Source organism: Rhinatrema bivittatum, chromosome 2 (genome assembly GCF_901001135.1).
Source record: "Rhinatrema bivittatum chromosome 2, aRhiBiv1.1, whole genome shotgun sequence".
Classification (NCBI taxonomy): Eukaryota; Metazoa; Chordata; class Amphibia; order Gymnophiona; family Rhinatrematidae; genus Rhinatrema; species Rhinatrema bivittatum.
In genome coordinates this window covers 616,286,728-616,358,816 of record NC_042616.1, presented here as the reverse complement: position 1 = coordinate 616,358,816, position 72,089 = coordinate 616,286,728, and the positions used below count along the sequence as shown (strand labels likewise).

At 44.4% G+C, this 72,089-nt stretch overlaps 1 protein-coding gene across 1 annotated transcript; it reads right to left on the bottom strand.

Annotated features, from left to right (window-relative positions):
• Nucleotides 1–17,176: 17,176 nt before the first annotated feature.
• LOC115085323 (RING finger protein 166-like) lies at nt 17,177–53,720 on the bottom strand. Its single transcript, XM_029591196.1, has 6 exons — nt 53,604–53,720; nt 43,092–43,242; nt 27,215–27,318; nt 23,587–23,692; nt 19,594–19,701; nt 17,177–17,491 (listed from the first exon to the last, which is right to left on the bottom strand). Exons 1-6 carry the CDS (start codon nt 53,702–53,704, stop codon nt 17,360–17,362), a joined length of 702 nt encoding a protein of 233 aa, XP_029447056.1. The 5' UTR covers nt 53,705–53,720; the 3' UTR covers nt 17,177–17,359.
• Nucleotides 53,721–72,089: the final 18,369 nt, after the last annotated feature.

Here is a 72,089-nt window from a genome sequence, read left to right as displayed (position 1 = left end):
CTCTGGTATGGGCTTTCCCCCCCTCTGGGAAAACAACAACCCCTCACTGAATGACCTTCAGCAGTTCCTCGTGATATTCAAGCAGGCCTTCGATGAACCTGCCCGCCGGACTACTGCCACCTCGGACCTTCTTCAACTGCGTCAAGGGACTCGTCCCCTGGCTGAATATGCCATGGAGTTTAGAACCCTCGCCCAAGAGGTAGGGTGGGGACTCTCCGGACACATCAAGGACAAGATCGCGGCCCGTGAACTTCCAGAAGACCTCAACACCCTGATGGAGTTGACTGCTCGGATTGACCACCGCCTACAGCAGAGGGCGCGCAAATCATGAGTGAGGAGACCTAGTCCTGCACCAGGTCTGCTACTGTCACAGCCTTCTTCGTGGGTCTCACGCCAAGACGCCTCCATGCCTGAACCCATGCAATTGGGTCATGCCGCTCTCTCTCCTGAAGAGAGACAACGCCGAAGGTCGTTGGGCCTGTGCCTATACTGTGGAAGGAAAGGCCATTTCCTAGTGCACTGCCGGGAACGGGCGGAGAACTCTAAAATTCTGGAGGACCCGGAGGAACTCCTCCTGGGTAGCACCTCCACTTCTCATTGCACCCTGCCTATCACGTTAGAGTACCCTGGAGGATCCTTGGAGACCCTCGCCTTCCTGGACTCGGGGGCGGAGGGTAATTTTATTCAGCAACAACTGGTGCCCCGACTAGGCATCCCGACTCAGAACCAAGGAGTTCCGCTGCGGATCACGACCATCCAGGGTACGCTGCTACCAGGGCGAATCGTGACGTCCACGATCCCTGTCACTGTCCTCACTGGGGCATTCCATACGGAAGAGATTGTCTTCCTGATTTTAGACAAGGCCATTCACCCCGTGGTGCTTGGACTACCGTGGCTCAAGAAACACTACCGGTGATCCAGTGGGACACCATGCAGATCACAAAATGGATCCTTTCTGCATTTCTCACTGCATGAAGGTGCCTAAAGCCCCCACCTGCTCGCTCCTGCACTCCGTTCTTGACCTCCCAGAGTGGTATGAAGAATTTGCTGATGTTTTCTCCAAGTCCAAAGCGGAGATCCTCTCACAGCACCGCCCCTACGATTGCACCATAGACCTCTTGCCAGGTACGACGCCCCCTCGAGGGTGTGTGTACCCTTTATCCCTGCCCGAAACAAAGGCTATGTCACAGTACATAGCAGAGAACCTCGCTAAAGGTTTCATCTGGCCGTTGAAGTCCCCCACCGGAGCGGGGTTCTTCTTTGTCGGGAAAAAGGACGGCACCCTGAGGCCGTGTATTGCCTATCGCGGCCTCAACACCATCACTAAGCGGAATCACTATCACTCCTGCTGATTCCTGAATTACTCGATAGGCTCCAAGGAGCCAAAGTGTTTACCAAGGTGGACTTACACGGGGCTTACAACCTTGTACGGATTCTACCCGGCGATGAATGGAAGTAGTATTTAACACCAGGGATGGGCATTAAGAGTACCTCGTGATGCCCTTTGGTCTTTGTAATGCCCCAGCGGTCTTCCAGAACTTGATGATCAATGTCTTGCGTGACCTGCTGCACAGCTGCGTTGTAGTCTACCTCGATGACGTCTTGATCTTTTCACGAGACCTGCCCACTCACCCGTTACATGTCCACCAAGTTCTGCAGATCCTGTGGCAGCATCACTTCTACGCAAAACTGGAAAAATGCTCCTTCGAGCAGTCGTCCCTGCCCTTTTTGGGGTATATTGTGTCGGCCGATGGATTTCAAATGGATCCCGATAAGGTTTCAGCGATCCGAAATTGGCCACACCCAAAGGACCTGAAGGCTTTACAGCGCTTTTTAGGATTCGTGAACTTTTACCGGCACTTCATCCCCAACTACTCATGCATTGTGGACTCATTAACCATCCTCACCTGCCAAGGGGCCAATGCGATAGACTGGCCTGCTTCTGCCTGCCAAGCCTTCAAGGAGCTTAAACAGGCGTTTCTTCAAGACACTTGCCTCCGCCATCCTGACCGGAATCGGCCATTTATCGTGGAAGTGGATGCCTCCAATAATGCAGCTGGTGCCGTCTTGAGCCAACACACAGATACGGGACAACTCCTTCCCTGTTCGTACTTCTCTCAGTTCACTTCGGCAGAGTGTAACTACAGCATAAGTGACAAGGAATTGCTGGCGGTGAAATTAGCTCTAGAAGAATGGAGACAGTGGTTGGAGGGAGCCAACCACCCTATCACCATTTATACCGACCACAAGAATCTCGCCTATCTTAGTCAGGCTCAATGCCTAAATCCCAGGCAGGCCCACTGGTCCCTGTTTTTTGACCGGTTTAATTTCACACTACGATATCGCCCTGGTTCCAAAAACGTCTCGAGCCACTGAGGTTGAGGAGATATCCGAGACTCCCCGGTACTTCCTGGATCCACAGAAGGTATGTCTTGCCTCCTCCACAGTGACCCCCGAGGAAAGGCCCGCGGTTCTCTGTCATTGGAATCATCCGGGTGAGCCCAGGCCTGCTAGGAGGGGGCGTGAAAGAGGGGGTACTGTTGCGGTCCGGTCCGTGAAGCTCACGTCCAGGTCCTTACCTCGAGGGTTCCTGCCGGCTGAGAGTGAAGCAGAGTCGGGATCTGGGCATCCCCGCGGGGGAGACGCCATTGCTGGTCTGCCTCTAGGCACGCGCGCGGACGCCCCGCGCTTATCTAGACAGTTTCCCGCCTGAGGGTGGTTCCACCCGCAGTCTGACGTCAGATGCCACGGCCTACTTAGGGCCCCCGCGGACACTCGATCAGGGCCTTGCAACAGGGTTCCTTCGGTCCCCCGTTGCCTCGAGCTCTGGAGTGTGCCAGCGTCCTGGCTACTCCATTCCTGCCTGCCTGCCTGCTGGTTCCTGCCTATCTACAGTCCGTGCCGGTTCCTGCCTGCCTACAGCCCAAGCCGGGTTCCTGCCAGCCAGCCCAAGCCGGGTTCCTGCCTGCCTACAGCCCAAGCCGGGTTCCTGCCTGCCTCAGCCAAGCCTGATACTCGCCTGCTTCCTTTCCATCGACCGCCTCGCCTAAGTCCCAGCAGTCGGGCCCCTATGGGCTCCTCTCGGGGGGGCTCCGACTTCCAGGGTGAATCTCCTAAGTCCCAGCGGCTGGACTCCCGAGGGCCCCTCCCGGGGGAGTACCAGCTTCCAGGGTGAAACCGCTTCTATCCGCCTGCCAGAAGTCTGCCTCCCGGCCTGTTAGGTTGAGACCAGTGAAGTCCTTCCCAAGTCTCCTGTAGGCCGGCCCAAGGGTCCACTAGCCCCGTGTTCACAACACTGAATGAGATAGCAACAGATTTCAGTTTTCTCAACATTCAGTGCAAATTTATTATCATGCAATCAACTTTTAATCTGAACCAGGCACAAAGACAACCTGCTTAAGGCTGCATCAAATGTGGATGTAACTGGGAAAAAAACTAACTTATAAGCATACATTTTAAAAGACACATCTAGATAAGCCAGAACAGAACAAAGGGGAACCAAGTAGAAATTAAATAATATTGCTGAGAGTGAGGAACCCTGAGGAGCACCTATTGCTAGAGGTTATAGATTAGATGATAAGTCATCAATAGGCATTCTGTATGATTGATCAGCCAGAAAAGATGCAAACCGTGAATAAACTGTAGAGGAGGTGCCAAGGGCCCTCAGTCTACTAAGTATTATATTATGGTTGAAAGTGTCAAAGGTGGTAGAAATATCCAGCAATGTTAAAAGAATTTAGTACTAGTATCAAAAATCTTGGCGAACAGTATCAAAACTTGACACTAACGGTAATTCAGTATTGCAAAAAGGGTGAAATCTGAGAACAATCAAGAAATCCATTTGCATCAACGTACTCCTATAGCTCAACAACAAATATCTTTCAATGATTTTGGTCAGGAGGAGTAAGAAAGAAATAGGGCAATAAGTGATTGGGTCAAAGATATCAGAGGTGGTCTTCTTTAATAGAGGATGAACAGCAGCAATTTTTAGAGGAGTGGGTACCAGTAGGGATGTGAATCGTTTTTCTAACGAATTGAAATATTGTACGAAATTTCTAAATTCGTTAGAAATCGGTTAAAAGAAATAAACGATCAATTTTACCCCTGATTTTTTTGTAAAAATCGTTTTTTGGTTTAGTGCACGCTAACTCATGTTAGCGTGCACTAAATGTTTATTTTTGTTACTTTTTGTTATTTTTTGCTATTTTTGTTAGTGCGCGCTAACATGAGTTAGCGCGCACTAACCCAAAAAACGATTTTTCACTAAAAAAAAAAAACGGGGAAACGCGGGAAAATGATTTTTTTCCCTCGGCCAGACAATCCTGAAAGCGGGAACGATCAGGCACCCGATTCACATCCCTAGGTACCAGACCCATGGAGAAAAAAGTGTTCATCACATTAGTAATAAAAGTACCCACTTCAGAATGTAAAGTTTAATTAAAGCAGTGGAGCAAGAATTAAAGAAATAAACGTTGTCCTTCATCTTACTTAATATGGCAACTACCCTGAAGGAATAAATAGGCTAAATTCACTCCAGGAAGCAGAGATGTGAGAATGTAATACAGGAGAAGCTGGCAAAGTAGAAGGAAAAGATGAGACAACCTGAGACATCTTATTGAGAAAAAAAAAAGCACATTTTTACAAGTTACGGAAGAGCAAATGAGAGAATTTCAGGCAAGAGTCAAGTTAAAGAATGAATGATTTGTGATATCACAGCCCATATGGACTAATAAGGGTACAGTATGCCTGGTTTTGGACATTAATTCTATGAATAACGAAATTATTTCAGACACATGAACATATAAAATGCAGTAATGTAAAATAATATATCCAATAGTATTATTTATGTAGGTGTATTTTGGATAACAATGCTGGTCAACCTCATAGAAACTGTGAACATTCTGGTACTTAATCTGATTAGCATCATTGACTTGCTTGACTCCTGTGTTAAATGGTGCTTTGTATTTTTGTTCTACTGCTCTCTTCACATTAGATATAATATGTATTGATTTTCTTCTATCTTAAATAATTAGATCATACACTGCTTGTTTTTGTTGTTTGGTTTTTTTTTTTTTTGTCATACTGTGATATAGTTTACTCTTTATTTGAAAACTGGATTCTTTGCAAGTTATAATACCTATTAATGGATAAGCAAAAGAACTATCAAAAGATCTTATTTTACTTGCACTTACAAGACCAGATAGGTCCCTTTTCCAGAAGGAAATGGGGACAATAATTTGTCTTACCAGCTAAACAGAAAAAGAGAGTGAGAGAGTGAGAGAGGTTATTTCAAAATGCCGCCGATCGCCTGGCGATCGGCGCCATTTTGAGTATTGGCGGGACGGCGATTTTGAGTCTCAAAATGGCGGCGATCGGCACCATTTTGAGTATTGGGATCGGACGGACGGCGTGAAAGGAGGTCACTCCCGGACCCCCGCTGGACTTTTGGCAAGTCTTGTGGGGGTCAGGAGGCCCCCCCAAGCTGGCCAAAAGTCCCTGTGGGTCCAACGGGGGTCCCGGAGCGACCTGCCATTCGACGCCAGGACTCAAAATGGCGCCGATAGCCTTGCCCATACTATGTCACAGGGGCTACCGGTGCCATTGGTCAGCACCTGTTACATGGTAGGAGCACAAGATGGCACCGATGGCCATGTGACAGGGGCTGACCAATGGCACCGTAGCCCCTGTGACAAAGATTATCGGCGCCATTAAGAAACTAGCACCGAGGGTCTGAGTGAGTTCCCGGACCCCACCGCTGGATCACCAGGGAGTTTTGGTAAGTCTTGGGGGGGTCAGGAGGGTGGGAGGTTGTAGTTAATTTAGTAGTAACGTATTTACAGATCGACAACTTATTGAATTCTCCATACTTCCGCATGAAACGGAATTGACCCCCCACGAATACTGATCGCGTACGCAATGAAAACGTTTTGCCTGCACATCCCTAATGGAGGACATCGGAACATCAGGAACATGAATACAGGAACATCAGGACACATCAGGAATGAAGCAGACATCAGCAGAGACCAGGAACAAGAATGACAAGGGATCCCATGAAGACAGGAAGATGCCAGGAAAGAGCAGGAAGTGAGGAGTCCTAAGGAGGACTAGCCCCCTGTCAAGTCAAGGAAGAACTGAAGACAGGCACTTCTTATAGGGCTGAATGAGGAGATGCCCAGGGAGGAGTTCAAGGTGGGGCCCAGGGAATATCCAGCCACAGGCCCTTTAAATATTGAATAGAGACGCAGTCTCGCCCCTTAGGAGCAAGGGGCAGGAAGCCCCCTGAACAGCGGTGTCCCTGCTGCTGAGTGCAGGAGCAGGGCTGGACCGTGAAACAGGCCCTGACGCTGGAATGGTGGCATCTGAGCCGTGAAGAGGCAGCTGGGAGCAGCTCCTTGCCACAAGCGAGGCCGGGGACTGCGGCCTCCGGGCTGCGGAGCAAATGATGACGTCAGCAGCTCCTGCCGCAAAGGCAGGATGACAGGCGGCTCCAGGCCACAAGGAGGCAAGGCGGTAAGGCCCAGCGTGCAGGAACAGCACAAGGGCGGTCTCCTGACCATGGAGACAGTGCCAGGGAGCAGAGCCAGCCTGCAGGAACCAGGTAAGAGGCTGCCTGTAGCACCGGCTGTGGGCAGAATCGCAACAACACCCCCTCCTCAAAGACCCCCTCTCCAAGTTCGATTCCAGGGGACTTGGAGTGTCTCAGACATGGAACTTGGAACTGCAAATCTTGACTCTAGAAATGAAATTCTGGGTGCAGGCACCTCCTGCAGGTTGTGTAGAACCCAGAAAAAAAAATTTTCCCCAAAAAAATTCTTGGGTCCAAAAATAGAAAGTCCAGGAACGAAACCCAGGACAAGGACAGTCCCACCGGGCACATGACCTTGGCAATCTGTGGCACTCGAGGCCTTGGCAACCTGTTCCGCTGGGACGAGTGGCGTGTGCCCTTGGACCTCGGCGAATCGGGAGAGGTGCTCCGAGGAAGCACCAAGGCAGGTGAGACGAAATCTCGTCTGGGCGGAAACCGGAAGCCCAGGCCCCCACCGACCTGCATGGCCTCCGTGAGGCCAACCAAGCAAGGTTGGTCTCTGAGTAGTCCTCCGACCTCTCCAAGCCCTTTCGGACATGCCGCTGGGTAATGGCAGAGGCAGCAGGCCAGACAGGAGGCAGAGGTGGACGAAGACCACAGGTACAGGACAGATTCAGGTGCTGATGAAGACGAAGACTCAGGTAGTAATGAAGTTGAAGACTCTGGAACTGAAGAAGATGAAGACTCTGGAACTGACAAACACGAAGACTCAGGGATAAGGCAAGGCATGGCATGGCAAAGCAAGGCAAGACATGGCATGGCATGGCGTGGCATGGCAAGTTAAAGTCTGGACCTCCAAGAGAGCATAGGGCCTTCCATTGCTCGGACACTCGGCGAAGAGTAGCACAGAAGCGCAGGATGGACGGCAGCCCCTCAGGGAGTACTGGAATAGGAAGGGGGCGGACAGGCAAGCAAGGTCCCTCAGGCATCCTACACAGCCCAGCCGGGCTGGTTGCGGACTACACTGTCCCCTACGCGCCATACACAGCCGGCCGGATGGTTGCAAACCACGAGGGGAGCGGGCAAGCTCAGGAAGGGAATGACATCCAGACTCACGGACATCAGGACTGGCAGGCATCAGGACAGGCGAACAACTGGAAATCAGACACTGAAGACATCAGGACATGGAGGACATCGGAACATCAGCAACATGAATACAGGAACATCAGGACACATCAGAAACGAAGCAGGCATCAGCAGAGACCAGGAACGAGAATGACAAGGGATTCCATGAAGACAGGAAGATGCCAGGAAGCAACAGGAAGCGAGGAGTCCTAAGGAGGACTAGCCCCCTGCCAAGGCAAGGAAGAACTGAAGACAGGCCCTTCTTATAGGGCTGAACAAGGAGATGCCCAGGGAGGAATTCAAGCTGGGGCCCGGTGCATATCCAGCCATGGGCCCTTTAAATATTGAAGAGAGACGCGGCCTCGCCCCTTAGGAGAAAGGGGCAGGACCCTTGACAGCGGTGTCCTTGCCGCTGAGTGCAGGAGCAGGGCTGGGCTGTGAAACAGGCCCCGACGCTGGAGTGGCAGCGTCTGAGCCGCGAAGAGGCAGCTGGGAGCGGCTCCTTGCCACAAGCGAGGCCAGGGACTGTGGCCTCCGGGCCACGGAGCGGATGATGATGTAGCGGCTCCTGCAAAGGCAGGTTGATGGCGGTGGCTCCAGGCCACGAGGAAGCACAGCGGCAAGGCCCAGCATGCAGGAGCAGCACAAGGGCGGTCTCCCGTCCACGGAGATAGTGCCGGGGAGCAGATCCGGCCTGCAGGAACCAAGTAAGAGGCTGCCCATAGCACTGACTGCGGGCAGATTCGCAACACTCCAGGACCCCAAACTAGTTTCTGGGTAACCAAAATATGCAAATTAAGCTGGCCCATACACCTACTGTACTCAAACATGCCTCACCTCATACAATAACTCTTGAAAAGTAGTAAGGTTTCTAGCTCTGGCTAACAACTGATAGTTCTCACAAGTTATCTGTCTAAATGTCAAGTTTCTAAATATTGAGCCACTTATCTGGCTAGATTTTAACTGAATGTCATTATCCACAGGGCTGGCGGAAGCACTAGGCGAACTAGGCGGTCGCCTAGGGCGCCAGCTTCCCGGGGGCGGCACTGCCCCGGTAAAATTAAGAGAGCCGCGCTTTCAAGCATGTGAGTCCTTTGCTGTCAGCCCGGGCGGAACGCGGCAGGACAGCTGGAGTCAGCGGCACTGGGCGTGCTCTCTTCTTCCCACCCCCGCCCCCCCCCCACGGTCCGGAAGAGGAGGTGGAGAGCATCGGGTGCCTGCGCGGGAAGAAGAGACCACGCTAGTGTGGTCTCTTCTTCCGCACAGGCACCCGATGCTCTCCACTTCCTCTTCCGGGCCGCGGGGTGGGGGGGGGGAGGAGAAGAGAGCACGCCGGGCACGACTGGAGTCAGCCGGGTGCCAGCGCTGGAGTCATCGGGTGCCTGCACGGGAGTCTTCCCGCGCAGGCACCCGATGCTCTCCACTTCCTCTTCCGGGCCGCGGGAAGAAGAGAGCAGAGGCACCGGCGTGCTCTCTTCTTCCCGCAGCCCGGAAGAGGAAGTGGAGAGCATCGGGTGCCTGCGCGGGAAGAAGAGGCCACACTAGTGTCCGACGGGAAGAAGACTGCAGCGCGGCTCGGAGGAAAATGGAGTTTCAACCGCGGCCGATGGGACTCCGCCTCCGCGAGGGCTGAAAATGAAGAGGTTAGCGTTGGGAGGAGGCTGCTGCTGCTGCTAGTTCCCGGGGTGGGGGAGAGAGATAGTGAATGAACGAGCAAGCATGTGTGTTTGAGATCCTGTGTGTGTGAGTGAGAGATTGCATGTATGTGAATGATTGAGAGCCTGTGTATGTGAAAGAGAGTATGTCTGTGATTGAGAGCCTGCCTGTGAGAGAGAGAGCATGAATGTAAGTTTACCATTGGGAACCTGTATGTGTAAGTTTGTGTGAAAGAGTATGTGTGTATGATTGAGATCCTTTGTGTGTGAGAGAAATCATGTGTATGTATGATTAAGAGCCTGTGTGTATAAGTAAGAGAGAGATCATGTGTGTCTGTCTGATTGACAGCTGGTTTAGGTGATGGAGCATGTGGGTATGTGATTGAGAGCATGTGTTTAAATGAGAGAGAGAGATCATGTGTGTCTGTGTGTGATTGAGAGCTGATTTAGGTGACGGAGCATGTGAGTATGTGATTGAGAGCCTGTGTGTAAATGAGAGAAAGAGAGGACATGTTTGTAAGCATGTGAATGAGAGTCTGTGTGTGAGAGAAAAAGACAGCATGTATTTATGTGATTGAAAGCCTGTGTGTGTGTGTAAGCGTGAAAAGATAGACAGCATGTGTGTAAATGTGTAATTAAGAGCCTATATGAGAGAGAAAAAACATGTGTATATGTGAGTACTGAGAGCATGTGTGTATAGGTGTGTCATTGAGAGCCAGTGTGAGAGAGAGCGCTGGTATGTGACTGAGAGAGGAGAAAGTTCCAAGCAAACCACCCCACCTCCTGCTAATTCAGAACAATCTCAGGACACCTGGATATCAAATGTTCCCAGGTATGCAGAGCAAAAAAATTTTTGTATCCTTATTATTTTTCATTACTGGGTCTTTGGGTCTGCTATTTTTAAATATTTTGTTGGTATCTGGAAATGTTTTATATGAGTTTTTAATTATTGGATATTCCACTCATCAGCTGTTTCAAAATATGTTCTTTTTGTTAGTACAGTTTTACTGCTGATGATTTTATATTTCTTGATTTGTTTTATAAGGATGGGTGATGTTTCTTTTTTCCTTTGTTACACTGCATACAGAGACTCTGGCTTGTTGCAGTTTCCAATTCAGTTTTTTCTGCATGCTTCTTGTTATGCGTTTTGGTCTCTTTATTCTATGTTAGGTGAGGGACAGCACGTGATTCAGGTGAGGTTTTCTGCTGGCGTGTTGTTTCTGTGTAGGACTCTATAGCAGCCTGACTTGGTCCGTTTTCCTAATAGGAGATGTATTGGTGTCTTAAGGCCTGGTGTAATATTTTCAGAGACTTATTGTACTTTAAAAGTGTGATCTTACATAAAATGCACACATTTACTTGTATTTAGTTTTAAACATATTGTATGGCTCTCATGGAATTACATTTTAAAATATGTGGCGTTTATGGCTCTCTCAGCCAAAAAGGTTCCTGACCCCTGGTATAGAGCTTAGCCACTACTGCTGCTTCTGGTGTGTACTACAGCCTGCATGGAAGAAGAGTAAGAGAGCTGCTGGAGGGGGTAAGTAAAGATGGCTTTTTAAGTTGATTTTTCTTGATTGACTGCCATTTTAATTATTTAATATTATGTGATGTGTCTGCTTTTTTTGTTTGAGCAACAAGTATAGCTTTGGTTTATGTTTATTTTATATATTTTTATTTATTTATTTATAAAAGAGTTTCTATACCGTCGATAAGACAAATCATCTCAATGGTTTACATGGCATAAAAATGTCAAATAAGTGTTCTGTTATAAATACAGACTTCGTTATTTTCATTAATGCACAATGTAAGTTAATTGTGTGTGGAGGCGGGGGGGGGGGGGGGCGGCATAGCTGACGTTTCGCCTAGGGCGCCTAATACCCTTTCACCGGCCCTGATTATCCAGCTAAAACCTAGTCTGATAAAAAAAAAAGAGGTGTTCTGTGGGAGTTTTGGGTATGACTTCAGGTATCTGGCTAACTTAGCCAATAGCCAAATTTCAGCTCTATCCAGTTAAAAGAGAGATTCATCAAGCCGTGTTAGGGCTGCAATATGTGTTATAACAGCATATATCAGCACGATATTCACAATATTTTGAATAAATTTGGGCAGATTCCCTTCCCTATTCCAATGAGCTGCTTTGCATGGCATTTGCGTGCATGAATTTTGCAAATTTATCCAAACAGCTCATGCATAAGTAATCCTATGTAAATAAAATAACACAGTTGATAACCCTAGATTCATCAAAATGCTATTATTTCACATGGATAATGCCTTCAATAAGAAAAAAGGGTATGTTTATGATAATTTTAGATGAGGGAGAGAGAGAGAGGGAGGGAGAGGGAGAGAGAGAGACTCTTTATAAAGCTGTCACAGTAGTCAACTATTTATATCATTATAGGAGGACCAACTAATAACTCAAGGTGAGGTTTTGGTGGTGGTTTAGGGTTTAGGGGCCAGTTTGACATGCAGAGTGAGAGATACGAACAGCACAGTGCACCTTTGTGAAGATTTGAAGTCATTTGGTGTGAGGAAAGTCTCACAAAGAGAGTCCATCAAGCTAGGGCAAGAGAACACTGTAGAAAACTCATCTTTGTGAGACTTTCCTCACACCAAATGACTTCAAATCTTCACAGGGGTATCCTGTGCTGTTTGTACCTCTCACGCTGCATGTCAAACTGGCTCCTAAACCCTAGACCACCACCAAGCTGGCCTTCCTATAGTGATATAAATAGTTGACTACTGAAAAGGCCTCCCAGAGGTTCCTCTCTACTCCACTCTATGCTACTCCTTTTCCCACGCTCCCTTCCCGAAGCCCAGAAATGGCCAAAATACAGTTTGCAATCTTTATCACAAATTGCATTAAAGCTGTTTTGGGCATATCTCACAGCTTAACGCCAGGAAAAAAGGTGTAGTTATTTCCAGCATTAGAAAAGTGCAATAGCATGCATTATGCTATCGCACAGTGTGATATTGCCCCTCATTTTCATTAATCAAACCCCTTCCCAGTCCCACCCCTTCAAAAAATATGCATTTGCGCCACGCGGTAACAACTATCTCATGCGTTATGACGTTATCACATGCATTAACGCATTATCGCGTGCGTTAACACCATAACGCATTTTGATGAATGACCCTATTAAAAATTTGTCAGCCATGTTATTTTTTCTACACCTTTCTGAAATACGCTAATCTACCCTGGGAGCATCGAGACCCTAATGTGTGTCCCGATTCTCCCGTGTTAGATTTAAAGCGCCCAACTGAAAGAAAAATAGCTGCAAACTGTACATAAAAGTGTCCAGGGGGGTCTAACATGACCCCCCCTCCCCACCCCAGGACCTCCAATCAAGGCAGCCCCTTAAAGAAAAGTATAAAAACAGGCTTAAAGGATTGTGCAATGACAAACAACCCCCAGTTCCTCATACCTCTTTCCTCCAAGTTTTCAAAAAACCCATTAGTGGGATAGTAGCCTCCTTCCACCTCCCTTGACCCCAAGTCCAAAAAAGATTAATTGGTGTATAGTGGTACCCCCCAGACCCCACTCCAACACCTCTTTGACATTAAATTATGGCTAGAAGCTGCCCAGAAGGGCATCCTCTAACCCTGGGCCCTGTAGGCATCATTTTCCAAAATGGTGCCGACCAGGCCTTGCCCCATCACATGACAGGGGCAAGGTCCGGACACTGGACCACAGCCACAGACCTTGTGCTAGTCATGTGATTTTATTTTTATTTATTTATTAAAGTTTTTTATATACCAACATTCAAGACAATAGTCCCATCATGCTGGTTCACATGAAACAGGAGTGCAAAATAAACTTAAACTTGAACAAATAGTGCGGAAAAAGCAGTTACATTTAACAAGGAAAAATAGAACTTGGAATAAGAAGGAAAAGGATAGTGGCAAGGCCTGGTGGGAGGGGGTCCAGCAGGTAGGGTTGGTCCGGGGGTACCACTATACATAAACAAATCTTTTTTGAACTTGGGGAAGAAGGGAAGACTATAATACCACTAATGTGGTTTATGTAAACTTGGAGGTTGGGGGGAAGGGGTTCAAGAGGCCCAATCTTTACTCTTTTTTAATGGAAAGAGGGGGGGGCTAACATTTGGCCATTATTTATTTACTAAGAATGGGGTTGGACTGGGGGGTGTCATTATGCAATCCTTTAACTCTATGTTTATACTTTTTTTTTACGTGGCTTCCTCAATTGGCGGCCCCGGGCTGGGGAGGAGGGTTATGTTAGACCCCCGGACACTTTTGTGTACAGTTCATGGCAATTTTTCTTTTCAGTTGGGCCCTTTAAGGCAGTGGTGACCTTGTGCATTGTCCCCTCCCTCATGATATTGTGGCCCCTCCCACAATAAAACATCATAGATGTATGTGGCTTAGTGAATCTAGGCCTAAGTTAGCCAAATAACTTTAGACCTACTTCAGAGCAAGTCTAAAGTAATCCGGCCTTGTGTAGACAGATAACTAGCTACTCAGCAGGATATCTTTAAAGCTATTTGGTTAAAAAGCCCTCCTGGGCTGAACAGTTATGCCAACAGTTTATGCTTCCAGCTCTACTGCCAGAGTAACACCAGAAGTGCCCTGGATCATAGTGTACAGTGAGCCAGGGTTTCAAACTGGAGGCATGATTTTGGCAATGGGTGGGTGGCAGGGCTTTGGGAAGAAGATTGCAGTATGGGGTGGTTTGAAGAGGGTGGTGAGGAGGCATTATTATTGGGGAAGTAGGGGATGGGCTAGAGAGCTGGCACACATAAGTGCATTATTGTTTACATTTGGAGGAACTGGAGGGATCTTGGCCAGCAGGGGCTTTTCAAATTTGTGCTGGGGGAAAGGTTAGAATCGGGCCAGCAATGATGGGGTTTTTTGTTTAACAAACGAGTGCTTTTGAAGATATCCAGTTAAGTAGCTAGTTATCTGGCTACACAAGGCTAGGTAACTTTAGACCTAATCGGCCATATTAAAAAGCTGTTCAGTTAGGTTTAAAGTTATCTGGCTATATGTATCTAGATAATGTTAGATTTTTATATTCAGTGGGATATTTATCCTGCTCAATATTTGGGCAAGTTATCCAGCTATCTTTAGCCAGATAACTTATCTGTTTGCCTGGTTACTGAATATTACCCCCTTGAAAGTTTAATTTCAGTTGGTTGCATCCTTGCCGTCTAAAATCAAGTTTAACCATGGACACATCAAAACATCTGGTCTTATTATACTGGTAACAAAAAAAAGGACATTAAAGATATGAGATGCAACAGATGAATAAATGCACTATTCTTTTCACTTATATTTTTCATTTTCATGCTTCTTAGCAGCATCTCTTCTCATCTGACTCTCCTTTTGGGTCCCAACCAAGCGGGATTCTTTCTAAGAACCCACAGAGTGGAACATATCAACTGCTGATAAGACCAGTCAAAGAAGTTAAGGATAAATAACTGTCACGAATTGCTCTGGAGTGAATTTTCAAAAGCATATAAGCACATAAAGCATATATAGGCGTTTGAGAATTTCCCTGGGGTTTATATGTATAAAAGTATGCCTAGAAGCAATTTCACTATATACTAATTCAGAGATCCTTGGGCAATTTATCCATGCCACATTATCTTTTTATTGTCAACAAATTATTACCACCAATTTTTTCACACAAACTTTATTACATATGTGGACCCTTCCCTATATTTCCTGTACTAGTTATACCTAATTACTAAAAATCACCCAATCATGCTTTACCCTTCAATCACTTCAATCATACCATACATGTATCCCACACATTCAACATTCATCCTTCACATAAAATATGAAAATCCTAAAACTTGCTTTGCACAAGTACAGTCATAATTACTTATAACAAATTCAGTGCTTTCTTCAGATATTTTTCAAAAAGAAAATTTCCTACTCTTAAACAAGACAATTACAATTTAAGCTAGTATCATTACATTCAATTATCTTCATATACTCCTATAATTGTATTCTACTGTCCATATTGAGTATAATGATACTCCTGCCCTTGTGCACGCATGGCTTAGGTGTTACCAGGAACAAGATGGCAGTCAGCAATGCCCACGCCATCCTGGGGATGCCAGGTAGGTTGGCGGTGGCTGACGGAGGCCGCCATTCTTCCTAGAATTGACAGTGCAGCAGAGAGAGCATGGTCGCAGCATTCAATTTCTCTCCTTGATGCTGTTTCTTTCTCTCTATTACTTTTTTTTTCAACTGTGGCTTTCTTTCTCCAGCCTGCTTCAGCTGCTGCCTTGCTTCTCAGATGCTACCTTCTTTTTGGCAAAAGCACGTGAAGCCAGACCCTGTTTTCTATCTGGGGTACCCATATTATGCCGATGAGTATAGAGAAAATGGTACCCAGGGGTCTTCGGGGGTAACATTTACCATTACAAAAATGTTCCTTTTTCCCCTGCTTACAATAGCCAGCAAGAATGATAATTTTTGGCACAGTTCATTGAAATAACTTTCAGTAACCTTAATTAAACTAAAGCATTACAGGAAATACAGTATCCTTCCGCTGGTCTCTTAACTGAATTTTTTCATGTGGAGAACACCTCGTGGAATTTCTAATTACTTCGCAAGCTGCCAAGCCTGAATCTCAGCAAGGAAGTCATAGTGAATCCTGAACTGGATTCTTGCTTAGACTGGAATCCCAGCACAGGGGCTTTTACTGGCCACATAAACACACAAAACCAGCCTTCATACGTGATGGGGGCTAGCACTGGTCACCCTAACACTCAATCTAGTCCAAACACTTATTTTTAAACTATTTTTCCAGGGGCTACATGGACTTGTTTACTGGTATTCATCTTTCTCTCCAGAATCCTCTCTCATATAGCCGAGCAGCAGAGGCTATCCCAGAATCCCTTGCTGCTGTCCTTGCTGTGCTCTGTGCCTCTATCACTCCCAGGGAGAGGGGACTGTAGTAACTTGTCACACAGGGGTTGTGGTAGCTTGTCACTGCTGCAGAAGCTTGGTAAGTGCCCTTTGTTGCTTGTCCCTTCCCCGCTTCCATGCCTTTATTTTACTTTATCGTTGCTTTAATTTACTTTGATTTCTTTTATTTTACTTTTATGCCTGCCCCTACGGTGCTGATATAACCTGGCCCCTTTAAGAGTCCAGGCCATGATATCATCATTGCTGGGCTGCTAGTGAACATGGGCAGAAGCAGCCCTTCTCTCTGCTTTAACAGCTTATACCAGGGGAGAGAAAGTACCGAAACAAAAGAGCAGCATGCTGTCTCTGCCTAGCCCTGCTCAGCAATGCCCAGGTAGCTTTTATTAAATAATACATTTTAAAAGTGTTCACACTTACCCACCAACCCTGATGCTGGTCATTGCAAGGAGGAGGAGGAGAAGAGCGGCAGCATATTAGGCTACGTGCTCCTCCTCTACCAGCCAGGCCTCACTGCTTTTTTCAACTGTGGGCCCTGTGGTTCAAGGCGGCAGTCAGGCCCAGCCAGAGACCTGAGCATTCTGTGGGAAGGAGAAGATTTTGCAACCCTTCCCGTGGCCGAGAAACCTCAGGAGACCAGGGGCTCTGATGATAAGATACACATAAGAGAGATTGAATTAGCACACGTTTGAAACTTATGAGCAGTAGAGCCTTGACAACTGGTGCTACTGCTCACAAGGTTCAAACTTGTGTTATTTCAACTTCTGCAACAATGAAAACATTCAAAATCAACAATGTTAAAAACTAACAAAGATGATGCATGCATTTGCACAGTCAATGAAAGCACTTCATGTAGAAATTGTTAAAATGATGCAGCACTGTCATGAAATGACACAGAAACATCACCGCCATTTCTTATATTGTTTCGTACCCTTTTCAAAATAGAATAACAGAAAAAAATACAGCAAAATTTTGTTCATTTCATTGTAGCATGCGCTATAAAGTTTTGCTATGCACAGAAATAAAACATGAAAGAAAAGGAAAGTAATGACACAAGAAAACAAAACGAAATTCAAATTTTTGGACTGCACACGCTATTGAGCAGAGAAAATTAAACAGGATAGCGCAGATCTGTGAAGTAATCGTCTGCATTTTAAAGCCTTGGATGCTCATTCAGTGATCTGAGGATCGCAGATTGTAACTGTGCTTCTTCTTCATATTCAGAACCCTGATGTGATCTGAGGATCGCAGATTGTAACTGTGCTTCTTCTTCATATTCAGAACCCTGATGGTACGAAATGATGTCGGATATTTAGATAGACGTCCTCTCGAGTGATCCATATAGAAAATGTGAACATTTCACATTCATTTTCTAGAGTTTTCTCTCCCCTCTTCTAATGATTAATCAAGCATTGGCTTGCAATTAGTACAATAATTTGACACAACATAAAATGCAAACTAAAAGGCATCTACCCTGTGAAATTCAGAGGTGTGCAAAAACAGCATATGCAGGAATAAATCTCCATGGGTCCTCAAATTTTTGAGAAAAGATGAAGTGGGCCAAATATTTCCAGATTTTCAGTCATTTATGCGATGCAATAGTTTTGAACTTTTAATACAAGAAAAAAAAATGGAAGACACTCTATAAATTGGATAAACATCAAACAATAGCAGGAATTGTTTTTAATTCATTTCCTATGGATATGAATGTGGATATGGATATGGATGTGGATATGAATGTGTCATCTTCATATAACTAAGGTAACACTGGAGAATTTTAGTGGTATGTCCCAGTTACCTGGAACGCAGTTTTTATTTGGTATGGCCTGGATGATCTAAACATGTTCACAGTGAGGAACAATGTGAAGAGTGATTAAGTTGGTTGAAGAGAAGGAGAAAGCAACTAGACCCAATGGATCTTCTATGAATTAATATTAAACACAATTAGGTCAAGTTTAAAACATTGCTTGCATATAAATACCCACATACACGTTTATGTGGGCTGTGCGTGAGCAATGCCGATTTTAAAAAGATGGAAAATATGCGCATATGTACCCATATGCGCGTAAGGAATAATGGGGCAGAAAAGGGTCAAAGAATGGGTGGCACGTGGTTGTACCAGGATGGGGCCAAGACTTAACTCTACGTAACTCCAAATGTAACTGGACAAACTGGTGGACTAATTGCAAAACTGGGAATGTGCCTCAGACGAGCATGTAAAAGTCGAAAATGTTCTATGGAAGAAACATGTTCAAGAGGTTACTCAAGCTGTGCTTGAGTATCCTCTTAAAATTAGGAGCATACTTATATTTATATGTGGTTGGTGATTTTAAAACGTATGTACGTAAGCACGTACACAATTAAAAATTCTAGTTTGTCCTTGCTTACGCACCAATAGGAGCATGTATGGGCACATGCATGCTCATTTTAAAATCTACCTCATTGATAGCAATTGGTCCCATTACTGGCAGCTTCCTTGCATTGTCTCCTGGAGTATCTTTATGTGGTCATGGAATACTTCTGGAATAGTCTGTTATAGATATTGTTCCCTCACAATATGATTAACATATCATAAAGTTCTAATATTTGAATTTTATCTTTTTCATCCACTTCCCCACTACACAGACAAACACAGAAGTAGAAAAAGATATGATGCTAATTTTTAAAAAGGGAGGAGTTGGGGGGCAGAATTTTTGGAAAAGTGAGCTGGCTTTGCAAAGTCATATTACACAGTTTTATGAGAGAAAGAAAGCAAGAGAACGAGAGACTAGCTATAAAGCCTGTCTAGTAGTTAGCTATTTATATCTCTATAGGAACCCCACCTAGTAACTCAAGGTGAGGTTTATGTAGTAGTGTAGGGGTTAGGGGCCACTTTGACATGCAGAGTGAGTTGTACGAACAGAACAGTGCACTCTTGTGAAGATTTGATGTCCTTTAAAGTGAGGAAACTCACACAAAGATGAGATTTGTACTCTCTACCTGGGTAACATCAATCTAGGTTGAGTGATATAAATAGTTGAATACTGTGACATGATTATTGCATGCATTATGGCATTAACAAATGTGTTAACACATTATCCCATGTGTTAATGCCATAATGCATTTTGATGATTGACCCTATAAGTTAGCTAGATAAATAACTCCTCCCTGTTATGTCCACCACCTATCCGGCTAACTACTTAGCTGGATATATACTTATCTGGCTAAGTGTCAGCCACTGAACAGGAGCGGATATACAGCCACCTCCACCTAGCTGGATAAGTTCCTTCTTATCTAGTTAAGTAATGCTGAATAACAGCCTCTAAGCATATCCTGAAACCCCTACCAGTTTGTGGCCCTTGAGGACCAGAAGTGCCCACTACCTACCCCTGTTTTAGTGCTACTCACCACATAAATGAAATATTCAAAATTGTGTCTGAGATTTAAATGAGCAAGGAAATTTCGGCTGGCATACTGAACATCTCCCCATGGCATTGATGAACAAATGGGGCATACCTTCAGATGAAAAAAAAAAAATCAATGTCAATAACCTCTTACATAAAATCCAGCACATATTGATTTTTTTTTGTGTTTTAGATAGTTTAACAAGCATTTTAATTATCAAACAAACTAGGATAAGGAAATGACTGTACAATAAATACCTTTAGAAAGGCTGAGTCACCTGGAGAAGAAGACATTTGTTCTCTTAATCATTAAACAACACTGAATATACTTTTCATAGCGTTAACTATGTTGAAATGCTCAGACATGGGTTTATTATGTTACCATACACATTACAGTGAACTATTTATACCATAGTTCTATTGAATCTATGAGAAATATTTGTATATGCTGCAGAACATGGTCTTTTTCAGATCATTCTGTCATGGATGGTGTTGTAGAGTTCTTATCAAATATATTCTTTGAAGTGTTCATAGGATTAAATCATTTGAATTTTGGATTTCATTACTTGCCTTTCCAAATCTGTAATCAGTACAAATAATGACTGAGGCCATGCAAAGATACCCTGGTGCTGAGAAGAATCAGCCGGATGGAAAAAATTACAAATGGCCTCCTGAGCTTGTCTTATCAAATATTTTTCAAGTTCAAAATTTTGGCCTTACACTCTCAGGTTGCAGTCTAGCCCCTGAAGTTTGGGATACTTTAAATTGGTCACACTGAGTCTTGTCTCCATTTTGAAGCGTGGATACTTGTGCCAGTCTTTCTCCTTTTTCTAGTACACTCTAGTCTGCGAGAGTTGGCTCTATTCTAACCCTCCTGTTAATTGGAGATGGGACTGTGGATAGAGTACAGGCCAACCTCTTCCCAAAACACTGACTTAGGGATCCATAAAACCTCTGTCCTGAATCATTAGTATTTTTTAGTCTGTTTGTCTTACTTCCCGGGGCTCCTTAAATACTAGTGATGTAAAAACTTCTCTTGTGTTTTCCTTGTAATTGACATATACCCTGCCACATACCACAGTCTTTCGGGATATGTATGATACCAATCAATAGAAGCTTTACCTCCCTTTCATAGGCTAAGAAATCAGTGTTTTGATGCTCTTCTTTATTATTTCTCTTGTCTCTGCTTCTCCCTTCCTCTGTTATAGTCTCTCACGGCTGCTTCTTCTGCCACTGACAGATGTACTACTTCTTTGATTTCCACTGGCTACTGAGAGTTCTCCTAGCTTACAGAAATGGGATTTTCTACACTGACAGTCTTTTCAGGAGAACTGGATGCTTCCATCCAAATTCCCTGACCTGTGTATAAAATCAGAAATTGGGCAATGTGTATATTATATGAAGTACTCAATGAACTTATATGAAAAAAATTCCAAATAAAGTGCAGGTCAGGGAATTTGGATGGAAGCATCCATTTCTTCTGAAAAGACTGCAGCAGTCAAAAAAGCAAACAGAATGTTAGGAATTATTAGCAAGGGAATGGTGAATAAAACGGAAAATGTCATAATGCCTCTATATCGCTCCATGGTGAGACAGCACCTAGAATACTGTGTACAATTCTTGTCGCCACATCACAAAAAAGATATAGTTCCAATGGAGAAGGTACAAAGAAGGGTGACCAAAACGATAAAGGGGATCGAACAGCTATGAGGAAAGACTAAAGAGGTTAGGGCTGTTCAGCTTGGTAAAGAGATGACAGAAGGGGGATATAATAGAGGTCTTTAAAATCATGAGAGGCCTAGAACGGCGCCATTTTGCAATACAAATGGCGCCAGCCGTACGGCCATATTGCCATATTGCAAAATGGCGCCGGCCGTATGGCCGTACGGCCGGCGCCATTTTGCAATACGGCAATACGATTCGAGTGCAGGAGGTCGCTTCCGGACCCCCGCTGCACTTTTGGCAAGTCTTGTGTGGGTCAGGAGGCCCCCCCAAGCTGTCATATGACAGGGCAAAGGTAGCGCCGGCGCCATTTCTATTAACGCACCCGTGGCCCGAGAGTGGAAGATCACACCGGGACCCCCCACTGGACCCCAGGTAATTTAAGACATTTTGGGGGGGTTCGGGAGGGTGGGGGATTTATTTTAAAGGGTCGGGGTGGGTTTTAGGGTTGTTTTAGTGTGCCGTTTTCCCGCCCTCCCCCGATTTACAATTTACACGATTTTAAAAAAACAAAACCTCGACGATCCGATTCCCTCCCCCCAGCCAAAATCGATACAAAATGGCGCCGGCCATATGGCCATATTTGCAATACAGCACTATGATTTGAGTGCAGGAGGTCGCTCCCAGACCCCCGCTGGACTTTTGGCAAGTCTTGTGGGGGTCAGGAGGCCCCCCCCAAGCTGGCCAAAAGTCCCTGGGGGTCCAGCGGGGGTCCGGGAGCGATCTCCTGCGCGCGTGACGTCGGGGGACAGGAACCAAAATGGCGCCAGCGCTACCTTTGCCCTGTCATATGACAGGGCAAAGGTAGCGCCGGCGCCATTTCTATTAACACACCCGTGGCCCGAGAGTGGAAGATCACACCGGGACCCCCCCACTGGACCCCAGGTAATTTAAGACATTTTGGGGGGGTTTGGGAGGGTGGGGGATTTATTTTAAAGGGTCGGGGTGGGTTTTAGGGTTGTTTTAGTGTGCCGGTTTTCCCGCCCTCCCCCTTCCCCTCTCCCTTCCCCCAATTTACGATTTTTGACGATAAATCAGGGGAATTCCTATTGTATATCGCCTCTAACGATTTTTGACGATTTAAAATATATCGGACGATATTTTAAATCGTCAAAAAACGATTCACATCCCTACTGACCAATGGCACCAGTAGCCCCTGTGACATAGTAGGTCAAATGATGAAACCGGTACCGAGGTGTGAGAGTGCAGGGGATGGCTCCCAGACCCCCTGCTGGACCACCAGGGAGTTTTGGTAAGTCGGGGGGGGGGGGGGGCCAGGAGGGTGGGGGGTTGTAGTTAATTTTAATTTTAGCTGGGACACGAATAGAAATCGCTGTATTAACGCATCGGGGCGCCATACGGCTGAATGCAACGTATCTGCTCCCCGACGAATCCAAATCCTGAATGCAACATATGGCGTCCCTCTGCACTTCCCTAGAAATTAGTGAACTGTAAAATAATAAACATGATTAAATCTAAAAGGTTAATTAAAATGTACATAAAAACAACAAGATCAAAAATTTATAATATAATAATCGTTAATAAAATGTTGAGAATTAATTAAATACAAGCTTTCAGTAATCGTAAAAACTATAAATAACTACTAGGATAAAATTAGAATTTCTAAATACTTGATTAAGTGGCTAAAACTATTAGCCATACAAGATGCTGCAGAGGCAGCATTCAAGGCTCCTAGAGAGAAGGAGTCCCAGTCATTGCACAACAGCGACATCTAGTGCCCTGGTTTATGTTTCGTGATTGCAAGGACCTGGAAGGAACCATGATTTATGGCCCCTGTTCAAGCAATGTCACTACAACTACTCCGCTAAGTGAGATGAGCGAAGATATAAAACAAGAGGAAAAAAAAACCCCAGATTGTTGCAGATGAAGGCTCCTGGTGCCAGATCCTGGCCACAGTTCTGACTGAACTGGAAACTGCTGGGCCCCGACGCACATGCAATAAAAGAAATGTCAACAAATCATTGAGTCTGCCATGTTATTATGGGGAAAAAGTAGAATAAAAAGTAGGACCAAAGTATCATTCATAAAATACAGAGCTAGAAGAAGGCAGAGGACAGATAAAATTAGTAGATTATGGAAAGGGAGACAAGAAAGGCAAAGGCTCAAATGGAGGGCTATATTGCCCAATCAGTAATCACAGGGGACAATATTTTCTTTAGCTGTTTACAGTAAAAGTGGAAGACTAAGATACTCCTGCTAGAGACAGAAGGCTAGTAACAAGGCTGAAAATAGTAAGATCAATGTGTTAAGTTACCATGCTTCTGTTGTCATCGCTATGGCATTGGTTGCAGTGACTTGTCAGTTCCTCCACAGTAAAATGTCCCTCTTGGCAGTAAGGGCAGGCATATGTATCCAGTGCACTGCAACACAAGATGGAGCAATCCAGAAACACAGAAATCAAGTCCTCAGTCTGATCCCTTTTCAGTGTACTCTCAATTAAAGGAAAGTGGGCGGTGCTGCGTGGGTAACAGCAAAAGCATGCATTCAGTTGAATATAGCTTAATGGGGGAAGTTACCTGTGCACATCAGCAGAAATCGTCCCACAGACCAGTTAGATTACATGGCTAAAGGGTTTAACTGGATATCTTTCAAAGTTATCCAGTTAAACCTCTGCTTTAAAAGCCCTCCTCATGCTGAGGCCTGTCAAAATCTGTGCAGCTCCAGAGGCAGGCTTATGACATAGCCAGTTAGCACTAACCTGCAGTACTATCTGGCTAAGTTTAGCTGGTTGACCCCCAGCTGCAACAAGGGGTTAACCATGCACCACTCCCAGCACGATGCCTCCGGCGGTGGAACACTTGTGCTGTGATCCTAGCAGCTGGAGCCATTTAGGAGCTGCCGCTAGAGGCAGGAGGACTGGGGTTGGTTTGGGGGAGGAGTCACTCATTCTTTTCTTGCCAAATTGGATTTGCTGAAGGGGGCTGGGTCACCTTCTCAGACCTTTGGGCCTGCCAGGTGTTTTTTTTTTGTTTTTTTTAACAATTTAAGGAGGATAATGGGGTTAGGGATGATGGGCCCCACCGCCCCTATATTAGCCTCTCTCAGGGGAGCAAGTTGGAGGAGATGGAGGATAATAGCCTGAACTTGGGGTATTCTTTTCCAAATATTGTTGGCGTTTATACTACCATATCCTTTGAATATAGCTGCATTAGCCTGAAGTTATTCAGCTACATTTAATTGAATAACTTTAAACTTAACTGGCATGTGAGGGAGTATACCAGAAACTCCCTCAAATTACCTTAAAGGACCAGCCACAGAGAACTAGCCAGGTCATAGAAACATATAGAAACATAGAAATGACGGCAGAAGAAGACCGAATGGCCCATCCAGTCTGCCCAGCAAGCCTCACACATTTTTTCTCTCATTCTTATCTGTTTCTCTTAGCTCCTTGTTCTATTCCCCTTCCACCCCCACCATTAATGTAGAGAGCAGTGATGGAGCTGCATCCAAGTGAAATATCTAGCTTGATTAGTTAGGGGTAGTAGGGGCAGTAACCGCCGCGATAAGCAAGCTACACCCATGCTTATTTGTTTTACCTAGACTATGTTGTACAGCCCTTGTTGGGTTTTTTTTCTTCTCCCCTGCCGTTGAAGCAGAGAGCCATGCTGGATATGCATTGAAAGTGAAGTATCAGGCACATTTGGTTTGGGGTAGTAACCGCCGTAACAAGCCAGCTACTCCTCGCTTTGTGATTGCGAATCCTTAAGGATCTTCCTTAAGGATCAGCCCTGAGAGGGATTCTGGGCCCAGGGAGGATCCCTTCAGCCTAACATACAGGCCGATACAGTAAGGAGCGGTAGGAAGAGCTGTGTTAGTGCCGGGCGCACCCGCGGTTGCCGCACGCACAGTCCAGCTCACCTACCGCTCGATACTGTATGTAAATAGCTTGCAAATGCAAGCTGCATCTAAGGAAGCGTCCGTGAAGCATTAGACCCGCGCAACCCATTTTACTGTATAGAGTGCTATACAGTATCCTGGGTGCGCTGGCCTAACGCTTCACAGACACGCTGGTATCTGTCATTTCAAATGTCATTTCAAATGACATTTGAAATGACAGGTACCAGGAAGTGGACGGTTCTCCTACGCTCGGGATTGCCAGTCCTCTCTCCTCTCCTCCCGAAGCAAGCAACGAAAGCGGAAAAAATCGAAAAAACGAAAAAAAAAGAGAAAAAGAGAAAAAGAGAAAAAAAAAAGTAGCAAGAGAGAGAAGGGAGAGAGGACGGGCAATCCTACGCTCAGGATTGTCAGTCCTCTCTCCCCTCCTCCCGAAGCAAGGCGCGAAAAGCAGCCTTGCTTCAGGAGGAGGGGAGAGAGGACTGGCAGTGTAAAGCAACGAAGCGACTTACTTTTTTTGCAGCCCCCCTCCGGAGATGGACATCGGCGACGAGGGACCGCGGCTCCCCTGCCTCCAGCTGCCCGCGAAGATGGACGCATCGCACGGGCGAAAGCGGCCCCTGTGCGTGCAATTGGGCCGCTCAAGATGTGACGTCACATGCCGTGACGCCAAACGTCGTGACGTCACATCTTGAGCGGCCCAATTGCACGCACAGGGGCCGCTTTCACCCGTGCGATGCGTCCGCGGGCAGCTGGAGGCAGGGGAGCCGTGGTCCCTCGTCGCCGATGTCCGTCTCTGGAGGGGGGCTGCAAAAAAAGTAAGTCGCTTCGTTGCTTTACACTGCTAGTCCTCTCTCCCCTCCTCCCGAAGTAAGGCTGCTTTTCGCGCCTTGCTTCGGGAGGAGGGGAGAGAGGACTGGCAATCCCGAGCGTAGGATTGCCCGTCCTCTCTCCCCTCTCTCTCTTGCTACTTTTTTTTTTTCGCTTTTTTTTTTTTTTTCCGTTTTTTTGCTTTTTTCCGCTTTCATTGCTTCGGGAGGAGGGGAGAGGACTGGGGCTGCCCCGGAGACCAGCACCCATGGACGCAGCCAGGGCAGGTGAGTGGGGGCTGGGGGAAAGTTTGCAGCCTACCCTTACCCCTGCCTCTAACGCAGGGGTAAGGGTAGGCGGTAAGTTACCAGGTTAAACGCGCGGCAAAACAGCAGGGTAAAAAAGCGATAGTCGAGGCGCGAGTTACTGTATGGGAGGGAATAGCTAATTCGATCGTTTACATGTAATAATATCGTTTACATGTAATAATAACATGCCGCGGGTGGAAGGGGTTACCCAGTGATTTAAGGACGCGGTAAGAGTAGGTTAAAGGGGATTGTGTATCACAGGAAGGGCTAACGTGGCCGAAAAGTGAGTAGAAAGCGGGCTAGGAGCAGGGTAACCGCGGCCGCACTTTACTGTATTGACCTGATAAATTGGCAGGACCCAGAAGGATTAGAGAGACTCCAGGGAGCACGAAAAGGCCTACCGTATGCTAAGACCTGTTACTATTATGTCTAAGGACTGTATTACCTGAAGCTAAAGTGAGCAGCCTTGTTTGTTTTGAGTTGATTATTCAGGACTGTGAATTACCTGAGCTAAGCTGTGCCGCATTGTTTGTTTTGAATTTCCTTTTTTTCACTGTAAATAAAGTGCACCTAAGGAACAGCCAGAGTCTGCCTCCTTTTGCATCTGGCTGTGTCCAAGTCACTTACCACGTGGCTATATTTAAACATAGCTGGTTAAGTTTAAAATTATCCTGCTAAAGTTAGCCAGATAACTTTATTTGGAGATATTCAGCAGGACATTTATTCCTGCTGAATATTCCTGATAAATTATCCAGCTAACTAGTTGGATAAATTATCCGGGTTTTTGAAAATTGACCTCAAGAAGTTTCTTTTCTTTTTAGTGACTGTTCAGTAATATTTACAAATATTTACAAATCTCTACCCAAGCAAGAGCTTTGCAGTGACACAGATCTTGTTGGATATGGTATGGCAATTGATGTGATAACATACTCATCTTCTCTGGCTTCCGGTAGGTAATCCGAGACAGGTGGCCGAGAGGGATATTCATAACCATGTTGGAATGACAGATGGGTTCTCATTTTTGAGAATGAAATCTGAAAAGATAAACATAGGAACAGTAACAAGTACATAGAAAGAATGAAGTGTGTACACATTTGGTCAGATCCACCTGAACAGGAGAATATTGGTATCTGTTAGATGATATCAGTTGTCTGATGATGACCCTAAAGAAAAGGAGACATCCCAACTGAGGTTCATAAATCAATTGTTTTGTTAAGTATGAAAAGTGAGCTTGCTCTTACCCAGTACTTAGTGAATAATAATGAAAGGAAGTCAGTAAGCAGGCATGTGAAGTCTCTTTTTTTATATGCTGGGGTAGAGGAACAGAGAGAGTAATTTTCACAGGCATTTTCACAGGTATAACGGTGCTACACCCATGGAAACAGCTCGTTACAATACTACTGGCCAGATATGTGGGTAAACCTGTGAGCACAGGTCCTTTATGTACATAAGTATAGCTAGACTAAGCAGAGGCATTCCCGGGGCGGAGCTAGGTCAGGGTTTACATCCACTGATGTGCACACACTTTTGATTTTCCCAACTTATGGCCATAAAATTTCCAGAAAAAGTTCTGCGAGCTTCGCGGCAGATGTGAGTGCGTATGTCTAGTTTTGGTGGGATAATTTTAAGCATGAACATGCCTGCATAAGTTCGCTGTGAAATGTAATGTGTAACTAATGTGTGTTTTCGCTGACTGTCAAGTTTCCCCCATAAAGGATAGTTTTCAAAGGAACTTGGTTGGGTAACTAAGCAGTTTGCCAGGTAAGTTAAAAAAAAAATGTCCCTCCCGGTAAAAGTATGCTTGTTGATTCATAGTGCATGTACTTTTTGCCAGCAGGGAAAAAGGGTGGGGATGGGGAGAGGTTAAGGTTGTGCGCCTAATGTTCCCTCTATGCTGTGCGTGCACATGGCCCGTGAAGGCCGCGCACATGGTACAAAGTTTAGCGCACAGAGTTTTTAATCCTAGAGTTTTTCCAAAAACTAGGCAAATTATTAGGCATACAATCATTATACTTGCACAGCTCAGGGGATACTGCCAACAGAATTTTGCAGCGGTTCAGGGTACAGTGACACAGTGTGGTTGGGATGCTAGCATTGCTAGGCTACACAATACACACGCATACCCCGTCCGGTCCCGGGTCCCGCTCCGTAGCCCAACCGTCCCGATCCGTTCTCTCGGGTGTACGCACGCGTCCCCACCCCCGGCTCATCCCTTTCCATCCCCCAGATATTCTCCTCGGTCCGCGACGATCCCCCGCAGCCCCTGCCAATCTCTACCCGCTCCGCGAACAGGACGAAATAAATGGCCGTAGTGGGTCAGATCGAGGATCCGTCGAGCCCGGCGGTGTCCGATACAGGCCGTAAGCGCCCGGCGAGCACTCAAAAACTATCCCGTGCCGCCGACGCTAGCACCGCGTACAAGAATCTATGCTCTACGTCAACAGCTGTTACGATCCCTGCCCGTGGAGCTTCTCTCCGCGAGCAGGCCTCTCACCTTTCATGCTGCCGGGACCTCTCACGTGGCTGGGAAGCCGCCAAAGCTCAGGCGGTCTGGCCCGCCGTGCTGCCAGGCCCTGCCTCCATATTCGTGGCCCTGCTAGTGCTGCTGCTGCCGATTCCGGGACCTCCGCAGCAGGGCCACTACCGACGCCATCTTCATGCGGCCTGGAGGCCGCCCAAGCCAGCTCCTCTCGCAGCAGGGAGCCACGAGTCAGCCTCTTCTTCGTGCGGCAGGGGAAAGCCGCTACCGCTCCAACGTCAGCTCGAGGCCTGGTCGCCATCCCGAAGCCTGCCTACTCCTTTGCATGGAGCAGGCAGGCTCCACCTGTTGACAACTTCCTGCTTCAGCCCTACTTAAGGGCCTCTCTTCAGTCACTCCGGACCTTCGGATCGTGTTCCACAGTTGACTGTGTCTTCTCTCTGGTCCAGGTCCTCCGTGGTCGTCTTCTGCTTTGACGGCTTCGTCTTCATGTTCCTGATGTCCTTCATCCATGTCTCCAAATGTCTTCAGGTTCCTGATGTCCTTCATCCATGTTTTCAGATGTCTTCATGTTCCTGATGTTCTTCATTTGTACCTCCTGATGTCCGATGTCCTTCCTGATGCCTTTGCCTTCACCTCTGTCTCCTTGCCTTCGTTCCTTGATGTCCACTTTCCTGGCGTGCCATTGTTGTGGCCCGCGACCAGTCCCATGGGCGGGCTGTGTAGGGCGCCTCACGGTACAAAGGCCATCCTTATCTCCGCAGTGCAACCCTCCGGAAGACTTCTGCTTCAGTCCTAAGTTTTTAATCCTTGAGAACCGTGAATCTTGTGCTTGAATCTTGTCCCGGCCTTCGGAGCCTATTGCAATTCACGTCCGTCCATGTCAAGACTCTGTTTGAAACTGCTCCACATCAGCGTAGTCTGCGAGCAGTCCCTCAGGTGGACTGTGTAGGACGTGCTCCAGTGTAGGCCTCTTCAGTATCTTCGTCATGTTCTGGTATCAGCTTCCATTATCTCTTCTAGAGTCTGCTTCAAGCCCAGCATGGTCCGTGACCAGTCCCGTGGGTGAACTGTGTAGGGCACACTGCGTCGCAGTCTTGACCCAGTGCTTTGATCCTTGCCTTCGTCTACAGTGTCCTCGCCTGAGTCTTCGTCTACAGTGTCTTTGCCTGAGTCTTCGTCCAAAGTCTTCTGTGTTCTAAGGACTCCGTCTGCCCTCGTCCTCTGTCCAGCCTGCCACCTCTTGCCGTACCCAGCGGCAGGTCCAAAAGGGCTTGGAACGGTCAGAGGACTGTTCATCGATCAATATTGCATTGTTGGTTGTCCTGGGGCATGCAGGTCCGGTAGAGGGTCAGACCTTGTATCCTTGTCTTCGCTTCAGTCTTGTCCTGCTCTTTATTACCCATGCTCGCACCAGCTCACCTCCTGCAGTGTGTCTTGGGGCTCCTCCCTGAGCCATGCTGTGGCCCAAGGGCTTACATCACCTGCTTTAGAAACAACCATGCCTCCGCGCTCATAACAATAACCGAAGGCCTCCAAGCCCTTGGTTCCTAACAGCTGCCGGAGGCCGCGCTCGTAACAGCAGCGAGATGACTGAGTGCATATGATGCCATGTAGTAATATAAATCATTTATAAAGAACATTAGAAAAAGATAGTGTCAACTGTTTAAGTTTAAATAAGTTGATAATATTTAAGTTATTACAATTAAGATAACAAGATTTGAATGCATAAAAACTGAAATGAGTAAGGGTGTTAAACGCAAGAGAACAGCTACATTATTTAAATCTGAATGGCTAAATGAGACTGTTGAAACTAATACCGCGAAGTCGCACAGCTTAACTCGTGTAGCCCTGAGCGAAATGTTTTTGTATGATGAAGATAAAGGAGTCATTTGTCTGATCTGCGCTGAAGCGAAAGCTTTAGGAGGGTTTTCTACGGGTAAAAGTTGGAACGAAGTTTGGAAACTGGATTTCCTCACAAGACATCTAGTAAGTAAATCTCACATTGACAGTGTAACAAAATTGAAAAATATGAATCCACTATTTCACGGTGGGTTGAAGAACCTGTTACTAGAGACTCCAGAAGAAAAGCAAAGAAGGCAAATCATTGTAGAACAGAAGCGTTCAAATCCAGATGAGATAAAGGTCCTGACTGACAGCGTCTTGCTAGCCATCAAAGTGAACTCTTCTATGCTGGCTGTTACAGATATAAATGAACACATGGCCAAATCTGGAAAGCTGCCAGATAGATGGAGAAGTAAAAATTACGCATTTGAATTTCTTGACGTCATCAACAGCGTTATTCAAAATGATGTAGTGCAAGAAATTTCTTTGCATTGTTCCACACTTTAACCGTTGATGAAAGCACTGACATATCTTTGACCAAATGCTTAATACTTTATTTTAAGCATCGGTGTTGCAATGCTTTGGATTACAAAGTATCGTTTGGTGGCATTTTGTGATTAGAACATTGTGATGCTGCTTTAATCATATCTGCCATCAAACTCTTTTATACAGCAAACAAGCTTGATTTAATGAAGATGGTTATGTTTACATCGGATGGAGCCTCTGTTATGTTAGGAAGAAAAAATGGAGTAGCAGCACAGTTGAAAAAAGAAATCCCACACCTAACTCAGCAACACTATGTAGCATATTGTGAAGATTTAGGAATAACTGATACATGGAAAGAAGTCAAACTGATACAAGACATTGAAACTCTTATCAGAACTATGAGGAAAGACTTTTCAGCTTGGAGAAGAGACGACTGAGGGGGGATATGATAGAGGTGTTTAAAATCATGAGAGGTCTAGAACGGGTAGATGTGAAGCGGTTATTTACTCTTTCGGATAGTAGAAAGACTAGGGGGCACTCCATGAAGTTAGCATGGGGCACATTTAAAACTAATCGGAGAAAGTTCTTTTTTACTCAACGCACAATTAAACTCTGGAATTTGTTGCCAGAGAATGTGGTTCGTGCAGTTAGTATAGCTGTGTTTAAAAAAGGATTGGATAAGTTCTTGGAGGAGAAGTCCATTACCTGCTATTAAGTTCACTTAGAGAATAGCCACTGCCATTAGCAATGGTTACATGGAATAGACTTAGTTTTTGGGTACTTGCCAGGTTCTTGTGGCCTGGATTGGCCACTGTTGGAAACAGGATGCTGGGCTTGATGGACCCTTGGTCTGACCCAGTATGGCATTTTCTTATGTTCTTATGTTCTTATGTACTCTATGTTTAGTAGATCTATTTCGAAAAGAGTTAAATTTCAAGAAATCGTTGATGCCTCAGAGCATGATTCAGTGGCATTCAGACCTTTAAATGAAGTGCGATGGCTATTGAGGCATTTTGCTGTGCAAGCTATAGTTCGAAACTATGCTGTTTTGTTACAATAATTCGAGGAAGAGTGAGGAAAAGACCCAATTGCCAAATACTGTTTCAAGAAGCTGAGCACTTCTGAGTTTAGGGTAGCTCTGGAAATTTTGAATTATGTTCTATCAGATTTGGCTTCATTGTCTCTTCTTCAGAAGAAGAAGGGTTTAACAACTCTAGAAGCTCACCATGTAGCTCGAGGCAAACTGAACAAGATCAGAAGTCAATATCTAACAAGCTCACCTCAGTGGAGTCAAAGTGTTAAAGCACTATTACAGGTACCAACCAATAGTGCAGTCGACACAAGCTCGCTGATCACATTTATCAATCTCTTGTGTGTCCATCTGGATGAAAGTTTTCCAGAAGAGGAAGTACAGGCATGGGCTGCATTTGATATTGGGTCACTTGTCAATTGTGACTTTGATTTCGGAATTGATAACAAAATCACTTTGTGCTCAATATAAAGAGTTTCTGCCTGAGGAGTTAACAGTAGTTGATCAATACAACGACTTCAAATTTGTTGTTGCTGAGAAAATCAAAGACAAAGTTATTTCAATTTTGTCATCTATGTTGTCGTTTGTAACTCAAAATGAACAATTCAAAGACTCGCTGTGTTGATGGATATTGGAGGAACATTCATGGCATCCAGTGTAGACTGTGAACATGGCTTCAGTTTAATGAATGCTACGAAAACCAACTCATGGAATTAGTTACAGACAGAGCATTTCGATATGATCATGCATGTGAAGAACTATCAACTAGATGATGGCAATATAGATCTTGACAGAATCTATAACGAACGGACAAATGTCAAAGACCACAGGGAAAAAATGTAAATATTATGGACTGTGAAGTTGTGAACTGAGTTATGAGGTGCAGTCGCCCAGTATATATGGTATAAAACAAATAAACTGTTATGCTTTCTACTTGCTATACCTTAGTAGCCTCTTTAGTTAAGAAGTATGTAAACATGTTAACATTTCACTTGGTCTTCACTTCTTTTTTAACTCCAGTAGGCTGAGTTGTAAATTTGGACGCACAACATTAAGTTAAGTTTCTGAAAAGTTGCACCAACAAAATGTTTGCGCACATAGCATGTCAGAAATTAGAGGGAACATTGCCGAGGGATCGCATTTTGAAACTCCTGCGTGAGGTTTACTGCATATATTTTCCACTTGCCCTCATGCAAGTGCAAAGTCTGTGGGTCCTTTTGTACTCTAGGGGAAATTCTTTGGGGGAGCATGGATTTCTTTTGAAAAGGAGCTTGCATATCCATGGTTTCAAAGTAACTGCAGACCTGCAAGCTCCCTGCAGGGTTTGAATATTGCCATCACACTGTCTAAATATTTTTGGAGGAAATAACACTGGAAAGCTGCACAACTGCTTATTTTGAGCTAGAATACTACTGCTGCTGCACATGCAGCATATACACATTGTCTAGTGTAGCAAACTACATTTGCAGCAGTGTTATAATCTGCTGTGTTATAAAATATATTCACATTTATTACACAAGCAAGATCTCTCTCTCTAGATGGTTGAATTGTATTACTTAAGATCATCGTCACATATAAAGCCTTCGTGTAGTTGCATATAGCATATGGGAAGAAGATTTAACAGGCACTGCCTGCCCTCTGGTGTATACAGCATACACTGCAGCAACAACTCAGGGCACAGTTTGCATGCTATGGTAAATAATACATGATTTTGTTATGTTTTCTTTTTTTGTGTTTGCTAGGAAAGACAACAGCTAGAACATGTTTAATAATGAAGAGTATGATTACATAACATGCAATTCAATGGAGCAGACCCAAACCATATTAGAACAGGGGTCCTAGAGTTCAGAAGGACAACTTCAAGGAAAAGAATGATTATGTAAAAAAAAAAAAAATTGGAAGGAGAAGGGAACCTAAGAGGTAAAGAGAAACTATGGTAAAGCACATTGAAATATTTTGCATCGAGCATGTTAGCAAGGGAAAAAAGATAAAGAACTTCATTTTCAAAGCAACCTATGCACACAAAGCCCTGTTTTACATGGGTAGGTGACATTTTGGGGTGCAGATCTGGGGCAGAGTTGTAACTTACACACATACATTTTGATTTTAAAAAGAATGCAGGTAAGTTAACCTGCACACCTTACACCCTGTTTGGACCAGATTGATTGATTGATTGATTGATTGATTTAACATTATTTATATACCAACATTCATTGGGAACATCATATCGGTTTACATAGAAAATTAAATTAGTGAAACATAGCTTTACAGGGAACTAAAAATAAAATATAATGTTTGTAACAGCAGGCTTAGATAGCATGGAAATTAAATTAGCTTAACATGACTATAAAAAGGAGTCAAAAGTAAAAGTATAGTATTTGTAACAATAGGATTGGATAACTATGTTAATGAATTAGGATGAAGAAAGTTTTAGATATTATGAAAATAGTATTTACAACATTGGGAGAGGATAACAACAATGTTTATAAGTGTATATCTTATAACTGTGTGCAAGCTATTTTGTGCAGGTACTCGGCCAATTACCCAGGACTTTCACAGTGAACTTACACATATAAGTAGGGCTTTTAAAATCTGCCCCTTTATGTTTTGCATCTATTGATTCTTTCACAAGGAATTACAGTAAACTTTAATTTGAACACCCATCCAGTGAGTCCTGCCTGGTTTGGAAGTGTGCCAGCCCCAAAGAGCAATTGTAACACACACACATGGGAGAAGACTACTGCCTGGACCAAGAAGGTTTGCCTTCACCCCTACAGAAAGGACCCACACTTTAGAGACTCAGGAAAGGGGAATGAGAAGTATGAGGACAGCCCCGTTTATAAATTCTTTTATATCTCTGCATAATATGTGCCATCCGCCAGGAAAGGTTTACAATAAGGTGATACCCTTTTATTGAACTAACAACACATTTCTGTGAGGATATCTGTGCAATGATCTCTTCCTGCCAACAAGGGCCCTCAGTGGGCCAGGTTACCTGCTGCACAGTCCTCCAGACCCTGTGGCTTGGAGGTCCTGCCAATATCCATGTTTTTAGCACTGCCTCTGCCTATAAACCTGCCCCATCCTGAGCTCCTTGCTTCAGCTTGGCATCCACTTTGTCCCTCCTTGTGGCCTTGGTTCTTTGTTCCTGTTATATTGTAAGCCAGAAACTTACAATATACAAGCTTGCTCTGACTAGCAAAGGTGAATTAAATTGCAAAGGGAAGAACTCCTTTTCACTCTCTGTTTAAAGTAAAAAAAATGCCAGGGAAGAACAGTAAATGGTGACTCGTGAATTACTTGGCAGTACCTTTGTTGGTCGAGACAAAGAGGGGCCAAGGCAAATTCTTTCCTTTGAAGCCTACAGAAGTCCTTCTCACCTATGCAAAAGTTCCATGCAAATGTTAAATTATCCCCTGGATCCACTACAAAGGGTGGGTGCCATAGCTGGAAGCCAGTGGTATTAGCCATAATCTATAGAATAGTAATTATACAGCAGTGCTGAGAAAGCAGTGGTTTGTTACACCATGTCTTCAATGAATTCAAGCAACATGTGTAAGGCCTGGTGAACCAGGGCATTCTAAGATAAAATAATGGCCCCCCTGGGCCTCACCATATGTAGTTATCTGTGAGAAAGATGGGAGGGTGAGATTTTGTTGTGACTACTGAAAACTAAACAGTGTGACACTATCAACAATTGAGGAGTCCCTTGATGCACTAGGCCAAGCCTCATTGCTTTCATCTCTTGATTTGACATCAGGTTATTTTCAAATGGCCGTGCAAGCAGATGATATTCTGAAAACAGCTGTGACCGCTCCATTTGGCCTCTTTGAATGAACCCGCATGCCATTTGGACTGTGCAATCCTCCAGCTAGTTTTCAAAGACTCATGGAGTCTGTGCTGAGTGAGTACATCTTTGACATCCTGCTCCTGTACGTTGATGATATCTTGTTTTTTTCAAAAGACTTTGAAAGTCACATAGAGCATTTTGACAAAGAGTTCCAGCAACTTACTGATAGTGGCTTGAAGTTGAAGCCTTCCAAGTGTTGCTTGCTGTGTAAAGAACTGGTCTTCTTATGTCATGTGGTTTCAAAGGACAGAGTGTCAACAGACCCTGGCAAAATCTCTGCTGTGAAAGATTGGTAAGTACCATCATCAGTGACAGAGATAAGGCGGTTCCTAGGCTTTACCAGCTATTATCTCTGTTTCATGCCTGGGTTTGCAAGAACAGCTGCCCCAAGAAGCATAAATGGCTAGAGCCATTCATCTGGAGTGCAGAGTGTCAAGCCACCTTTGATACCTTGAAAACCAAGCTTAGTACTGCTCCAGTATTGGCATTCCCCATCTTTGAATTGTCCCTCATATTAACAACTGATGCAAGCTTTCATGGGTTGGGGACAGTTCTTAGCCAGGTGCAAGAAGGACAGGAGAGAATCATCGTTTATGCCAGCAGGGGTCTATGAAATTCTGAGAGAAATGATAAAAACTACAGTGCATTTAAGATGGAGCTTTTGGCACTAAAATGAGCAGCAACTGAAAAGTTCCATGAATTCTTGATCTACAAGAAATTTACTGAAAGAACTGATCACAATCCCTTGTGGTACTTAGAAAATGCCAATATACAGGCTGTGAAACAGCACTGGCTAGCCAACTAGCAGAGCTGCAGTTTGAAATCTGTTACAAGCCTGGCAAAAGCAATGTGAACGCGGATATGCTTTCGAGACTTCCAAAAAGAGAAGAACCAGAAGTTGAAGATTTCTTCCAAATTCAAACAGAGAAAGTTCGAGCATGGTTATTGCCAAGTGAAAAGTTTGTGAGCAAAGTACATGCAATAAGACGTGGGACAAAGTCAAACAGTATGGAGCACTTTCATGAATTACTAAAGGAGGCTCAATGAAATGATGATGAACTGAATATTATCATCACAGCATTAGAGAAAGAGCATGATCCAGAAATTGCTAATTGGAGTCCTACCTGCCAGAAATTATGGAAACAGAGAGACAGACTCTTTCTTAAGAGAGGGCTGTTATACCGAAAAATAAGTGACCCCTGTGACTCCTCTGATGTGTTTTAGTTCATGGTCCCACAGACTCTTCAGAGGGAAGTGTTTGTGGCTAAGCATGATCAGGGTGGACATTTTGGAATGAAAACCTCCTTGAGGAACCTGAAGTTATACTATTGGGTCAAAATGTCTGTTGATGTACCTGAGTGTGTTAAGACCTGTAAAAGATGTGTTCTTGCGAAGGACATATTCCCCAAAGAACGCATATTCCTCCAGTATATCAGACAGGAACCTTGCTTGTTGACATTCAAGACAAAACTCAAAACATGGCTGTTTCAGCAAGCCTTTCCCCCAAAATAGACCGTCTTCAATCATGCCACAGTTCTCATACTTAGCCCGTCCTTCCATTACATGCTATCTCACTCAATGTGCTCACTTTGTTCTGGTCATCGAGTTTTCTTTCCACTTCTAGCTTCTTCTTCTCCATAGATATGTTTCCCCTGTTCATTGTAACTTTCATTCCATCGCTGCATGTTTGCTAATGCTAGTGTTATTATTGTTATCATACCCCGGTTCTATATAAACCGATATGATATGAGTTTTTTCATGAATGTCAGTATAAAAAAAAGTATTAAATAAATAAATAAATGTCTCAAATCGACTGAAAGTTCTAGCGATCAATTATACTGTGTTACAGCCAGATTCCACCGGAATGGAAAATGTTCTTGGCTGACAGACATGTTTACTAGGTATACATTGGCCATACCAACTCAAAACTTAGATTGTAAGCCCTCTGGGGATAGAGAAATACCTACAGTACCTGCATGTAAACCGGTGTGATATCTCAATTGAGATCGAATATCGGTATATAAAAACAATAAATAAATAAATGTTCTTTACTTTGTTACTCTCTGCCTTTACTCACATTGTTAATTGTAAACCGGGTTGATGTGATTCCTATCATGAAACTCGGTATAATAAAAATAACAAATAAATAAATAAATAATAAATAAATAAATAAAACAATAAATAAAATAGAAAAACCACAGCAAAGGTGACAGTGCAACATTGGATAGCCCATTATGGCTGCCCTTCTCACCTATACTCTGATCAAGGGAGGAACTTTGAATCTGCTAATATACAAGAACTTTGTAAGTTGTATGTTATGGAGAAGAACAGAACAACCCCTATCATCCTGAAGGGAATGACATGTGTGAGCGGTTCAATCGGACACTATATGACATGCTCAAGACCCTGTCCATTGAGAAGAAGAGAAGGTGGCAGAGCATCTTCTAGGGTTAGTGATGGCCTTTAATGGGAATGTGCACAGTTCAACTGGATATGCCCCCCATTACCTACTGTTTGGTTGTGACTCACAATTACCATGGGATGTAGTCTCTACATCTTTCACTGAAGAAGATGACTGGGTGTTGTCTCCCCAAAATAGGCTAAATTCAGCCTGTACTATAGCAGAGGAAACATCAAAGCAAAGTCTAGAAATTCAAAAGAGACACTATGACTGAAGGTCCAGAGGTGCACTGATAGATGTGGGTGATACGGTTCTTCTCAGACGACATAACTTCCAGGGTAGGCATAAGATGCACGATGTCTGGGAATCAGCTCCCTATGAAGTGATAAAATTGTTTGAAACCCATGAGAATACATTCAGAATACGTTCAAAGTCTGGGAAGACAAAAGTTGTACACCAAAACCAAATTAAGCTGTATATTCTGGTGGATGAAGACAATGTAATGCTTAGGAATACTGTAAACCTACCTGAGTATGCAATTTGACAAATGCAAAATTCTGAGATGTTAGAAGAAGATGATTCTGATTCTGATCAAATCTGGTTAGTACTAAGAGACTCAGGAGTTCCAGGTGACAAGTCATGACCTGTATTTGATAATGCTGATGGCTTAGAACCTGAAGGCCCAGAGGGAGAGATGGAACTTGAAAGGGAAACCCCAAGAGAAGACAGTGCTTCTGGCAGCTCTGAGCCAATTTCAGAGTCAAACGTCAGAATGTCAAAGAGGTCCAACAAAGGGAAAATGCCCAGTTATCTGGGGGAACACTATTGGGTTTTCAGTGATGCTCACTGAACATGAACATTGTATGTTGATGTGAGATATAAAGCTGCTTTTCTGTTAAGTTATTCTGACTATGTTTGTGATGTGTCCGTTGGTTCCCGACGCCCTCTCTCCGCCCTCCTTACCTCTTTGGTGCCTCCCTCTTCGTCCGCGGGAAGATTGACTGCCGCGGCATCCTTCTGCCAAGGTCCTCCGGCATCCCCAGACCGGCTACATGCTGCAACCCGCCATGTTTCCTGGAGGCCTAGTAGCGTGCACGCGGCGCGGCCCTGACTGAAGTACTGGCAATGGCCCGAACCTCGGGGGCATCCCCCGAAGATGACGTCGCCCGCGACGAATATATAAGGTCTTAGAATTTGCTAACAGTTAGCAAGGGTTACTCTGCCTAAGCTACTCTGCCTTCTCGGACTTACTAGGGGTACCCGCTCCTCGGGGGCCTCGCTCTTTCCTTTTGTTTTTCAGGTGACAGTCTGGAACCGGTACTCGCTCCTCGAGGGCCCTCGTTCCCAGACTTACTCGGTACTCTCTTCTGCCTGGAAGTCATCACTGCCAACTACATCAGTGAGTTACTATCGCTCTCTCAGAGCTTTCCCTGGAACCAGGTACTCACTCCTCGAGGGCCTATACATTCCAGCTCCTGGGCTTCTATGAGACATTGTGTGAGTGTTACCATCTGGTTCAGTACATGAACTCTGCATACCCTGCCTACTCACTATTTTTCAGTTTCTCTACAGCTCAGTCTCCAGGGATCGCTGTTCCAGTATCTGAGGGACTACAGCCCAGCCGAGCCTTCCAGCTCACTACTGCCACCTCTGGTGGTTCAGTATACTGTCTAATAAAAGAACTAGTGTGTGTCCGTCTCCATACTCTGAGCCTGACCGGTGGTCCCTCTCGGATCTTCCCCCGGGGTCATGGTCATCTGCCACCAGTCCAAGGATCCACCCACAGCTCTCCTAAATAACAACAGATTGCTAATTCCAAGCAGACTGTTTCCGAACTGAACAGTTTATTCTTTGTATACCAAAGAGTTGTGGATGTGTTTATAAGGTTATCAAGTTGAGTTTTGGGTTAATGTAGAGGACAACATTAATTCTTAGTGGGGAGGAATGGAAGCCAGAAGCTTAAGATATTGTTCTTGTTCTGACTAGCAAAGGTGAATTAAATTGTGAAGGGGAGAACCCCTGTTTACGCTCTCTTTGAAGTAAAAATATGCCAAGGAAGAACAGTAATGGAAAATGGTGACATGTGAATTACTTGGCAGTACCTTTGTTGGTCAAGATAGAGAGGGACCAATGCAAATTCTTTCCTTTAAAGCCTACAGAAGTCCTTCTTACCTATGCAAATGTTAAATTACCCTCTGGCTCCACTACAAGGGGAGGAGGGTGCCATGGCTGTAAGCCAGTCGTATTATCTCCTGAACTGCAGTGACACCAAGTGGACCTGGCTACAATTCCTAGGATTAAATGGATATTTCCGCAGAAGGAAAATTTTGAGTTGAATGGACCTATGGCAGCTCTTGGAATCAGAACTTGGGGTGTAATCCCGGACCAGAGCCATTGAGGAACAGGGGATTGATTGCCAATTAACTTTTATAATTAGGTATAAAAAAAAGTTTGTCTTTTGTGTACAGTCAGACAGGCAGAGTGAGGAAAAGACAGAAGGACATAGCAATGAGGTGAGGTTCCTACAAAGCCACATGGCTGCTATTAGAAAGGAAAGAGCAGTTGCAGATAGATGGGAGCATTTCTCATAGCCATAGTCTGTAGAACAGTAATTATACAGCAGTGCCGAGAAAGCAGTGGTTTGTTATTTTGTAGTGAGGGAAAAGAATGTGAGTTTCAAGTATTTCCTGACCTTTTGTTTCATTTATAGCTAGAAAGACAGTATTTAGAATAGGATCTTCATACATTCAGTATCAGGCTGATTTAGTTGCAGGGAAATTCATAACATTTGTCATGATTTTATATAGATTAGAGAGGGAATTTATATATTTTTTTTCTTTTTTTGAGAACTAGGACTTCCAATCTCCTGAAGCAAGTGGACCCTGCAGCCACAGGATCTCAAGCATCTGCATTGGCTTCATCAAGCACACCATGGAGCAGCTTGTCTAAATAAAAGTAAAACAGAACTCACGTGAGACTTAACTGAGAACTTATGTTATTATTCTGGCCAGAATTTAGGTGACAGTTTGAAGTATTTTGCAAGCAAACTGAACTGAAATACAGAGTAGGCCTAGTGATTTTTCTTTTATATTTTGCAACCTGATTTTTCCTTACTTTTCCATGTTAATAAAATCCTCTTACTTTTTTTTTTACTATAATGCCATTTGTCTGTGTTTACTGTAGAGTATAAGAATCCTAATGCGCTGAGGAACTGTGAATGCACTGATTTTATATGCAATTCTTGCTGTACCTACATAAGGTGGGTTTTATGTTATCACTTATTGTTCTATTCTCTGCTCCAGCCTCTCCACCCCATCCCTGAAAGACCCTTTATTTGTATGGATGCATTACATTTGTCTGTCCCTAAACACACAGCTGAGAGGTGGAGTTATTTTTCACTCAATGCTCAATTAAGCTCTGGAATTTGTTGCTAGAGGATGTGGTTAGTGCAGTTAGTGTAGCTGGGTTCAAAAAAGGTTTGGATAAGTTCTTGTAGGAGAAGTCCATTAACTGCTATTAATCAAGTTTACTTAGCTAATAGCCACTGCTATTAATTGCATCAGTAGCATGGGATCTTTTTGGTGTTTGGGTACTTGCCAGGGTCTTGTGACCTGGTTTGGCCTCTGTTGGAAACAGGATGCTGGGCTTGATGGACCCTTAGTCTAACCCAGCATGGCAATTTCTTATGTTCTTATGTGGCCCCTCCCACAATAGGAGAGAGCTTTACAATAGCCTTAGCCTTAGATGTACTGGTCCAAATTCGTGGCCTTCTGGTATTCTGTGTTTGTTCTTGCTTTGTGCCTTGTTTTGCCTAGTCTCTGTTTGCCATGCATTGTGGTCTAAATTTGTGGCCTTCAGCACTGTTTTCCATCTAGTCTTGTAGTGCACTCCCATCTTGGTTTTGTTTGGGGGCACCTTTCTGTTCTCTGTTTGTTCTTGTGGCCAGTTTGGCCTTTGTGGATGCCCTATGTATTTGTTATTGGCATGCACTTCCTGCTAAGTCCTGCCGGCCACCAGAACTTGAGGGCTCAACTCAAGGGGGAGGTGGCTGGTATAGGCAGAAGATCCTGACGTCTAGCCAATCCTGCACAACCTGCCCCCAAAGAACCCAGGAGTTCCTGGGTTCAGCCTGCTCCTGTTCTGGGGGGTTATCCCTTACCAGCCCCAGTGCCCTGACAATTTCTTGATTAGCTTTTGGGAGCTATACTCCCTTCATTAGGTCAAAACAGCATGAGCAGGTAAAAGCAAAGAATAAACTTGCCTGAATACATAAGTAATTCACAGATTACATGACAATGGTGGACTAACATGGCAACCACACTAGTTTATCCATGCAGTACAAGTCGTCGTTCCAATAGAGTCATAAACTTAGGGAATCATTTACTAAGCATTTTTACCATAGATACAAAATGGGGAAAGCCTTAGTAAATCAGACCTTAGATTGTAAACCCTCAGGGGATAAGGTAAATATCTATAGTACCTGAATGAAATTCACTTTGATCTGTCACAAAGGCAAAATATGAATTTAAAATAAAACTATGGCTTCTACTTCTAGTAGACCATGGTCATTGACATGAAGACTGGCAATACATTTGTTTTGCTCTACTGTATCCTACCTTTGAACAATGAGGAACTGAGATTTAAAAATTAAAATTAGTATGGTCCTTTCAATATCAAATTCAACTACATTAAAAAATTCAAAATATAATATCAGACCTGCTGTTCACATTCCCTGCATTTGCCTATCGTGTCTTTCATTTGCCTCACTACATCTGTAGCAGCTTCTGTTCTATCTGCAATCCTTTCTCGACAGACAGGGCAGGTTCTTCTTTGCTGGATAGATTTTACTAAGCAGTCAGCGCAGAATCTGTAACAAAACAGGATTAAATCTGTTAGGAGTCATGAAAGTGTATTGTACAGCTTTTGCTTACAAGTTAAATCTGACTGAATGTCATTAATGAAACAAATTTCAATAAGTCACATGTCATCAAAGTATTCAGGGAGCCTTTAGCCTCACAAATAGCAGGGGGCCAAGTGAAGTACCTTTATACCAGCGTACCTTTAGCCATTTCTTCAAAGAGAAACTACTCAGGCAGCTGTGGTCGCAGGGAAGAAACTATGCATGTATGATTTGAAAATGCAATTATATGTGCATACTTTTCTCCTCAACCCAAACATGTCCCTGGGAATGCCTACTTACCTAAATATGAAATAATGTGTCTATATTCAGTCACTTTGCCCTGGGTTAATTTCAAACTCGGGGATCTAACCTGATTAGGTTCCTAAATCCCTTGAAAAATTGTTCTGTTAAAGTACACTGCATACATCTTGATTATAATGCTATGTTCTGTGAGGGCTGGGAATTTTAGCTACCACTGTTAGTTTCTGGCCATGGAAGAGCAATATTTATTTACTAGCTGAAAACTGCAATAGATAGATGTTGAAATGAATATCATCATTGCCTGATGTGGGTTCTTCCATTCTATCCCTGCCATACTAGTCTCTCTATTTCTCTCCCCAATGTCTCTTTTTTTATCCCCTTCCAACCCCACTAGTTTCTATGTCTCCTCAACATTCACTCTCCCTGTCATGAGCATCATCTTCTCCAACTCTCCCTCCATCCATGCTCCCTACCTCTCCTCTTCCCTCCACTCAGTCCCTTCACTCTCCTCTGTCCCTCCACCTACTCCCTCCTCACTCTTTTCTTCAATCTCCTCCCACTTCCTCTCACTCATGCTCCTCTTTCCCCCCCCCCCCCCCCCCTCGCTCTTTTCTTCCCCTCTCATTTTTCTCCCTAGCTCCCTTTTTTCTTCTCCCAGCTTTCTCACTCCACTTCTCTACAGCTGCCTGGGGTGTCATGTGCTGTAGCTCTCCAGAGCCTGGAGAAAGCCTACTCCCCTCCTCTAGCACTATGGGCCTCGCATGGAGCACTGATGCTCAAAATGGCCCTAAATCACGGACATCTAAAACAGCCACCCTCCTGCTTGCACTGGTCCAACTCCCCATCTCAGGCCCAGTCCTGTCTCTCAGATCACCACTGCCCCCAGAAACAGGCGATTCAACCAGAAGCGACTGCCAACGCGTCAGCCCAAAAAGCTGATGCAACAGCAACAACTCATTCACTCCCATCATTGCCCAATATTCTGAGCTGACCTCACTTCCATCTTCTTTATCTGCTGCATTAAACACGACCTGAATTCATCAGCTGCCTTCTGCAGATTTCCAGGCTGGGACATAAGAATAACCATTAGCTTAAACTGGCACTACAACCCAATGCCAGATGTATGCAGATTCCCCAAAAAGACAAACTCTTGTGTATTATTATAATAAATGGCCGCTAATACTATCAATATCACCTCTGATATTCTTTAACTCTATGTACTAACTTGATTTTCTTAGGTCTCAGAGTGCAGTGCATTATAATAATCATTTCAACAGCTAGCAGGTGATAATTTTATGGAAAATTTATTTCCATGTGTAAATTGACTAAAGAAATCAACCTCCTTGCACCCTATATTATTTTTTTTCTTTTTATCAGAAATATTTTATTGAGAACATTTTTTTTGTTAGAACATGAAAATTTTGCTCTTTAAAAGTATACACTCTCAACATCCTATTAAACTATATCCATGAGCGTCATGTATTGAAAGCTCTAATCAGTGAAGAAAAACCACTTGTTATTATAGCCACACCATAAATGCATAGGGGTAGATTTTCAAAGGGGTACGTGCATAAGATACGCGCGTACCCCCTGAAAACCTACCCCAAACCCACCCTGCGCGCGCCGAGCCTATTTTGCATAGGCTCGGCGGCGCACGCAAGCCCCGGGACACGCGTAAGTCCCGGGGCTTGCATGGAGGGGCGTGTCGGGGGCGTGCCAGGAGTGACGCGGCATTTCGGGGGCGTGTCGCGAGTGACGCGGCGTTTCGGGGGCGGCGCCACGGGCGTGGTTTCGGCCCGGGGACGTTCCAGAGGTGTGGCCGCGACCTCCAGACCAGCCCCCGGACCGGAACATGGAGCGCGGCAGCCAGCCCGGCGCGCGCAAAGTTACGCCTGCTGGAAGCAGGCGTAACTTTGCCGAGAAAGGTGGGGGGGTTTAGATAGGGCCGGGGGGTGGGTTAGGTAGGGGAAGGGAAGGGAAGGTGTGGGGGGTGGAAGGAAAGTTCCCTCCGAGGCCGCTCCGATTTCGGAGAGGCCTCGGAGGGAACGGAGGCAGGCTGCGCGGCTCGGCGTGCGCAGGCTGCTGATTTTGTGCGCGCGCTGATTTTGTGCGCGCGCTGACAAAAGTACGCGTGTGCGCAGATTTATAAAATCTGCCCCTCTATTTCTTACTATCCTCCCAACCAGGCTGCGTTTCAAACAGAGTAGAGTGGAGATAGTTTTTACATTGGTTCAATCATCGGCACATCGAGAGAAAAGAAATATCCCCTGATGAAGGAGTCTGTTTGAAACATGGCCTCATTGGGAGGTCAGTAAGAAATAGAGTGCACTATGCATTGATGCCGTCAATATAATAACAAGTGGTTTTTCTTCACTGATTATTTATTTATTTATTTATTTATTGCTTTTTGTACACTCGGATCCCACCGTAACGGTTCACAACAATAAATAATAATATACAATAAATATACTAAAATCAACTTCCTAGGACTAAAAAATAAAACAAATTACAATCATTCAGATAAAAACAACTCATAAAACAATTAAATAAACTTATCCTATGGCTGTCCCCCCCTCCTCCTATCTTATAAATAAAAACACCCAAACCATCTTCTATAAAACAAGAAAAAAATAGTTAAAACAGTAAAATCATAGCATAAAAAATTCAAGATGGGTTGGGGTAGGCCTCCTTAAAAAGCCAAGCTTTTAAAGCCCTCTTAAATTGTTTAAAATTCGTCTCCATTCGAATCTCTGCGGGGACCAAGTTCCATATTTTAGGACCTGCCAGGGAGAGAGCCCTGTCCCTCACTTCATTCAGCCGTGCTGATTGTACTGCTGGAGTAGTAAGTAAACCTTTATTGGCAGAGTGTAAATTTCTCTGGGGAAATAGAGCTTTAATCACATGGTGCACATGGATATAGTTTAATAGGATGTTGAGAGTGTATATTTTTAAAGAACAAAATGTTCAAGTTCTAACAAAAAAATGTTTTTCAATAAAATATTTTTGATTAAAAAAAATTATATTATAGGGTGGAAGGAGATTGGTAGTTAATGATTATATATACATCATAGTACCGCTCACCTGGATGGTAACAGTGCTAATTTCATATGAAACTACCTATCCTTTTCATAACAGTTTTTAGCTAAAAGCATTTTTTTGTTAGACAAGAATTAAAAAGTAACATTTAGAGGTCTTTTTGTCCATTTCTAATAACTATAGGCAGGGTGTTCAATTTTGGATGATTGACATTTCAGTATTCCATAGACTTGGCTTGCCTGTATTCTCTTTACTGTCTAGCTGTAAATAAATTCAATGCTAGCACAAGATTACTGGGAGCTTTAAGGGAATTAATAGAAAACTATTGTATAAATTATAATTACAAAGTACAATATAATACAGAAGCATATTGAGCTTGCTTATAATAAAAATACCTGCCCACAGCTGAAACACAAATTTTCTTAGCTATGTCTTTTAGGGGGTCATTTTCCAAAGGGATTGCAGGCGAAAAGAGACTTTTCGCATGCGAAAAGTCCCTTTTCGCGGGTGATAGCTAAGTCGGGGTGGAGTCTGCACTGGAAGAGGAGGAGTCGGGGCGGCGTCGGGGCGGACTCTGTGACGACTTCGCTGACGGCGAAAAGGTAGAACATCTTATCGCTGCCAGCAGCGCGCCCAATAGCGCCTGCGATCTTAGAAAATCCAGGCCTTAGGTTGATAACCTTATTTGATATAAAAACAATTGAATCTTCCCACTGAGCTTTGGAGCTCCAAATTAAAGCATATTCATAAAGGGTTAGATCTAGTAAAGAGCTTTACCCATTTTATGTGAATGGTAAAATGCTTAGTACATCTGACCCAAAGAAAGATCTCCAGTCTTAGCATTACCACTTTCCTGGGAGGACTACTAATTTTAGTCAAAATGCTAGATTTCTGTCTTATAATAAGAGCCTGCACACGTTGACATGCATAGTCGATCGAAGGGACCCTCTTTGGTAGCATTAGGCAGCATTCTGTGTTTCCTGCCAATCTAAATGCTCACAGTTTTCAGAACAGGATTAATGTCAAATCCATTGAAAGAGCCCTCCCTGTGTCCTCACTCTGCATTACTCAGGGAAGCGGTGTATTCTAGCTAGGCAAGATCTGCTGCATCTTCTTCCATCAGATCAATCAAAGTCTGAAATCAGTGGTCCCTTAACCTCCAGTCCAGGCATTCCCAAAGAGATCAGAGTCCTATTGCCACTGCAGAACTTTCATTCTCTCTCTCTCTCTCATTTTCACTACTGAGGAATCTTTTAACATCTCCTCATTATGGTGAGACACACTCTTTATTCTCATAGAATAATTTAACAAGAGGGTCCAAGGAACCCCCCCCCCCCCCCCTCTAGTACATCAATGGACACACAATGCACTAAAATATGGAACTAACATAAATGCCATTACTGTTCTCCAATTACTGCTACCAGTCATTTCCTCTACCTTAAAAAGACAACTCTGACTCAGTCTTTTTCACCATGTGATCACCAGAATGTTTTATTTGGTCACATAGCTATATAGGACATCAGAAACTTATCATGGGCCAGGCCAACTCATTCACTTTGTTTGTAACATTACACCTTGGACCCTGCAGTCTTCTTTCCAGTTGATAGGAAAGCCCCTGCTGTTTCATGCAACATGTTATGTTCTGTCTCCACATTGTATTAAATCTGACTTGAAGACCTGGTTATTCAAATGGGCCTTTGCTGAGTATGAGACTTCTTTACAGAACACGATACTTTGATAGCAATCATAGAACATTGATTAACATCAAGTGCTTGACTTTAAGGATCTATTTATTTATTTTATTTTAGTTTTTATTTAGTATATGTTTATTATGATCTTAATAGTTTTATTTGTCTTTTATTGTAACAGCTAATTTATTTTCTCTTTGCAGTTTTTAGCTGTTCTCTATTTTATAACTAATGTATTTCCAAAATTTTAATTGTAAACCGTTGTGAAGCCTTGTCTGATGTAACGGTATAGAAATGTTAATAAACTTAAACTTAATAAACTTAATTGTATTATATGTTTGTTTTACTGCCACGCAGTGTCATCTTATAATATTGCATAGCTTAGAATCTCACCAGGATGTAGAGCTCTTTTTTCCTGACTGGTTATTGTTTGAATGTTTCAGATCTTCCTATTTTGCTCTCTCTCACACCCTCTGTTTCTCTCTCCCTCTCTCCTTTTCCTATTGGTCCTTGATCTGATGCATGCTGGGATTGTTTACTGCCTGGAGGGACTTTCAGTTGCAAAAAGGCTCTTGGCAAGCTAACAGCTCATCTGAAAGATTCTCTACAAGCTCCTAAGAAGCACCACGTTTCACCTGTTCCTATTTGGTTCCTAGTTTCCTACTCCTATCCAACTGTAACCCTTAATGGGCTTTTCAGTCTCAAGGGCACACAAACTTATTTATATCTTCAGGGCTTCTCCAGCTAATGCTCCTCCCATGGTTTGTACTCTCTATCCCAGAGGTGGATTCTTTTTATGGGGGGAAGCTCTTGTTTATGGCCCGGCAGTGGAATGTACTTCCCTGTATGTGTTGATAGCTGCAGCAGCCCAAGGGGAGAGATACTAGGACAAACCAGGCAGGACAAGGCACTGGGTGTTAAATTATAAGTTTATTGATTTGTTAAAAGTTCAAATTGAAGTCCATTTTATATGCAGTTACATCTGAATTTAGTACAGATAGGGAGGTCTCTCCTGGGTAGGTATCCATTACTTCAGCAATCTGGGCAGAGGTTCCCATGTTGGTATTTAAGTGCATAAAAGCTGTCGCAGAGGCCTACCAGAAATCCTAGTAGAAGGGTCCCTTTGAAAACAGAAAAACAGTCCTACTTGAGTCTCCAGATCATTCCCAAACACCCAACCCTATGTCCTGGTCCCATATGGCTGGAGATCCGGATGGGAGTCTCCAGGTCTTATTTTGTCTCCTTAGTTGTTTTATATGATGACCCCCCTCATGAAGAAAGTCTTAGGAGGAAGAAACCAGACATCTTTCTTGTTCTGCGTCTAACCAAAACTAATCACTAGCCACACCCTGTTGACAAAATGGCAGAGGTAATCAGGGTTGAGGCATCCAACCATAGCCTTCCAGGTGGGAGGGACTGATGGAGGATGGATGGCTCATTAATAGTATTGAAATATCTAGACTGGAACCTAGGGACATTTAGTGGCAGACTGGAAGGTCCGGCCACACTACTATTCACTAGTATCTACAGTTTCAACTACAGCTGCAGTTTCTCTCCCTCTGACTACTGGGCTTCCAGAAACTCGTAACAGCTGAACCAGGCACTGCTGTCTGCATGGCTAGTCTTTGTCTTGCCATTAGCAGTGAGTTTTGAACTGTTTCATCATTCGAATGAATGTTGTTTGTATTCAAGAACTTTAAGAACTGAGTCCTCTGGTATCTGAAGCTAGGAAAAAGGTTTAATTGACTGATAAGGCACTTAAGCTAGAGACTGAGGGCTGAATCAGTACATGTCATCTTGAAGAATTTTACTGAGTTGTTTTATGCAACTCATGGTGAGATGTGATCCCATTATAACAACCAGTCACGCTAAAATCATGGACCTGTCCTGGTGACCCGCACAGCCAGTCAGGTTTTCAGAATATCCACAATGAATATTTATAAGATAATTTTGCATCAACTGTGTCTCCAACATATGCAAATTTATCTTATGCATATTCATTATGGATACCCTGAAAAACTGGCTGGATGTGGGGGCCACCAAGACTGGTTTGGGAAACTCTAGATTAGGAGGTATAGTCTAGATTATAAGGATATTTTTCCTTCTCTTCTCAAACTTGTATGCTGGTGTTTGTTTCTCTCACTGAAAAATAAGCAATAGGATATCCTACATTTTAGATTTATTTATTTAAAAAAAAGTTCTATACCATCTCCCTGCACCAACAGTAGGAGCGTCCAAAGTGGTATACAATAATGATTAAAGGGCTTTTATGTTTGAAGCAGCAGTCCTAAAAATATTTTCTGAAAAGAAGAGGGCTTATGAGAGCACCATGTGTGATAACTTGTATGGCCGTTTTGATCCTAGCCACTGTGCTTGCAGATAGCCATAGGCCTGCAAGCTCATTTTCAGAGGAACTCCTAACTGAGATTCATTTTGCAAAAGTGGTGCTTTTGTCTCCACGTAATTTGCACTTGCATCAAAGCAGGTGCAAGCTAAGTGCTGGAAAGTATGCAGGGTGCATTGCAAATGCAATCGCTGCACCTACTTTCCCTCCCTCCACCTAACCCTGCTCACATTTTTATGCAAGTAAAGGTGTGCAGACTGTGAAACAGCACATGTGCTTTTACCTGCAGGGGGGGGAGGAATAATTTTCTAACAGCACTTTTACATGGATAAATGTGTGTTTACCTGTGTAAACACATTTCATTATCGCCTCCTTTGTATTTTGTGTCTTATCCACACCAAATTTTCAGTAGAGGATGTCTAAGGGGATCCCGACAAACACATTTTTTTTTTATCCACTTATAGGTACAGCCATGTAAACGTCCTAGGAAGTCTCCATTAGTTCTGTGTCCAACCTTTTTGTTAAATAATGCAGCCAGTAGTTAAAACAAAACATGCTCATAAACAGCTTCCTTTTATCATTCAGATTTTAATTACATTTCTCAGATATAATGACTTTAAAAGTTTTTGAAGACTGACCCTAACTGGACACACCTGAAGAAATCCAGGTGCCTGAGCACATAAAAGGATGATTTATTTATTACATTTAATATCCCGTACTTTCCATTGACTAGACCAAGGTGGAGAATGCAAATCACAAAACATTATGCAATTTTAATAAACAACAATACAGCAAATAAAAACTGTTAAAGCTAAAGCAACAGAGGGCTAAAATTGGATAGGGATTTTTAAACATGGGATTGGGGCTAGAATAGAAGGTGCACACTTTTATTCCAGCTGAAGTATAATGATATGAGAAACAAAATGCATTACAAGAAGAAGAGAGAATTATGAATAATACAAAAGGAATCTTTAAAACCAAGAAACACACAAGTTGATATTTTCAAATAGTCCAGTTAGAACTGTTGTATTAACGGGTAGTTCTTGAGTTACAGTGAGTTTAAACTCAGAGGGGACCACTGCAATATCCCAAAGGCTTTTGTCAATAGGGAAAATTCAAATAAGTCTGGCTAACATGAGTTCCTCATTTGTACAGTAGCTTCTCTTAAGATTTACATGCCATGAACACATTTTAATAATATCATAGAGTGAAATAAAAAATAACTTCAAACTACTAAGAATGATTTGTAAATCCTTTTTTTTTTCACTAGACATTTAGGGGTAGATTTTAAAAGGAGCTCGCTCGCATCCATGTGCACACGGTTCCCGGCATGCGCACATGGACATGCCGATTTTATAACATGTGCACATCAGCACACGCATGTTATAAAATACATTTCCTGCGTATACATGCGTGTCAGATTTTAATGTCCACACACGCATGTACGGGCGGGTGGGCTCTTCTGCACATGGGGGGGGGGGGAATTTTAAAAAGCAATGTGCGGTGACACAAGTAGGGCTTCCCCAGTTCCCTATACCCCTCCCTAACCTTCCTTCCCCTTCCCCTCTCCTCCCCGATCCTAACCCCCTTCCTAGCTAATCACATATTTTTTTGTTCCTTACATACGGGCTGATACAGTAAAGTCAGCGGGAGAGCGGACGAACGCCCGCTCGCCCGGCGCACGCACCGGCCCTTCGCCGGTGCGCGCGATTCTCTATTTAAATTAGGTGACGCGGTAGATCCGGGTAAAAGGAGGCGCTAGGGACACTAGCGCGTCCCTAGCGCCTCCTTTTTGACAGGAGCGGCGGCTGTCAGCGGGTTTGACAGCCGACGCTCAATTTTGCCGGCGTCGGTTCTCGAGCCCGCTGACAACCATGGGCTCGGAAACCGGACTTCGGCAAAATTGAGCATCCGGTTTTCGGCCTGACAGCCTCGGGCCGAATTCAAAATTTATTTATTTATTTTTTTACTTTTTTTACTTTTCAGGATCTCCGACTTAATATCGATATGATATTAAGTCGGAGGGTGCACAGAAAAGCAGTTTTTACTGCTTTTCTGTGCACTTTCCCAGTGCCGGAAGAAATTAGCACCGAACTTTGGGTCGGCGCTAATTTCTGAAAGTAAAATGTGCGGCTTGGCTGCACATTTTACTTTCTGTATCCCGCGCGCATACCTAATAGGGCCATCAAAATGCATTTGCATGTTGAGGGCGCTATTAGGTGCCGTGGGTTGGACGCGCGTTTTCTTCCCCTTACTGAATAAGGGGTAAGGGAAAACACGCGTCCCAGAGCAGGCTGACAGTGCGCTCCGTCGGAGCCCACTGTACTGTATCGGCCTGTTACTGCTCCTCCAGAGCAGATGTCCGCGCACCGGCCAGCTGCCTGGTGCGCACTTCCTCCGGACAGCGGCTAATGGTGCTGTCCCGGCCCACCTGCTGCCCTGCCCCTCCCTGCCCAGACCACACCAAGGGGCTGCCCCTTTCAGCAGGCCCGGCACTTTGGCGTGTAACGGGGGTTACGCGCATGGCCGGGCCCTTTGTAAAATGCGTGCAAGGCCTGGCCACACGTGTAACCCTCGAAATTTACGCGAGCAACCCTTTTCAAATCTGGGCTTTATTGAATTATGCATTTTATATACTGCTGTTCCAAAATGAGATCGCAACGGTTTACAAAATCAGTGTTCAGATTCTGGGTCAACATTCTCATAATGGGTCAGCATTCATATTCTAGGTCAGTACAGCGGCAGATACATATTCAAGGTCATATTTTTACATAATCTATTCATCACAAAATCAAATACATATTCTGGGTCAACACATTAATATCGAGTGCAAGTTAATGAGGGTGCTATCAGTAGTTTGATTATTACGCATTCTGCTGCCTGCTCAAGAACCCTTGACTTCTACCGTATACCCAAATCCTTGCTACAGTATTCATAGCTGCTAGACCTGCTGTTTCAGCAGACCCATGGCTCTCTTTCTGGAAAAGCCCAGTACTTACATATGGTGGCAGCTTTGTATTCTAACAGGTTTATGGAAGACTTCAAAACAGACAGGACACTCAAAAGCCCTGGTGGTGTTCTCATCTTTTCGCAAAGCCATCCCCAGTTCTCGCCAGTTACTGAATGCTATCTTCTATTTATACTGTCAAGTTTCTGTAAAATTCTGTTTCAGTTTCATATTCTGAGAAAGTATGAACCAAAAACCTCCCACTGCCTAGCTTACCTATTCTTAGAACAGAAGACATTCCTGTTGATCAAGATTCCAAATGTTAGCAGTAAGAGAGGGAAGTACAGCTCCAGTGTAAACAAGTACATACATGGGACAAACAACAGTTCATCTAGTCTTGATTTTGCTTTTACTTATGAATCTGTGAAATCTACTGCACATCTTGTCCTGAGGGGGGCAGAATTCCCCCCTGCGCAGAATTTGTGCAGAATTCCCCCCTGTGCAGAATTGCCATTTTCTGTGCAGAATTTCCAAATTCTGTGAAGAAAATAGCAGAGGAGACACCGGTACGCTACGAACAGAGCGCGTCCCGCAGCAGGTGCGGGACGTGCTCCATTGCAGCAAAGATGAAGGCCCAAGCGTGCCGTTCGCGGAAAAATGGAAGGCCCCGTGTGTCACAAACGGAGTGTGCACCTCTCGCGGCGAAGATGGAAGGCCCCCATCTTCACCACGAATGGAGTGCGTCCCTCGGCACACGCAGGACATGATCTGTTTGCGGCATGCCGGTGAGAGAGAATGTGTGTGTGAGAGAGGGGAGGGGGTGTGGGGGAGAGGAGGGTGAGAGAGAGCAGGAGGGTGTGTGACAGAGAGCATGGGAAGTAAGAGGGGGTGGGGGGGATGCCGGTGAGAGAGAATTTGTGTGTGAGAGAGGGGAGGAGTTGTGGGGGAGGGGAGGAGGTGTGGGGGAGGGGAGGGTGAGAGAGAGCAGGAGGGTGTGAGAGAAAGCATGGGACGTAAGAGGGGGTGGGGGGATGCTTGAGTGTGGGTTTCAGAGAAGGAGCCTATATGAGGGGAGAGGGTATGGGGGAGGGAGGAGGGGAGGGTAGGGAAGGGAAGGGATGTGCAGCAGGGACAGATTTGTCCCATTCGCAATTCGGATTTGTAGGGGCCCAAATCCGTTGCATCCATTCTTGGGGGGGCCCCCGATCCATTCATATGTCAAAAATACATTTGTTCCCCCCAAAAAACCCATCCCAACCTTTTAAAGTTATTTATCTACAACCCTCACCCCCCTCCCCAAGACTTGCCAAAAGTACCTGGTGGTCCAGCGGGGGTCCTGGAGCGATCTCCTGCACTCGGGTCGTCGGCTGCCAGTATTCAAAATGGTGCCAATAGCCTTTGCCCTTACTATGTCACAGGGGTTACTGCTGCCATTGGTCGGCCCCTGTCACATGGTAGGAGCAACCGACCAATGGCACCGATAGCCCCTGTGACATAGTAAGGGCAAAGGCTATCGGCGCCATTTTGAATACTGGCAGCCGACGACCCAAGTGCAGGAGATCGATCCAGGACCCCCGCTGGACCACCAGGGAATTTTGGCAAGTCTTGGGGGGGGTCAGGAGTTCCCTCCAGTGCCTCCGGTCCTGTCTCGCCACCCAGTGTTGCCAGCCAAGATGTCTCTACTCATCGGGCCTCTCCATGTGGCCCGCGGAGAGATGCTGCCATCAGCTCTGCGCCCCTATCTAGGCACGCATACTTCTCTAGTTCTTTTAAAGGGCCCGTGTGGGAACCTGGCCATGGACCTGGATGCTGACGTCAGACTCTTCAGCGTATAAAAGTTTAGGCCTTGCTCCATAGTGTTGCCTTTGTAACAGGTCTCCTCGTACTCCTCATACTCATTGCTGATTCCAGAACTGTGTCTTCGTGGTGTTCCTGTTTCCTGTGGTTCCTGGTTCCTGTTCTCCTTGTTCCTTTTCATCTTTATGTTGGACTGACTCTTGGATTTGACCACCGCTGCGCCTGACTACTCTTCAGCTTCTCTCCAGACATTAATGCGATGGAACTACACCTGACTACTCTTCAGCTTCTCTCCAGCCCCGGACCTCTACTACGCCTGACTACTCTTCAGCTTCGCCTGACCACGCCTGCCTTCTCCTTGCCCTGACCATTGCTTTGATTGACTACGCCTGCCTTCTCCATGCCCTGATCATTGCTTTGATTGACTACGCCTGCCTTCTCCATGCTTTGAACAACTGCCTGCCTTCTCCTTGCTTTGAACAACTACGCTATAGACTCTCCTGTGTCCAGAGTCTACACTGCTTGCCACAACATCCAGCCGGCTCTGATCCTTGCTTGTCAGTGACGCCCCTCCTTGCCTATTCTCTGGACGTAGGCTTACAAGGCCTAGGCCTTTCTTTGCTCGAGCGCCTCCAGCCACCTATTGTTCCTCTGGCACCCGAGTTCCAGTTCTGAACTCCCCGTGTCGGGGTCGTTTAGTAACACAATAATAAAAAGTTGTTTTTGTCTGTTAAACTGTTATTGCTCAGTATATTTATTTGCCGCGCATTGTTTTTTTGGCTAATTTTCTAAATGTGTGTTCTTTCTATTCCACACCCCGTTTGTGCTTTCGCCCAGGACTACACCATCTACTGGCTGCTGTCTCTGGGCTGAACCACCTTCCATCTCTAGCTAACTATGAGGCCCACCTAAGTCCTGCCGGCCCCGGCACCCAAAGGCTCAACCCAAGGCGAATGAGGGCTGGTATAGGTGAAGCTTCAGTGGCCTCTAGCTTCAGCCCACTCCACCTGCTGACGGTGGGGACCCGTAGGTCCCTGCCTATGGGTTGCATCAATCCCACCTCAGCCCAAGGGTCCACCTCCAACACAAAAATCAGGAGTAGGGCAGCTTTGCTTTCATTGGTCCTGTCTACTTGCCCTCTTCTCCTGCCTCAAACTCTGGCCTGGCTAACTCACTCGGGAATTTCTTGGTTGCTATACATTCCAGCCTCACTGCAGCGCTTTTCAATGGGCCATAGATTTGAAAGGGACCATAGATGAATGAAACAAATTTTTTAAATTTAATTCATGGGCAACTTTTAATTTTTTCGGGGGTCCATGAATGAAACAAAATTGGTCTCATATGTTGCACTTTACCCATTCGCTTCAAACAAATGCATATCCCTACCCTCTCTAATGCATATCCCTACCCCAGGAGTACTAATTTGTTACAAATTAGTACTCCTGGGGTAATTCTGCGCACAAAAACTTAACATTCTGCAAAATTCCTGCAAACTTTATATTGGTCAAAATAACACAATTTACATGACAATCTTTAAGTAATTACATTTTAAATTAATATAGAAAAAAGTTATTACTTAAAGATGCAGAATTTTAAATATTTTGGGCAGAATTTCCCTAGAAATTCACTGTAAGAGTGTCCCTTCCACTCGCTCTCCCTACTCCCCTGACCACTTTGCCCTCTCAGGCCCCAACTCCTCCACCTGCCAGTATCTCTCCCCTCCACCTCTAGGCTCAACCCCTTCTACTTGTTGCGTTTGTGACTATTCGCGCCCTCGCTCTACCCTCTCTACCTTTGTGGCGACTCCCTTTGGCTCAGACAGACAGATGCAGCCGCGGCTTCTCCCTGCCTCTTGGTCCCGGTATTCCCAGGCTGGCTTGACGCTACGGATCCTCCATGTTCCTGATGACATAAGGGCGCGTGCGCGCTCCAGACTTTGTACCAGCAAGGGTGCGAACCTCGGGAGCATCCCCCCGTAATGACGTCATCCATTTTCAATTTAAAAGGTCTTTGTTTGCTAACTACTAGCGAGTTAGCAAGGAACTCCAACGGGACTTGCTTCGGCAGTCCACGCTACTTGCAACTACGTTCCGAGTCAAGCAAGGGAATTCTTCTCCACTGCTCGGTCTTTTCAAACTTACCAGGAGTACCCCGCTCCTCTGGGGCTCCGCTCTCTCTATTCTTGATTTCAGATTGTTGGATGGGATCCGGTTTACTCGCTCTTCGAGGGCCTACGTTCCCGAAGACTCAGAAGACTCCCTATGCCTGGAGGCGATCGCAGGACGTGAACACAGTGAGTCCTATTACAGACAGGAACCGGTACTCGCTCCACGAGGGCCACTGTTCCAAATCGCTAAGGCTCCCTTCAGTCTAAGACGTTATCGCAGGTATGGAGATCGTGAGTTACCATTACAGATTGCAGATAGGAATCGGTACTCGCTCCACGAAGGGCCTATGTTCCTAATTCCTTTCTCATACTCTTCTCTTCCTCAGCAAGATATCGCACACCTATATCTTATGGATTATTATTACAGATTAAAGATAGGAACCGGTACTCGCTCCATTAGGGCCTACTTTCCCTTAAAATCTCTCCTAGCCTCTCTTCTATTCCAGAAGCCATCCCAAAAACAGTTATTGTGGGTTCTATTTCAGACTGCTTACAAGAACCAGTACTCGCCTGCAGCTCCTGTTCCTGAATACTGAAGACTCTCTGTTGCATATAGAAGACACTACAGAGATCTACAATTATGAGTGTATCATCTATCACTGGTTATGCCCAGCATACCCTGTCTAGTGTCTACTCACTACCTATAGTCTCTCCTTACAGCTCAGCAACTCAGAGATCGTTGTTCCAGTATCAGAGGGACTTCAGCCCTACCGGGCACATCAACTCACTACTGCCACCTCTGGTGGTTCTACTTCCAGTCTAATAAAGAACTATCTGTGTTTGTCTCAATACTCCAGCCTAGCCGGTGGTCCCTCTCAGGATCTCCACTTGAGGGCGCTGTCAACTGCCATCGGCCCAGGGATTCACTATTTCTACTAAGTGTTATTCCTACACTAATAAGAGCGGTATCATCATCTACCACTCTGTGGGAGCCAACCCACATCAGACCATTACTCCTCTCTCTGCAGAAGCTGATCCATATCAGATAGCTATCTCCCTGTGGGAATCATATAGGTTGCTGGTTCATCTTTCTAAAGGAACAAAGCATAACAGTTGCTACTCATTTCCTCTGGAAGAGCAGAGCACTAACAGATTGCTACTCCTTAGCAAGATCCGTAACAGAGTGCTACTTCGCCCCCTGGCGGGGTGATCGCTTAGAGATTGTTAACTCCTCCTTCAACGGGAGTATCCAGCATCCAGATTCATAACAGATTACTAACTCCTCCCCTCTGGGGGAGCAGATCTATAACAGATTGCTAACTCCTCCCCTCTGGGGAGCTGGTCTCTAACAGATTACTAACTCCTCCCCTCTGGGGGAGCAGATCTATAACAGATTGCTAACTCCTCCCCTCTGGGGAGCTGGTCTCTAACAGATTGCTAACTCCTCCCCTCTGGGGAGCTGGTCTCTAACACCACTCTATTGACAGTCCCAGAGTTTTACCCCATTCTTAGTACTACCCCTCACACAGGCTCCTTCTGGAGGGAGAATAAAGGGTGAGGGGAGAATGAGGTGGGAGGGAGGAGAATGAGGGAGGGGGGATGGGGGAGGGAGAATAAAGGGTGAGGGGAGAATGAGGGAGAGGGGAGGTGGGAGGGAGAATAAAGGGTGAGGGGAGAATGAGGTGGGAGGGAGGAGAATTGGGGGGGGGGGGGAGGAAATGGACCGAAAAATTTTTTTTAATGTAGCCCGTTGTTACGGGCTTAACGGCTAGTCTTGTATATTCAAATGGAATACTACTGTGTTTTCTGAAGGACTGATCAAGGAAGTAGAGTGGAATGATTTCTTTTGAAAACAAGTCTTTTTTCTACTTGTCCATTTATTGCTCATGGCTTTTCCTTTCTCAGTAATAGATATGGTCAATAGGAATTAGGTCGGTCCTCTATTTGATCCTCCTAGCCTATGATGCACGGCATTGGCGAGTAGGTTATATTTGTATTTTGTTATTGACATAGTACTGTATTCTTATTGAATGTTATTTGTATTGCAGAAATGGTAAATTTATTTATTTATTTAGCATTTTCTATACCGGCATTCGAGATAAGAATCACATCATGCTGGTTTACATTTAACAGGGGGTGTGTAAAGTAAATAAAACTGAAAAAACTGTGAACAAGTGAAAGAGAATCTGAAGTTACAATAAAACAAGGATGTTCAAACTGGGTCTGACTGTGGTCATTGAAATGAGATTTAATTAGGGTCTGGAAAGGTTTTGTTTAAACAACCACGTCTTAAGCCTTTTTCTGAATGTTCGAAGGCCATGGTTCTGACGAAAGTTCCGCTGGAATGGAATTCCATAGTGATGGTCCTGCTGTAAGAGAAAGCGATTAGTCCTTAATTAAAGAATTTATATTTTTTTTCTTATTTTTTTGCTTACATTTGCATACTAATGGATATAGGTTATTGAGGAGGAAACAGTAAAGGTGGTCTAGGGCGTTGTTTGATAACCTCCCTGGAACCTGCAAATGCTCTATAGTGACCTGTATCCACGAGGGCTGCATTTTGAAACACACCCCTTCCAGTCTATGAGCTCTCGTTAAAGTGACTTCACATAAAAATGGAGCATTCTTAAAATAATAAAAAACAGAACAAACCATTACTAACCCCCACATGGGGGTGCAACGCCAAACCATCTCTATTAGTAACCGGGGTTACACTCTCTTTTGACAGTAAAGAAACATCTTGGAAGGCTCCAGACCTGTGTGTGGAATGGTTCTTGCAAAGTGATAGTGATCTCCATCTGGAGGACCTTGAAATTTTTGTCTTCTATGGAAAAGAACCCTCCTACCAGCCTCCTTTGAGAGGAAGGAGGCTAAAATTAAATGTACTGTAAAAGGCATATGAGATGCATATTGTAAGTTGGAGCAAACAAGCTGGACAGTCATTTTCATCTTTACATACTTTATTTGCATAAAGAACATCATTCTTAGTTCATCTTGGACTAAAGTGAGGAACACAGCATAACTCTTGAAATCTAGGCACAAATGTAAAAAGTATCAGATACATCTTGCATTTGCTGACCTTTATTTCTGCATTCCTTAACTGAAACCAGAAGTTAAAGCATACACTTAACATGTTTCGTTCTTTTAGGTACTTTCCTGGTTAAGTTGTTTTGTTTTTATGCTGAAGGAAAAAAAGGTAGGACAATGTGATTAGCACTGATAGAAGACAAAGGTCAATTCAAAACCATCCAAGAAAAATAATTCTAGAGTATGTTTCACTGAAAGATCTTGGTAGTATAGTATACTACACACTATAAGGATAATTTTCAAAGGGACCTCCATGAGTATAACAGCATTTTATGTGAAAAAATAGCCTTTTACAAAATTGCCCATCTGATATACAGGCAAACGTACACAAATATGTCATGTATATATGTAAGTTTACCTAAAGGCATTGCCAGAGATGGAGTTCGAGAGAGGTTTGCACTTATGCAGCACTTCTGAAAATTCAGGTGTATGCATGCAAAGTTTTCCTCAAAGGTTTAGCGCACCGACTAGTTGTACATATATTTGGGTAAATTTGGTGGGATAATTTTCAAATTGGTCTTCTGCACTTAAGTCCCCTTTGAAAACTGGTGTAACTTAAGCGTGCATTTGCTGCATAATTTAAGACAAGATGTTACAAAACTATCCCCGTGAGTGTATGCTTCAGACTCAGCAGGCAGGTGCAAAATCCGTGAGTACTTTTTCCTGCAGATTTTGCACCAGTTCCTAAAGGGAAAGATTTTCTCTTTGAAAATTGCCCCTAAAAAGACCATCTCTGGAAATCTGCACCTGCTTTTTCTGCAGGTCCTCTTTCTGTGAAAAATAACATGCATAGTTTTGAAAATGCAAAATTATGTGCAATATTGCCTCCTCTGACCTAATTCTGCCCCAAGCACACCTTCTTTTTCTTGTGTGTATATGTACGCACACTTTTGAACCTTGCATAGACTTTTCCATACCCACTAAAATCTTTCATACAGCTGTGTCGCTACAATGCTGCGTGTATCTAGAAGTACTTTAAAAATGATAAATAGAAGAAGTAATATTTACTCAAGTAAATGGATTTTGAAAATCGCCCTCCCTCTATCCTAACAGGAGCCTACAGTATTGTGCTTGAACACCGTAGGAATGAGTGTGCAGCCATTCATAGGTTGTGTAGCAACTGATCTCCATGCTAAGATTCTGCACAGCATCCTCCAAAGAGGAGGATGTTATCATGAAGATAACAGAAGCTGTCAACAAATTTTGTAACACACGGAGGGAAGAGGTGAAATTCAGTACTAACCCAGAGAATATTGGCCAAAAATGAAATGGGAAAAAAAAAAAAACCAGAAAGAGGAAGCGAGTGAAGAATCCTCACAAGGCAAACGGAGGTGGGCAAGCACTGCAGAGCTCTTCCACTTTAGGACCTGAGGTAAGAAAATGTGAGTAAAAAAATAGGTGCGGATTTTCACATGCTTAAAAAAAAAAGATTTAACTCCTGATGTGGTAACTCACGGCACGCTAATGCTTCAGGAGATTTAAAAAAAAAAAAAAAAAAAAAGCATGCTAACCCAAAAATGTGCACAAAGGCTTAGCTTACATAACAACAGATTTATGCACATAAACCACGTATTCTGTACATAAAATATGATTTACACATTCACAAATTTTTCTGTGCAGATGACATTTTTGTGCGTACAAATCATATTTTATGTGCAGAACATATGCCTTTTTCGCAAATAATGTTTTCTGCACATAAATCCTAAGTATAGTTCCCCTGCAACATGGTTCAGCCTTGTTGACTAACACTGGCTCAAGAAACTTTACCCTACCACTGAGCAGGAGTTAAATTTCAGGCATTATGCATGCACGGGTTAAGCCTGCACACCTCTCTGCATTGAGTGTAATAGCTAATGCTGTCATTAGCATTAGATTTACATGCAAAGCCACTATCCAATAGGCATATTTTTAGATGTGGAGGAGTGGCCTAATAGAGCAGCAGGCTATAAAACCAGGGAAAGCAGCATTCAAATCCTACTACTGTTTCTTATGACCTTGGGCAAGTTACTTTACTCTCCTTTGCCTCAGGGCCTCATTTACCCATTTTTCTCAAAGACACATGGAATAGATTTAGGGGTAGATTTTAAAAGGGTTACGCGCATAGGGGCGGATTTTCAGAGCCCTGCTCGCGTAAATCCGCCCAAAACCGGGCGGATTTACCCGAGCAGGGCCCTACGCGCCGGTAAGCCTATTTTACATAGGCCTACCGGCGCGCGCAGAGCCCCGGGACTCGCGTAAGTCCCGGGGGTTTCGGAGGGGGCGTATTGGGGGGCGTGTCGGGGGGCGGTCCCAGTCGTCGCGGCGTTTTCGGGGCGTGTCGGCAGCGTTTTGGGGGCGGGTACGGGGGCGTGGCTACGGCCCGGGGCGGTCCGGGGGCGTGGCCGTGCCCTCCGTACCCGCCCCCAGGTCGCGGCCCGGCGCGCAGGAGGCCCGCTGGCGCGCGGGGATTTACGCCTCCCTCTGGGAGGCGTAAATCCCCCAACAAAGGTAAGGGGGGGGTATAGACAGGGCCGGGCGGGGTGGGTTAGGTAGAGGAAGGGAGGGGAAGGTGAGGGGAGGGTGTTAGAGGATTCCCTCCGAGGCCGCTCCGATTTCGGAGTGGCCTCGGAGGGAACGGGGGTAGGCTGCGCGGCTCGGCGCGCGCCGGCTATACAAAATCCATAGCCTTGCGCGCGCCGATCCAGGTTTTTTAGTAGATACGCGCGGCTCCGCGCGTATCTACTAAAATCCAGCGTACTTTTGTTTGTGCCTGAGCGCAAACAAAAGTAGGCCTATTCGTGCTCCTTTTAAAATCCGCCCCATAAGTTATGCAAGCCCCGGGACGCGCGTAAGTCCCGGGGCTTTCCGGGGGGCGTGTCGGCCCCGACGTGACATTCAGGGCATTCCGGGGGCGTGTCGGGGGCATGGTACTGGCCCGGGGGCGTTTCGGGGGCATGGCCGAGGCATCCAAAACGGGTCCCGGGCCGGAGAATCGCGCGTGAGTTATGCCTGCTTCTGGCAGGCGTAACTTTTAAAACACAGGTGGGGGGGGGGTTTAGATAGGGCCGGGGGGGTGGGTTAGGGAGGTGAAGGGAGGGGAAGGTGCAGGGGGGTGGAAGGAAAGTTCCCTCCGAGGCCGCTCCGATTTCGGAGCGGCCTCGGAGGGAACGGGCAGCGTGCGCAGGGCTCGGCGCGCGCAAGTTGCACAAATGTGTACCCCCTTGCGCGCGCCGACCCCGGATTTTATAAGATGCGCACGGCTACGCACGTATCTTATAAAATCCAGCATACTTTTTTTTGCGCCTGGTGCGCGAACAAAAGTACACGCGGGCGCACTTTTAGAAAATCTACCCCTTAGTGTTTGGGTACTTGCCAGGTTCTTATGGCCTGGTTTGGCCACTGTTGGAAACAGGATGCTGGGCTTGATGGACCCTTGGTCTCACCCAGTATGGCAATTTCTTATGTTCTTATGTTCTTACACAGAATGGGAAAAAAAGCCTTAGTGAATCAGACCCTTAGGGACAGGGAAATACCTATAGTACTTGAATGTAATCTGCTTTGAAGTGCCAAAAAGCAGAAAATAAATGTAGTTTTTTGTGCACAGAACTCCTTGCTGCATAATAAATGTATATTTTTTGTGTGCAAAACTTGCTGCATCAGAAGTAATGTTTGCATACAAAGAATATGTGCACAACTGAGCATAAAATTGTGTGCTCTGCCGAGCACACCTTATTACATCAAGCTCCTAGATAATCAATGCACACAGGAGCACATTCCATTTGTGGTTCAGTAAACAGTCCAAACAAGCCTAAGATTAAGGATTGAGGGGGACACAAGAATTGTGACTACTGTATGTAACTGGGGTTTGTTTGTTTTTCTGCGTATGTGAAGCTGGCACAAAAAGCTTTAAACAAAATGACAATGCAGTTTAATTTCAGTGTTCTGGTGAGAGTGCAAGGTGATGTACTGAGATCGTTAGAAAATTATCAGCTCTAGGAAGCAGGTGCAAGCAGAACTACTGCCCCATGGAGGATAGAATTTCTTTCTTCTGACAAATTTGCACAACTCCACAATTTTGACCCTTGGGTATGCAGTGCCACTGAAAAATAACCAGTAGCAGCATTGAGACATACCTTTTTCTTAGAGTGACAATTTGTACCATAACGCTCTTATGTTTAGGTCTCTGCTCAGGGGCATTTTCCTAGCCAGATGATCTTTTATGAGGCATAAATATATCAGCCATTACAATGTAGGCCGTTTGTTTATTACTTGTTTTCTGGTACACCGTTCCACTGTTCCTATACGGTATTGTTCTGGTCCTGCTGTTATGTGCCTGCGAGCGCTGTCTCCCTGTTAATTAATTAAGAATATTTTGACAAAAAGTAAATAAATAAATCGCGCCTTTCTTTTTAGAAACTGAGATACCATCAATGGCAAAATGGAAGCAGTGATCTCTGCGGCAAGGACGCCGCCATTGTTGTCCATGGTCCTGCCTTCTAGGCGCGCGGCCGCGCCTCTCCTGCCTTCTTAAAGGGCCCATGGTGGGAGTAGTCCCACAGCCCCATTTGATGATGTCATCCGGGTGTCTCCTCTTCAGCCCTATAAAAGGGCCTTTCGCCAGTCCTTAAGGGCCTTTGCAAGGAGCCAGTCCACTCCTGGACTTCTCTTCAATTCCAGCTTCTTCAAGGCACTCAGTCTTCATGTGAATTCCCTTGTTGTCTTCATCTGTGGTTCCTGGTCCTTCGTCTTGTCTTTGTTCATGGTTCCTGGTCTCTCGTCAGATCCCGTGTCATTGTCTTTAGATGTTCCAGTCTTCAGATGTCCTCATCTTCAGATGTCCTTAATGTTTTTGTCTTCCGATATCCTTGATGTCCTTGTTCTCAGATGTTCCAGTCTTCAGATGTCCTCGTCTTCCGATGTCCCTTATGTCTTCGTCTTCAGATGTCCCTGATGTCTTTGCCTTCAGATGTCCTTGTTCCCTCCAGCTCCTCCCTTCAGATGTCCTTGTCCTTGGATGGTCCAGTTCTTCGATACTTGTCTCCAGTTGTTTCAGCTCCTCTGTTCCTGTGTTTGGTGGTCCCTGATCCGCTAGTTCCTAGATCCGGGTTCAAGCCTTGCCTCGCCTGCCGGACCTCGCCTCCAGCCAACCTTCCTGGGAGTAAATCCGTATCTGATCTGGTGTCCATTTCTGGTCATTGCAGTCCTCTTCCGGCTGGATCATTCTTCGAGTGCTGAGCTTCAGTCCTGAGCTTCAGTCCGTGACCAGCCTCCTCAGGTTGTGTAGGGTGCACAGTGGGACAGGGTGGTCCATGACCTGCCCACGGGGGGCTGTGTAGAGCACCCTGAGGGGCAGTGCCTGCCTAAGTCTCCATGTGCCCAAGTCTCATCCAAGTCTCCAAGTACTCATGTCTCATCTAAGTCTCCAAGAACCCTCATCTCGACCATGTCTCCAAGTGTCTTTGTCTTGTTCCTGTTCCAGTTCCATCACCTGTCCTCAACCTCTGTCGGTTCTGTCACATCTGCCGATTCCAGGCAGCAGGGCCGAAAAGGCTATGAGTGGCCAGAGGGCTACCCCAGAGACCAGCATTGCGTTGTTGGGTCTTTTCCGGTGCGTTCAGGTTCGGCAGAGGTCAAGGCTTCTGGTCTTCAGCCTGTCTGCCCGTGCTTGGACACATGTTGCCTGCCTTGTCGCTTCCTCGGAGCTCCTCTGCAGTCACACCGTGGTCCAAGGGCACACTAACTTCCCCGGAATTGGGACCGTTCCTTAGCATTCCAACTGCACTAAACTGCAACAGTTTATGCATCGAATGTCTATAACCATAAATTTTTTTCTACGCTGGCAGACCTTTTGATGGAAATTGGAGATATCCCTTTGATTGTAGGTGGTGACTTTAACTGTGTTGCTGACCCTGTGATAGATAGGGATAGTAAGGCTCCATGAATAATATTGGGTAAAAACAAAGGTATTCCCTTTTTGACTACCACGCTGGTGTTAATAGATATATGGTATATTTTACATCCTAGGGAACAAATCTACACTTATGTCTCTAGAACCCATCTGTGTCAAAGTAGAATTGACTATATTTTGGTATCTCAAAGATGTTTCTCCAAGGTTCAGTGGGTAGACATTGGAAACTTTACTATCTCCGATCATGCTCCAGTTATCTTGCACTACCTGTTTACTAGAAAAGATTTCACGTATCTGTGGTGCATACCTTCCCATTTCATGGAATCAGAGGATTTTAAATGTTATCTACGGGGCAAATGGGAGGACTTTGCTCATAATAATGCTTAGCCACCCCACAGTTAAATTGGGAGGCCTCCAAAGTAGTTAAGAGGAGAGAAATTATCTCATACACTATTCATAAGAAGTGTCAGTTGAATAAGGATTTGATACACCTGAACAAGCAATTAGAGGGGGCATGTAAGAAGTTAGCTAGGGGACTGACTGAGTCTTATAAAGCTGCCGTCTCAGTTCTGCAAAATCAGGTGGCTGCTTTGATCCATCAGAGGACAATGCATTCTTTATTGTATCAGAAACACAAATTTTTTCTGTTGGGAACAAAATAGAGAGAAGTATGGCTCAGCTTATTAGAACCGCAGAGGGATCTCATTTTATTCCCAGTTTACAGGATGAACAGGGGACTCTCCACCAGTCTAGTAAGAAAATGTTTGAAATCCTGAGGAGGTTTTATGCCACTTTATATGCCAAAGGTTGATCACGATTTGATCTTATGGGATGATTTTTGTGCCATTGTTCCACTTCCCCAAATTAGTGAGGAACATATGGCAAAGTTGTCCCAGCCTATTCAGGGGAAGAGATCCTGAGGGTTATTAGAGAATTAAAATGTCATAAGGCTGCTGGGCCTGATGGTTTTACCTCTGAATTCTTTAAAGTAGTTCAATCTCTGCTGGCCCAACCCTTGGGAGACTTATATAATGATATGTTACGGACAAGGGACCTCCCTCGCTTAATGCATGAAGCTGTTATAGTTGTTCTTCCCAAAAAAAGAGCGGGACCTCACAAAACCAGCTGCTTACTATTCAGTTTCTTTACTTAACATAGATGTTAAAATTTATGCCGAGATACTGGGCAATCAGTTGTCGGGTGTGCTTCCCTGGTTGATTTCCATTGAATAGGTGGGTTTTTTGCAGGGGCACATGGCTGCAAGGAATGTTAGGTATATGTTGACCAGTATAGTTAGTAGCAGGCAGAAGGCTACTAAGCCTATCTTGATTAGCTTTGACATTGAAAAGGCTTTTGACCAGTTATCTTGGTTATTTCTTTTTACAGTATTGGCCAAATATGGTTTTCTGGATGAGTTTTTGGATATGTTGCGTATTTTGTACCAAGCTCCGATGGCTGCGGATATGGCCAATGGAGTCTTGTCAACCTATTTTTCTCTGGAACGGGGTACTTGGCAAGGATGTCCCCTCTCCCTCTTTTTGTTTATTCTGGCATGGAGTCTTTAGCCCTCAGTTGTTGCAGGACCCTTTCATTAAAGATATCATGTGTGGCGAGCAGGAGGTTAAACTGGCGTTGTTTGCTGATGATCTTTTAGTGGCATTGGAGGACCCCCTGAATTCTTTATCACAGTTGATGATTTTGATGTGTGATTTTGCTGAAGTTTCTGGTCTGAAAATTAACATGGATAAATCCTTAGTGTTAGACCTGTACGGTGAATTACGTCATACTTGGCAAGGGAAATTTCCTTTGGGCTGGGCAGAGGATGAGCTCAGCTGTCTAGGATTGTGGATCCCTAGGAATATTTCTAGGCTTCAATGGATAAATATTAACCCTTTGATGGACAGTACAAGGTGTTTGTTAGATAGTTGGCGGTTTCTCTCACTGTCTTGGTATGGCAGGGTTCAACTGGTTAAAAAGATTATTCTGCCAAAATGGTTATATATACTGCAAACATTGCTAATTTGGTTCCTAAAAAAAGATGCCATGTTGTGGAATACTCTAATCTCTCAATTTATTTGGAATAAGAAACAGCTGCACATGAAATTGGCAAGATTACAGCTTGGACTTTGGGAAGGTGGCCTCAAATTGCCAAACTTATGAGTTTATAATATAGCATGCCTTCTTTGAGTGGTTCTGGATTCGCTTGGGGAGGGGGAAACTGTCACGGATATTTTGTTAGATAGGGGGTTAGTGAAACCTTTAGGGGTGTCCTATCTTTTACATAGAGGAAAACGAGTTCTACCCCATGGGTTAAGATTGGATCCATTGTTTTCATCTGCTCTCCAAGTATAGACATGGGTGAGGGTTAAATATGGGTTTTCTCCTACAGTCATCATACAATTGAATGAGAGTATACAATCTTTATTATCAAATATTACACAATGTTAACAATAAAAAACATTAAATCACTCACACTCATCCACAATAATTCACCTATTAAAATACTGTAACACAAGGGCCTCTTGTAGGGTGATTTGTGAATATTCAACAGGGTGATTCGTGAAACATTGGCCGTTTGGAAAACTAAGGGAGGTTTTTAGCCCTGGAAAAGGCAGCACAATGCTATTATTGGTCTAAATCATTAAAAAGAAGATCAACATTCAAAGTGAATATGCAGTTAATTGATGGATGAAGCTATTGAAGAAATTATTGTGACCATGAGTTCAATTTATTGAGATTTGTAACTGGTACAGATGTCATAAGTGTATATTGAAGTAATATAATCATTTCATTTGCTGTTACATAACATACATCAGTTCAATTTATTTGCTGCAGTGTAAACTATTGCTTAATCACAGGTGTTGCCTCATTCTGTTACAATATTTTAATAGGTGAATGATTGCGGATGAGTGTGAGTGATTTAATGTTATTTATTGTTAACATTGTGTAATATTTGTTAATAAAGATTGTATATTCTCATTCAATTGTATGATTACAGTAACAATATATGAGAGTGGTAGATAATTCCACCCATAGTGTTTGCTTTTCTCCTACAGTGTCAATCTTTTTGCCATTTTGGGGGAATGGTAATTTTCTGCCAGGATTGGATCATGTTATTTTCTGTACATGGGAAGCAACTGGTCTTAAAAATATTGGTAAATTGTTTTTGGACTCTCGACAGGGGGTGGTAACCTTTCAAACTTTAAAAGACAAGAATAGCTTGGAGAATAAAGATTTTTATGCCTATTTGCAAGTGTGCCACTATGTTGATTCTTTATTGCATGAAAATCAAGTGAATTTTACAGCAGGAAAATTTGAGGGGATGATCATTAAATTAACATTTCAATCTGGGTTAATTTCAAAACTATATAGGGTTTTAATGGATTATTGGACGATTGATCCCCTTTCCTCTGTCACAGCATGATGGGCCAGGGATTTGAGACTAGCCTTGGAAGAGGATGATATCAGATTTTCTCTGGCTGGGTTGGGACAACTAGTAGAGAGTGCCAATCTTCATGAAATGCAATTTAAGGTGGTTCACAGGCTCTCCTTTTCTCCTTCCCGGGGCATTTAAGGTGGGTATTACTCAGAGCCCTGCCTGTTTGAAATGTGGAGCGGCAGAGGGCACATTTTTTCATTGCTTTTGATCTTGTGTGAACATTAAAAGTTTCTGAGGTTCTGTGTTTCAACATATCTCTATGTGGGCTGGGATGACAGTGCCTTTAGCTGCCTCCCTGGGGCTCTTGGATGTTTATTATGATTATGAGATTGCTGATAAATATTTGTTATTGTACATTCGTAAAACGTGCTGTATGATTTAAAAATGCATTCTACTACAATGGATGCATCAAGACTCTCCCACCTTGGAGCAATGGCTTATACAGATGCATGGTTTACTGATTATGGAAAAATTGTCATTAAGAAAAGCTAAAGGAGACAAAAAAAATCTTTCTTCAGGTTTGGAAGCTATATCTGGAATCTTTAGCTTACAGGATTCTCAGTCAATACTCTTGGTATCATAAGGGTTAGCCAAATTTGAGATTGTTGGGGAGAGGGAAGGGGTCTTCTCTAGAAGACATGTCTTTTCTCTAGAATTTATGTAAAATAGCATTTATACATTGTACTTTGTATGTGCTGATTTGACAATGCTGTTTATCCTATGTTTTGGAATGCTATATGTGTCTTCTGAAAACAATAAACAGATAAAAAAAATTGTAAGGGATCAGTGAAGGAATAGACCTCCTAATCTACCGCTAGGGTCCACACCCTCCTGGGGAACCACTTCACCTCTGGATATGCTGCTGACCTTTGGTTCATTGATTCAAGTCCTCCACAGTCACAGCTTTCAGTGATTTTAGGTCCACTAAGCTCATGGCCAGTCATTTGCTGTTACCCAGCCTGGATGGGTCACCTCTTTGCCAAAAGATAATATGTACATACCCTTCTAGCCTGTCTGGCTTTTTTTTTTTTTTTTTTTTTTTTCCTCTGTTGTCTGACCCTGGATGGATCACCTTCTCTCATCCAAAAGGCCAAGACCCTGGCAGAACCATGGAAAGAGAATGTGTGCACATCCTCCCATCCTGCCTGGCTTTCTTTTCTCTCCCATTGTTAGTCAGGGTGAGCATCTGATTCCTAGGACTATATTTTCAGTACATTTCTCTCATAATTCCCTCTCTCATACAGAATTATCCAATGTAGGGTTTTTCCAGTCATAGTTCTATATGATTTAAAGTGACATTTCAGTGCAAATTACCAGGGGGCTGTGACATGCAAATTCCCCTACCTGAGTCTCTGACTCATCTATTCAATGGTCATTTAAGCACCTTCACAGTAAGAGGTCTGGCAACCTTTTCAATTTCATTCTGTGTTTCCTGGGCTGGTGGCTCATGTTACATAGCTGCATTGTCCTCTTTTTTTCTCTGCTGCAGTTCACTAAAATGGTAGCATGCTCTTTACCCCTCTCTCCCTTGGAAGGGGGGGTTTCATATGCATTTATATTTTCTAAATGGTCAACGTCAAGGATCTTTTTCCAAACACTGTAACAAAATGCATTTTTTAATTAAAAAAAACAACACATTATCATCATCCCATACATAATCATCCAAGATAGCCAACAGATAAAAATCAACAGCCAAAGATACAGCATAGTATGATATGTGGAAAAAAAAAACATCATTCCAAAATTGCTTAATAAGTAAACAGTAAATAGGAACCTTCCACCTCGCAATTAGGGAAAGTACTCACTTCAGTAATTTTAGCTTTATATGTGCTCAAGAAAAATACATCCTATTAATTAATGTAATCTGTATTTACCTCAAGGCCACACACTCTACCAGTTGACAGACTTGCAGTAAACTGCTCTTCAAATCATCCTTCAAACTATCAGTACACAAATCCAAAGTCCATCCCAACAAAACAGGAGAGACCAAATCCAGAGCAAATTCATGTATAATGCCACTGTGTAACTTAAAAAGCCAGTCCTGTCCCAGAATTATGCCTTTTAAGCCATTCCTCTGGAAAATGTGAAAGTGTGGATCTGATTCACTAACGGCCGAATTTTAAATCGGCCACGCGTGCAAATATCATCACTTATGCACGTGGCCGGGCCCTGAACATGCCGTGCACATTTTCAAAGGGGCCCGGCCACGCGCATAAGTGAT

Coding starts and splice junctions, on each gene's coding strand:
- LOC115085323 (XM_029591196.1), bottom strand. CDS start 53,704: ATGGCTTTGCGAAAAGATGAGAACACCACCAGGGCTTTTGAGTGTCCT. Junction 27,319..43,091: donor GCAGGGAATGTGAACAGCAG/GTCTGATATTAT, acceptor TTATCTTTTCAG/ATTTCATTCTCAAAAATGAG. Junction 19,702..23,586: donor GCGATGACAACAGAAGCATG/GTAACTTAACAC, acceptor TTTCATCTGAAG/GTATGCCCCATTTGTTCATC.